The sequence below is a fragment of the Chrysemys picta genome, chromosome 5 (assembly GCF_011386835.1).
Source record: "Chrysemys picta bellii isolate R12L10 chromosome 5, ASM1138683v2, whole genome shotgun sequence".
NCBI lineage: Eukaryota > Metazoa > Chordata > Testudines > Emydidae > Chrysemys > Chrysemys picta.
In genome coordinates, this window is record NC_088795.1 from 142,343,977 (window position 1) to 142,414,249 (window position 70,273).

Sequence of the window (70,273 nt, forward strand, 5' to 3'; positions counted from 1 at the left end):
CACTATTCACATTGTTCCAGCCCCCTGTGCCCAGCTTTTTATGGCCCCCTCTCGTGGATGGGGCTCTGGCGAGAGCGTCATCCCACTAAAGCACGGTGAGGGGCAGGCTGGGGGCAGTGTGGGGTCAGGCCTGCGTCCTGCTCCTTGCCTCTGGACACGGCACCCCCTCCCGACCGTGGCGCACCCACCCTCAAAGGCCGGCCCTATTCTATGGACATCCACGACTGTCCAAATCCGCATCTTTTCCTGTGTATGACCAGCCACAGGTGGGAGATCTGCTGTCCAAAGAGACAGAACCTTCTCACTGCTCCGGCGGTAACATGGGACAAGAGGGGGCATGTGTGGAAGCAAAGATTAGTGTGTTACACAAGCACTCCTGGTGAGTATGAGCAGCACTGGTACAAGCAGCCAAGTGGGCACATGCCCAGCCATACACAAACTGTGGTGGCTGAACGCCGACATAATCCATCTCTGCGGCTGTTTCCAAGTTTCCAGGAAAGACAAACAGCCTTGCAGGTTCCACACACTCACCGAGAGCCGAGCCGGTCAGAGCTCAGGGGGAAAAGTTACAAACACGGGAGCTAGAGACAGCCTGGGGGCTTGGTGACTGATCCATGCAGGACCAAGAGCTGTGTCTGCTGTGATGGCTGCATCCCAGTTCCTGAACCACCTGGGTAACAGGCTCCTGAATCCCCATCTCACTGAACAGCGAGGAGGTGGGTGTCTGTTAGCCGTGGGACGGGTGTAACCCCAAAGGAGAGGACCTAGATTCCTGGGGCTCTGTCTGCTGGCAGCTCAGGGGGACCCAAGGCAAACTCAGAGTCTGCCCGGCAACCACTAGGGAGTGACATGCCCCTCCCAGGGAGCTCAGGAGAGGGGAGAAGCCATTTTGAGTCAGTCTGGAGCCAGACAGGGCAAGGGCAGGACTGGCTGTGGGGGGCTGGGGAGTCCCAGGCCTGCAGGCAGGTTCCCCCTGAGAACTGGCCTCTAGGGACCTGACAGCAGATCCCTCAGCTGGGCTTTTGCCTCCCCACTGATGACTCCCAGTTTGTAGAGTTTTGCTGGGAAATTTCCCCAGCCAGGCTGAGTTTGCCCTCCAGCTCCCTAGGGAAGACCAGTCCCCACAGGGTGAGCTCTGCTCCTGCTGCTAGTACAGGGCTGCTGCCCAGTGTGTGTTTGTCTGGACGCTGGGCTAGGAGACGACAGTTTGGATGTTAGTGTAGTTGTGTAACCTGCACCTTGAGCCCGGCACCCTTTTGTGGTGAGGGGAAATCCTGGGACTGACACAGCCTGACTCCTGCCTGAGGAGGATCCCGGCCAGCAGAGATCAGCCCCTCTGCAGTGACCGAGGGGTCCAGAGTCAGCTCTGAATGTGAGGATCATTCATGGAGTTTGTGAGTGCACCATCTTTTAGTTAGTCAGTCAGGGAACTTGTTTTGGGGACCTCCTACTCCCTGAACTGTGTCCTCGAGCCAGGGAGTGAGGGTTTGGGGATTTTATAACCTGCTGCCTATTAAACCTGTGGAGGGACTTACCACCTCCTCCCACTTGTGAGTCCTTTGGGCTGTACTGAACCCAGTCAGCCACACTGCTAAACCACTGCAGAGAAGATCTCGTGGTCAAAGATCATCAAGGGCCCAACAAAGTACACGAACCAACGGGACACTAATCTTATATTTGCTACACCAGGTCCCATGACTGGGGAAAGTCACAGGTATTAGTAGCGTGGGCACCAGTGACCCTAAGAGTAGAGTTAGATGATCCCTCACTCTCACAGATCTTGGGAGACAGACCTGTCCTCGCTTATAGACAGCCCCCCAACCTGAAGCAAATACTCACCAGCAACCACACACCAGACAACAAAAGCACTAACCCAGGAACCTATCCTTGCAACAAAGCCCGATGCCAACTATGTCCACATATCTATTCAAGTGACACCATCATTGGACCTAATCACAATCGCCACACCATCAGGAGCTCATTCACCTGCACATCTACCAATGTGATATACGCCATCATATGCCTACAATGCCCCTCTGCTATGTACATCGGCCAAACTGGACAGTCCCTACGTAAAAGGATAAATGGACACAAATCAGATATCAGGAATAGCAATATACAAAAACCTGTAGGAGAACACTTCAACCTCCCTGGCCACACAATAGCAGATGTAAAGGTAGCCATCTTACAGCAAAAAAACTTCAGGACCAGACTTCAAAGAGAAACCACTGAGCTCCAGTTCATTTGCAAATTTGACACCATCAGATCAGAATTAAACAAAGACTGTGAATGGCTATCCAACTACAGAAGCAGTTTCTTCTCCTTTGGTATTCACACCTCAACTGCTAGAAGAGGGCCCCACTCTCCCTGATTGAACTAACCTCATTATTTCCAGACTGATTCTTGCCTGCATATTTATACCTGCCTCTGCAAATTTCCATTACATGCATCTGACGAAGTGGGTATTCACCCATGGAAAGCTTATGCTCCAATACATCTGTTAGTCTATAAGGTGCCACAGGACTCTTTGTTGCTTTTTACAGATTGAGATTAAATCTCAGGACAAACTTCCTCACTGTAAGAGCAGTAGGACAATGGATCAGATGCCTAGGGGGATGTAGCAGCTCCTTCACTGGAGGGTTTCAAAGGCTAGCCGAATGTCTGGGATGGTTGAGACACAGCAAACCCGGCATCTTGGCAGGGGTTGGACTAGATGACCTTTGGGGCCCCTTCTAACTCGATGGTTCTATGATTCTATGCATTAACATCCCTCTTCTGCACTGACAACCAGACCTTAAGGGTTGGCTCCTGTCCCTCACTGCAGGTAGCTCCAGCCAGGCCTTTCCCTCTGGGTGCGGTGGGGGAAGGTGCTCCTGATGCCTCCCTGACCCTGGATCCCTTCTGGATCCTCCACAGGTCTCTCTCTGCCCCTTACCCTTCTATCAGGGCACCAGGTACCAGCTTTCCCTGAGCGAGGGAGCTCTACCAGCCCCTTGCAAGACTCTGGGCTGCACACTGATGGGGCTGAGCCCAAATCCTCTAAAAGGGCCAGCCCGCCCCTGACACCACCCACCTGGCAGGTGAGGGGGAAGCCGCTGCCAGGAGTCAGGCCGTGCTGGACCAGTGGCGATGCTGGAGCAGGGCACAGAGATGCAATGGGCTGGGGGAGGCGGAGGCAGAATTATGTGTAACTGTGACACCCCCCTTCCCTGCCCCCCGGCACAACTCCCTGCTGAACCGCAGGCCTGAGCTCTGTCTTTTCAGGACTTCAAAAAGGAAAAGTATTGCACAGAATTGAAGCTCAGAGCTACGGTACCAGCCCCTGCCTGCAGCTGCCAGTCAGCTCAGAGAGTCCCAGACAATTTCTTAGTGAGCGAACGTTTAACACACACACGGCCCCTCGCAGACAGTATTCGGACACTTTTCAGTGTCCCTTCAGCAGTGCGGTTCGGCAGTAAATCTGTGGGGTTCTGTACAGAGACTCCCGGTGCTGTTGCTGTTACATGTATTTCAGTGCAAGGCTACAACACAACACTCACTTGTGAAATATGGGCCACACCTTCCGAGCATTCACCTCTGATCTCACACAGATCATTTCCCAGTCTGGGGGGGGGAGGGCTCCAAACATATGTGTCCCCCCTCTGGACTCTCCGTGGCCTGAGGAGAATGGCGGCCTGTCCGTCCCTGCCCAGCACCTCAGAATCTCCTCAGCAAACACCAGTACAAAGCTCCTTCCAGCCAGCAGCATTTCCCATGTAGCACCCCCTCTCCACCTGGTTACCTTCTTAATGCCAGTTCGCTTACAGGTTTTGATGGACAGGCCTGGGTTCTTCTGGATCCTGCCACCCACTCAGCTGGGTGTATCTTCTTTAGTTTCCCCTATGAATTTATTTAGCGGTGCCTCCACCCCCCTCGCTCCTTCCTGGCAGGGTCACCAGGGCAGCTTGGGAGGAAAATTCTAACCACAGGGTAACCCCCCCTTACTTGCCAGATAGTTGGAGACTCCCAAGAAATAACACAAACACATTCAACACAGTAATTATATTAAACAGGAGACAAATATAACAGGGTAAAAAGAACAGGAGTACTTGTGGCACCTTAGAGACTAACAAATTTATTTGAGCATAAGCTTTTGTGGGCTACAGCCCACTTCATCGGATGCATAGAATGGAACATATAGTGAGGAGATATATATACATACAGAGAACATGAAAAGGTGGGAATTGCCCAACCAACTCTAAGAGGCTAATTAATTAAAATGACCTGTTGTCAGCAGGAGAAAAAAAACTTTTGTAGTGATAATCAAGGTGGCCCATTTAAGACAGTTTGATAAGAAGCTGTGAGGATATTTAACATGGGGAAATAGATTCAATGTGTATAAATGCTCAGCCATTCCCAGTCTCTATTCAAGCCTAAATTGATTTAATCTAGTTTGCATAACAATTGACGTTCAGCAGTTTCTCGTTGGAGTCCATTTTTGAAGCTTTTCTGTTGCAAAATTGCCTTTAAATCTGTTACTGAATGGCCAGAGAGGTTGAAGTGTTCTCCTATTGGTTTTTGAATGTTATGATTCCTGATCTCAGATTTGTGTCCATTTATTCCTTTGCGTAGAGACTGTCCGGTTTGGCCAATGTACATGGCAGAGGGGCATTGCTGGCACATGATGTCATATATCACATTGGTAGATGTGCAGGTGAATGAGCCCCTGATGGTGTGGCTGATCTGGTTAGGTCCTGTGATGGTGTCGCTGGTGTAGATATGGGGGCAGAGTTGGCATCGAGGTTTGTTGCATTGACTGGTTCCTGAGTAAGAGTTGTTATGGTGCGGTGTGTGGTTGCTGGTGACAATATGCTTAAGGAGCGAAGGGAGCAACAGGGAAAGGAGAGAAGATGTGACCACTAGGCATCCTGCTTAGGAGCGTGGGGCGGATGCAGCCAGCCTGCCACTGCCAGGAAGGGAGCTAGGAGGGAACCTGGAGCAGCCGCCCGTCCCTGGGAGCAGAGCCTCCATTGGCAGAGGAATGGGCAGAGCAGCAGCTCATTAGACGGGGGCCGGGACCACCTGGCAGGGACGTCTATGGAGGGGAGTAGGAGGATGCCAGGCACCCACCATCCCTATAGGCCGGAGAGTGCTCAGCTTCCAGGCCAAGGGAGGGGAGCCGACCCTGATGCCTAAGACCCTCGTCCTGCGACTTCCTGTCCGATCCCTTTGCTGAGGCTTCCGAGGCATTGTCAGGCTGCAGAGAGACTTGGAGCTTCTGCTCTGCTTCTTCAACCACTTGCAGGTTGCTCTGTGCCCGGAGATCTAGAAATCACATGTCCTCAGGTCAGCGACCGAACTGAACTGCAGCTGGCCATTAGTCTTGCAAGTGTAGATCCTCAGAGGAATTTGGGTCTCTGGTTTCCATTGAAATCACTGGGAGATTGGGGCCTAAACACCTCTAAGGATCTAGACCTACAGTTAGCAGACAGGCCCCTGAGACACACCAGGAGCGGAGCTGTCAGGATTGTTAATAAGCACTTGGACGGCCACAGGGCCCAGAAGCTGCACCCAGGTCCTGCTTTCCATAGCGCTAGGTGCTGCACAAACACACAGTAAAATGTGGTCATAGAATCACAGGACCATGGGGTGAGAAGAGACTGCAAGGGCATCCAGTCTAACAAGCAGGGGGTGAGTAAAGCTTGAGAGAAGTGATTATTTATTACATGTTTGGTGACAAGCTCTTTTGGGCAGCGTCTGTATGGCCCCTTGTGTCTATGCAGCACCTGGCACAGTGGGCCCGATCCTGAGGGAGGCCCCCGGGCGCTGCCACAACAGCAATGAATCCTCTCAGGAATTACTGCTAATGCCCCTTTGCTTAGAGCAGTAGCCTAAACACTGAGCGTGTGTTCAGTGCCCACTGAGACCCAGGGCCAGAGCCTCCCCTGGGGTAACTCAGCATTGACTTGAATGAACCACAGGGATTTACACCAGCTGAGGATCTGGCCCCAAGTCAACTCAGTACAGCCAGGTGAGTCTGGAGTGAGCGGCAGGTTCACGCTCTCCTTGGGATTGTACTGCGCTCTCCCCTCTGTCAGGCTGGGGAAGGGGAGGCTGTGGGGCCGGGGGCATGGCCGGAGCCAGCTGCAGTTGGTGCAGTGACCTCAGTGGGCTGTGGACGAGGCCCATAAGCAGGGCCATGGAGAGGTTAATGACTGACTCCCACTACCCTCTCTTCCCGTTCCTGCGTTCCCATCTCGGGGGTGCCTGGGACATGCTGTGCCACGTGCTTTGGTTCTGGGCTCTGAGATCGGAGTTGCTGCTGTCAGCATTTGGAGCCACAGACTGACTTGGGCTCTTTGCTGGCCTGTCAGGCGCAGGGCAGTTGCTACCCCCAGCCGTCAGAAGCCCTTCGTTACCATGGCCACAAGTGCTGTAGAGAACTCTGAGGGGTGGCCGGGGGGTGGATCGCTTCACCGTGTCATTGCTGGGTGTCTTGGTCCCCTGCCAACAACAGAGTCCACAGAGCAGAACTGAGCTCAGGAATTGGCTGTGGTTCTCCCCTGAGACATTAACACTCTGATCTGTAGTTTCTGGACACACAATGAGCCAGATAACTGGGATCAGGGGACAGGAGGCAGAGAAGACTATATTGAGACCTGCTCAAGTGACCTGTATTTGTGGAATGAAGCCAACTGCACTCTGCCTTTCAGGTGGATTTGTAAGCAGGCCCATGGACAGGCTGGGCTCTGAGTAGTATATACCTCAATAGTATTCATCACCATATATTTTGACAGGTTTCCATGGTCCATTTAGGGCTTATGTCCTGCCCTCCATTCTCATTTCTGTTGGTGTCAAGGTTTGGTGCTGTTGGCCGTTTTGAAAAAAAAAAGTTGAGTATTTTTTGTTTGGATGGGGGAATGGTGTGTGCTTGTGCTTTGAAACATTTCATTGATTGTTTAGAGAAAAAGGTTGAAAGAATAGAATGAGAGAGCTTAAAGATTAAAGAAAGAAAGAAAGAAAGAAAGAAAGAAAGAAAGAAAGATTTGGTAAAGGTTAGAGGAGAAAAAAGGAAAGAAAGATTGTTTCATAAGAAGAAATGATTTTAAAGGTGTAGACTGACATATTATTAAAGAATAGAAAGAGAACTTTAAAAAGAATAAAGATTTTTGTTTTTAAAGGGTTTGTTTGAAAGAATAGAGGCAAGTTATTAAAGAAAAGAGATTTTTGGTGAGGTTGAGAAAGAGAGGTGTTTTTAAAGGACTCTGGTATGTTTTTAAAGAATAAAAATATTTGAGATAAATGTAAAAGGTGTATTAAATATAAAGGTAGGTTAAGAAAAGAGCATTTAAAAACATGAAATACTATTGAAAAATAGGTTAAAAAGAACACATGGCAAAATGCCATTTACTAAGGCAGAGACTATTTAGTAAGCTCCTGGTAAAAATATAAAGGTTGGTTAAGAAAGATTCATTGCTGGGTGTCTTGGTCCCGTACCAACAACAGAGTCCACAGAGCAGAACTGAGCTCAGGAATTGGCTGTGGTTCTCCCCTGAGACATTAACACTCTGATCTGTAGGTTCTTGGAGGAGAATCAGCCAGACAACTGGCATCAGGGTACAGAAGGCAGAGAAGACTGTGTTGAGACCCGCTCAAGCAACTTGAATTTGTGGAATGATGCCAACTGCACTCTGCCTTTCAGATGGATTTGTAAGCAGGCCCATGGACAGGCTGGGTTATGAATAGTATATACCTCGATAGTATTCATCACCATGTATTTTTGACAGGTTTCCATGCTCCATTTAGGGCTTATGTCCTGCCCTCTGTTCTCGTTTCTGTTGGTGTCAAGGTTTGGAGCTGTTGGCCATTTTGAAAAAAAAAGTTTGATTATTTTTTGTTTGGATAGGGGAATGTTGCGTGTCTGTGCTTTGAAACATTTGGTTGATTGTTTAGAAAAAAAGGTTGAAAGAATAGAGTGAGAGATCTTAAAGATTAAAGAAAGAAAGATTTGGTAAGGGTTAGAGGGGAAAAAAGCAAAGAAAGATTGTTTGCTTAGGTTTAGTGAGAAGAGATTATTTTAAAGGTGTCGTTTGACATATTATTAAAGAATAGAAAGAGAACTTAAAGAAGAATAAAGATTTTTCTTTTTAAAGGGTTAGTTTGAAAGAAGAGAGGCAAGTTATTAAAGAAAAGACATTTTTGGTGAGTATGAGAAGGAGAGGTGTTTTTAAAGGACTAGTTTGGTATGTTATTAAAGAATAAAAATACTTGAGATAAATGTAAAAGGTGTATTAAATATAAAGGTAGGTTAAGAAAAGAGCATTTAAAAACATGAAATAATATTGAAAAATAGGTTAAAAAAGAACACATGGCAAAATGCCATTTACTAAGGCACAGACTATTTAGTGAGCACATGGTAAAACTATAAAGGTTGGTTAAGAAAGATTCATTTAAACTATTAAATACAAGGATAGGTTAAGAAAAGAGCATTTAAAAAGTCTTAAATAAAAGAGAAACATATAAAGTTTGGTTAAAAGAGAGAACAGGGCAAGAAAAGGGGGGGGAGAAAGCCCCTTTACAAAGGGCAAATAGACAGCACGTGGTTGAGTCAGAGAGAGAGAGAGATCTTACCCTTGCGGCTGTTCCTGGGGAAAGAGGCAACTTCCCAGGTTCACAGCCCCCCTCAGGACAGTTATCTCCACCAGAGGCTGTTCTACAGCTGGGTCATAGATTACATTTTCCTGAACCAATCCTACAGTCCCAAGGTTTTTAAAAAGGAGCCATCTCCCACTCCCACCCCCTTTAACTGCCTTATTCTTATCTAAAAAAGCAGACCCCAAGCATCTTTCCCACCATGTTGTCCTCTTATATAGGGACTTTAATAAAGGTTAAAACCATAGGCCCTTAGTAACAAACAATTTTTAAAAGTTTTCCATTATGTTTTAGACTAACATTGGTTATTTTTTAGTGAGGACAATTTGAAGCTGCAACAAAGCGGCTGTTAGCAAAAATAGCATCTGGTGAGTCAGTGGATCAGCGATAAGAAGGCTGCTTCTTCCCCACTTTTTAACAAAAGCAAGTAAACGTTATATTAAGTTTTGTAAAGGAATAATCACTTGAAAAGACAAGCCTATATGAAGAGACAGCCCTTTATTTAGCACTTTTGCATGTGTTTTAATAAAAAATGAGCATGCAGAAACACCCCAGGGTTAAACCCACAAACCCTTACTAACAAAAAGTTTTTAAAAGCTTTTCCCTTTGCTTTTAGTGAGGACAATTTGAAGCAGCAGCAAAAACAGCGTCTGTGAGCCAGTGGATCAGAAAGAAGAAGATTGCTTCTTCCCCCACTTTTTTTAACAAATAAAGGTGAAAGTTATATTAAGTCTTGTAAAGGGATAAACACTTTAAAAGACAAGCCTATATGAAGACACATCCCTTTATTTAGCACCTGATTGAAGGGTCCTGTTTTCTGTACCTACACACTCTGTTTTGGACTGTTTTCCTGTCGTCTAATAAACCTTCTGTTTTATTGATTGGCTGAGAGTCACGGTGAATCGCAGGAAGTGGGGGGTGCAGGGCCCTGTCTCCCCCACAGTCCATGACACGTGCTTTTTCAGCAAAGCCACTGTTAGCAAAAACAGCATCTGAGAGTCAGTGGATCAGAGATAAGAAGGCTGCTTCCTACCCACTTTTTAAAAATAGAAGTGAAAGTTATATTAAGTTTTGTAAAGGAATAAACACTTTAAAAGAGAAGCCTATCTGAAGACACATTCCTTCATTTAGCACTTTTGCATATGCATTTCAATAAGAAGTGTGCCTGCAGAAACATCCCAGGGTTAAAAACACAGAGAACCTGTTTATGAAAGCAATTTATAGTGATACAAAAGTTTTCCCCTATGTTTTAGACTAACATTGGTCATTTTTTAGTTAGGACAATTTGAAGCAGCGTGCTTCTTCAGCAAAGCCCATTAGCAAAAACAGCCTTTGTGAGCCAGTGGATCAGAGATAAGATAAGATAAGAAGGAGCTTCTATGTAAACAGGTCTGATGATTAAAGATGGCTGCACCTCGAAGGCCCTGGCCAACACTGGCAGTCAAGCCTCTCTGAAGAGACGTATCTATGGGACCTGAAGAGTGCTTGAGACGGGTCACGGGAGCGGGGAGACAGGGATAGTGAACAACGCCTGTACCCACAAGAACGACGCGGTGGAGAAACACGAGGCCAGACCGCTGGGCCAAGATTTCTTTGAGACTCTGGACCCCAGCCAGGAGAATCCAAACGAATCAAACAAAGGGCTGTACGGAGACGAGGCACAGGTACGTTGTATGTAAGAATGTTCAAGGGATGGTTTGGCAGGGACCCAGTCACCGGTGCTCGGTTGGCTAGAGCCTTTTGTATCACGCCTGCACAGAGACATATTGCATTTGTTGTTGTTTGTTGTTTTTAAAAGCGTATGTGGAAGGGGTCTCTTGACACACCATGTAAAAGGTTTTAAAGCATGTTATGAAAAAGTACAAAAATGCCTTACACATATTTCTTCCTCTAAATTTTTGAGCAGCTGAGCGATGGTTCTTCAGAGGACTTGGCGGTTCTGGACACCGAGAGCTGCGAAGGGTCCAGCGGATTGGGCCTGATCTGTTTTGGCCCAGACCCAGAACCAGACGCTCAACAGAATGCCGAAACAGCGGCGGATGCTTATTCTATAGGCCTGTACTATCTAACGTTGAGGGAGAAATTTGGTATTAAGCCGGTGCGAGTTCATAACCGTAAAACCGTGATGCATGCAATTGTGCGAGTGGCTGTGCACAGAATCATCAAGCACTGCCTGAGAGAGAAACAAAATGAAGATTGTCCTGGGTGCAGCATAGATGCCCCCGGTCAGAGGCATCACGACTGCGTGTACTGGTCTTTAGATGTAAACTGTAAAATTAAAGACATTAGCAGTAGTTTGTGTCTGGAGAGTGTGTTAAATATCATCATCACATTGGGATACGCACTGCAGTGCCTCTGTTTAACCCAGGAACATTTAGCTCTAGGGGCAGAATTGGTGGAGAAAGTGACAGAGGCCCAGGACCCAAATAGCATTTCAGATGAAATCATCAAACCGACAGATAAAGGAGGAAAAGTTAAGGGGTGGGATGTTCTGCAGATAGGCTATCTCTGAGCGTCATGCAGTCACAAAGTGTTTTCTTTTGTCTTTTACAATCAGTAAATGGAATAAAATACTTGTTACAACTGATTATGACTCTATCTGATTATGTTAATTATTGGTTTCTGTATGTATAAAAAAGGAAATGGTAAGAGGACACCCAGGGTACAATTTGATATTAATGCCTTGGGATTGTTAGTTTAAGTATCTGTTTTATATGTTTGTAGTAGTTATGCTTATCGCTATAACTCCTACAAGGAGGGGACTGTTAGGTAATGTCCGTTTTGTATGTTTGGTATAATTTCAGGATCCCATATTGATTTGCAAAATGGTCTTTGTGCCCATGTCATCCAGCTGATCACAGTTTTCCCGCCTTTTATTTCTCCTCAGAAGTGGTAAACAACTTCTAGATAGACCTGTTTTTTACCGCCTTTTCCACAGGGTTTCCCAGAAGGGCTTTTCTGCTCCTTCTACGGGGTTTCTCGGGCCAGATTATATAAATCTGCCCTGACCACTGCTCAGCTGCTGTCCATCTGAGTGACAGTAAGGGTCTGACTTGCACTCACCTCCCCATCCTAGTGGTAGAGGGGGCTCGGGTTTTCCTTCCACAGCTCTGCTTCTACTTTGTCATCACCTGCAAGGAGAAGAGAAGGACAGACAGCCACATCCCTCTTACCATCATCCACCTTCAGCTGCTGTCCCCCGACGGACCATCTATTCTTCTACAGACCCAGAGGAACATCAAGGGACTCCCTGGAGCTCCTCTACAATGGCTTTCAACTAGCCGGAGGATTGAGGTCCCAGGCAACAATCGACGCTTGATCTATAGAAGGAGGTTTCTATTAAGGGGTTTACTTACCTGTTTATAGGGTTTATTTGGGGAAAATCACTGGCTTACATAATTTTACTGTTTATTCCCTCCTTTTCTTTGTCCCATTTATTGTACACCAATCCCGCAATACACTTCATTTGTCTTTCAACTTATCAGGACTGACTCCTCGTTATTCACGTGGGAAGGACTTTTTATGGGAAGATCAACCCTACCAGATGACAGATGCTGGATATGGAGGGTCGAATCTAAGGAAACAGGAAGTATAGGAATCTCTTTCCTTACCTCACATATATTTCTTTCTGCCCTTTCCTCTAACAAGCACAAAGAGAGCCCGAATACATGTTCTCTTGAGGTTAACACTAGGCTGGGGCAGAACTTGGTTTTAACAGGAAAACCCCCTTTCCCCCTCTGAAAATGTTGTTTCTCACGTTGGCTGAGGATGGAAGCTAGCTTACAAAAACCTCCCGATGCAATAGGGCTGGGTTCTGCTATGCTAATCCACACTGGGTTATACCTTCCTCCACAAGCAGCCTCATTCATTTCAAAGGGACCAGCTGCAACTTAAGGTACTTCTCATAGTGAGTAAAGGAAACCTCTTGCTGAACCATTCAAACTGCTTGCTTTACAAGTTTTCTTTAAGGGACATGTCATTGTATTATAAATAAGGGGAAAAGTTTGAGGTAGTGGGACTCTTTGGGACTGGTCTCTCCTTCTGATTATTGATTAACCAGGTGTGGGTTTTCTCCAGAGTTTGCAGCCTTGAGACCCTGTCAGACACATTCCTGCTCCTCTAAAATGCATATATCAGCAACTTGAACACTATTCTTATCAGGAAGGACACGGGTCAAGCTGCCCTTTCTGTGGCCCCCAAACCCCCTCCCCTGCTGACTTGGTTCTTTTTAGAAATAAGCCATAGTGGTTTCAGGCACTTTACTGGTTTGCCAAAATCTCCCCATACACTGGGTGTAGGCATGGAGAGCAAACTGATCAAGTTTGCAGATGATACAAGGCTAGGAGGGGAGGGTTGCAACACTTTGGAGGATAAAGCTAAAATTCAGAGCGATCTTGCTAAATTGGAGAACTGGGCTATAGACAACAACATGAAATTCAAGAAAGACAAATGTAAGGTGCTACACATAGGGAAGAACAACCAAACACACAAATACAGAATGGGGGGAAACTGGTTTGGCAGCAGCACTGCCGAGAAGGATCTGGGAGTTGTGGTGGATCCCAACCTCAACATGAGTCAGCAATGTGATGCTTTTTCAGAAAAAACAAAAGCAATTTTAGGTTGCATTAACAGAGGCATAGCTTGCAAGTCACAGGAGATGACAGTACTGCTCTCTTCGGCGCTGGGTAGGCCTCAGCTGGAGAACTGTGTCCAATTTTGGTCACCAATGTATAGAAAGGATGTAGAGAAACTGGAGAGTATCCAGAGGTGGACACAGATGGGCAGAGGGATGGAATGCTTTGGAAGGCGTCTGAGCAAAGACTGAAGGAACTGGGTATGTTTGGTTTGGAGAAGAGGAGACTAACGGGGGACATGACAGCCGTCTTCAAACACTTGAAAGATTGGCATAAAAAAGATGGAGAAAAGTTGTTCTCTTTTGCCAGAGAGAGCAGGACGAGAGGCGATGGGGTCAAACTACAGCACAGCAGATTGAGATTAAATCTCAGGACAAACTTCCTCACTGTCAGAACAGTAGGACAATGGAACAGATGTGTAGGGGGGTCGTGGAAGCTCCTTCACTGGAGGGTTTCAAAGGCTAGCCGACTGTCTGGGATGGTTTATACACAGCAAACCTGGCATCTTGGCAGGGATTAGACTAGATGACCCTTGTGGCCCCTTCTGACTCAATTTTTCTATGATTCTATGAGTTAACATCCCTCTTCTGCACTGACAACCAGGCCTTAAGGGTTGGCTCCTGGCCCTCACTCAGGTAGCTCCAGCCAGGCCTTTCCCTCTAGCTGGGGTGGGGGAAGGTGCTCCCTGGATCCCCTCTGGATCCTCCACAGGTCTCTTTCTGCCCTTTACCCTTCTATCAGGGCACCAGACACCAGCTCTCTCTAAGGGAGGGAGCTCTACCAGCCCCTTGCAAGACTCTAGGCCTCACCCACCAGCCCCCTATGTCTTTCTGTGCCACTTGTCTCCCCTCTGTGATACAGCAGGCTCCATTTTACAAGCAGCCCTGCCCCTACCATCACATGTGTCTGATCCAGCCAGTGTCCCAAACCCACCACCTTTGGGGGGGGGGTGATAACTGTACACTGATGGGGCTGAGCCCAAATCCCCTAAAAGGGCCAGCCCGCCCCTGACACCACCCACCTGGCAGGTGAGGGGGAAGCCGCTGCCAGGAGTCAGGCCGTGCTGGACCAGTGGCGATGCTGGAGCAGGGCACAGAGATGCAATGGGCTGGGGGAGGTGGAGGCAGAATATATGTGTGTGACCTCTGGACTCTCCACGGCCTGAGGAGAATGGCGGCGTCTCCATCCCTGCCAAGCACCTCAGAATCTCCTCAGCAAACACCAGTCCAAAGATCCATCTGGCCAGCAGCACTTCCCATGTAGCGCCCCCTCTCCACCCGGTTACCTTCTTCATTGCCAGTTGGCTTACAGGTTTTGATGGACAGGCCTGGGTTCTTCTGGATTCCGCCACCCACTCAGCTGGGTGTATCTTCTTTAGTTTCCCTATGAATGTATTTAGCGGTGCCTCCACCCCCCTCGCTCCTTCCTGGCAGGGTCACCAGGGCAGCTTGGGAGGAAAATTCTAACCACAGGGTAACCCCCACTTACTTGCCAGATCATTGGAGACTCCCAAGAAATAACACAAACACATACAATGTATTCAACACAGTAATTATATTAAGCAGGAGTCAAATCAAACATAACATGGTAAAAATAACAGGAGTACTTGTGGCACCTTAGAGACTAACAAATTTACTTGGCTGGCTGCATCTGTCCCATGGTCCTAAGCAGGATGCCTAGTGGTCAACTTCTTCTGTCCTTTCCCTGTTGCTTCCTTCGCTCCTTAAGCATATTCTTACCAGCAACCACACACCGCACCATAACAACTCTTACTCAGGAACCAATCAATGCAACAAACCTCGATGCCAACTCTGCCCACATATCTACACCAGCGACACCATCACAGGACCTAACCAGATCAGCCACACCATGAGGGGCTCATTCACCTGCACATCTACCAATGTGATATATGACATCATGTGCCAGCAATGCCCCTCTGCCATGTACATTGGCCAAACCGGACAGTCTCTACGCAAAGGAATAAATGGACACAAATCTGAGATCAGGAATCTGAACATTCAAAAACCAGTAGGAGAACACTTCAACCTCTCTGGCCATTCAGTAACAGATTTAAAGGTGGCAATTTTGCAACAGAAACACATACAATGTAGTCAACACAATAATTATATTAAACAGCAGACAAATATAACATAACAGGGTAAAACACTACTCTTAGGGTCACCGGTCCCAAGGCTGATAATACCCGTGACATTCCCCAGTCACATGACTTGAGGTAGCAAATGTAAAATCAGTGTCCTGTCGGTACCGTACTTTGTTGGGGCCCTTGATGACCGATGACCACGATGTCTTCTCTGCAGCGGTTTAGCAGTGTGGCTGACTGGGTTCACTACAGCCCAAAGGACTCACAAGTGGGAGGAGGTGGTAAGTCCCTCCACAGGTTTAATAGGCAGCAGGTTATAAAACCCCCAAACCCTCACTCCCTGGCTCGAGGACACAGTTCAGGGGGTCCCCAAAACAATTTCCCTGACTGACTAGCTAAAAGATGGTGCACTCACAAACTCCATGAATGATCCTCAGGTTCAGAGCTGACTCTGGACCCCTCGGTCACTGCAGAGGGGCTGAGCTCTGCTGGCTGGGATCCTCCTCAGGCAGGAGTCAGGCTGCGTCGGTCCCAGGATTTCCCCTCACCACAAAGGGGTGCAGCGCTGAAGGTGCAGGTTACACAACTACACTAACATCCAAACTGTTGTCTCCTAGCCCAGCGTCCAGACACACTCCCAGTAGGCAGCAGCCCTGGATTAGCAGCCAGAGCAGAGCTGACCCTGTGGGGATTGGTCTTCCTAGGGGGCTGGAGGGCAAACTCAGCCTGGCTGGGAAAGTTTCCCAGTGTAACCCTTCTTCCCATCTAAGTTGGCAGCAACAAGGGCCGGGTTCTGTATCTAGGGGTTCCGTTTCAATAACGCAATGCAAAACCGGCTCGAGCCCCCACCCAGTGACCTGGGACAATTACATACCACCCCCCGGGCACCTCTAAGAGGCAATACTTCCCCTCTCGCAAGCACGGAGTCTGAGTGTAACAGAAAATGTTTAATAACATGAGGTAAACAACATCAGCATTAAATGGAAAAAACACCACAACTAGAGTTTTTAGACCAAACCATGAGCGAAGACCCACCCCAGCAAATTGGGCCGTGTCCTCTCCCGTTGGTTCTTGAAACCAGCGACCCAAGAATCACCAAAGTCCCAAAAGTCCACCAATCCCAAAGTCTCTTGGGTCCAGCAACCCAAGAATCACAAAAGTCCCAAAAGTCCGACAACCCCCCAAAGTCTCTGTCCAGGATCAGTGCAGCCCCAGAGTTCAAAGGGGGGGGTTGAGCAGGGTGTTAAGGAGCACCTTACGTGATCCGAGGCCAACCGGCTGCTTCTCCGTGGGGTTCCACCGCAGCCTTCACCACGAACTGCTCCACTCCACCCGCAGCCCCACGAACTGCTCTGGCAGCTGCTCCGCTCCGCTCACCGACCTGTGAGCCGCGCTGCTCTGCTCACCGACCTGTGAGCCGCTCCGCTCACCGACCTGTGAGCTGCGCCGCTCCGCTCACCGACCTGTGAGCTGCGCCGCTCCGCTCACTGACCTGTGAGCCGCTCCCACAAGGCTCCGCTCCGCTCACCTCCGGCTAAGCTAAGTTAGCTTAGCAATATAGCTTTCAGGCTCCCCCACTAGTTAACACAGCCTCAGTGATCTCAGCTCTTAAATAGCTTTAGCTCTTTTGTGATTTCAGCTCGTAGTAGGGGAGCCCCAGTGCTGGTGCACTATTGGCCCAAAGTGAACTCAGCTCAGCAGTCTGTAACTAGACTCCTGAGGGAATCAAAGTTAACTCTGACATTCAACAGTGGAGAGAGGAGGTAGTGCAATTGGTGTTTCAATCCCCTCAGGGAGGGGGCCACACCATCAGGTACAAGTACCTGTCCCCATCCTCTCTCAATTCACTGGGTTTTGTAACCCAAGCCCCTTGACAAGCAAATGCTACTTAGGTAATGGTGAATGACTCACTCAGTCCTTCTGTCATACAACAGTTCCACTGGCCTTGATTCACAGAATCAGGGTAACAAAACTTTATTCTTCCTGCCCCAATAACAGAGAAACTGGGGATCCCACACCAGCCAAAGTAACCACTTTGAGTTGCTGTGGTTTCATGCCAGGCGAGTGGGTGTGCCTATGCAAACAAGATCAGCCCCTGGAGTTCTTTTCCACCCTCGCCATAATTCACCACCAGATGTCAGGGTAGAGCTCATCCTGACTCTGCTTACGCCAGCAAAACACTACAAACTGGGAAGGAAAAGCCCAGCTGAGGGATCTTATTGTCAGGTCCCTAGAGGCCAGTTCTCAGGGGGAACCCTCCCTGCAAGCCTCGGACTCACCAGATCCACACAGCCAGTCCTGCCCTTGCCTTGGCTGGCTCCAGACTGACTCAAGAAATGGCTTCTCCGCTTTCCTGTGCTCCCTGGGAGGGGCATGTCACTCCCTGAGTCTGCCTTGACTCCCGTTTCTACCAGGGACAGTGCGCCTCTCCCTGAGCTGCCAGCAGACAGAGCCCCAGGAATCTAGGTCATCTCTTTGGGTGTTAAACCCGTCTCAAGACTAACAGACACCCATCTCCTCGCTGTTCAGTGAGATGGGGAATCAGGAGCCTCTTACCCAGGTGGTTCAGGAACTGGGATGCAGCCGTCACAGCAGACACAGCTCTTGGTCCCACATGGATCAGCCACCAAGCCCCCAGGGCTGTCTCTAGCTCCCATGTTTGTAACCTTTCCCCCTGAGCTCTGACCGGCTCGGCTCTCGGTGAGTGTGTGGAACCTGCAAGGCTGCTTGTCCTGCCTGGAAACTTCCTGTACAGCCCCAGAGATGGCTACCGAGGCCGTGTCTACGCTACAACGTTATGTCGGCGTTCAGCCACCCCAGTTTGTGTATCGCTGGGCATGTGCCCACTTGGCTGCTTGTACCAGTGCTGCTCATACTCACCAGGAGTGCTTGTGTAACACACTAACCTTTGATTCCACAAGTGCCCCCTCTCGACCCATGTTACCGCCAGAGCAGTGAGCAGGTTCTGTTTCTTTGGACAGCAGATCTCCCACCTGTGGCTGGTCACACATAGGAAAATATGCAGATTTGGACAGTTGTGGATGCCCATAGGATAGGGCTGGCCTTCGGGGCCAGCGATGTGGGTGACTGCCCAGGGTGCCATGGTTGGGGGGCGTGGTCAAGAGGCAAGGGGCAGGACGCAGGCCTGGCCCCACACTGCCCCCAGCCTGCCCCTCACCGTGCTTTAGCGGCATGACGCTGGAGGCCCCACAACACAAATGGGCCCAGGACACAGAGGACTGCCATGGCTGGGGCGGAGCTGGGGACAGTCTAGAAGGGGAGAGGGCACAGGCTTCCCCAGGCCCAGCCCCTCCGCTGTATGACCTCCGGCAGCCAACCGCACGCGCGGTGCTCGGGGATGTGCCTTTACGCTCTCGCCAGAGCCCCACCTGCAAGAGGGGGCCATAAAAGGCTGGGCATAGGGGGCTGGAACAGTGTGAATAGTGGGGTGCTGAGAGCCACTGAACCGAACTGTAACCCCTGCGTGGGATGGAAACCGCTTCCAGCCAGGGGGTGCGGCAGCCCCCCTAGATGCACCACCTAGGACCAGGCGCTGCCGACAGAGCGCTGTCTTACTCTTCCCTCACACCTCCTTCCCCCATCCAACTGCCTCTCCCCTGCACTCCCTTCCCCCTCTCCCTACTTCCTCCATCCGCCCGTCTCTCCCCTCCACTCCTCCCCGTCCTTCCCCATTCGCTCATCTCTCCCCTTCCCCTTCTTCCCCCATCCAACCGCCTCTCCCCTACACTCCCTCCTCCTCCTTCCCCAAACAACCGCCTCTCCCCTCCCCCTCTTTCCCCATTCATCTCTCCCCTCCCCCTCCCTCCACCTCTCTCCTTCCCCATCAGCCCGTTTCTCCCCTCCCCTCCCCTCTCTCCCCTTCCTTCCCCAACCAATCACCTCTCCCCTGAACCACTCCCCTCACCCTCCTTCCCCCATCCGCCCGTCTCTCCCCTCCACTCCCTCCCCTTCTTTCCCCATCCGCCCGCCTCCCCACTCCCCTCCCTCCCTCTCCCCCTCCTTCCCCATCTACCCACCTTCCCAATCCCCTCCCCCTCCTTCCCCCATCCAACCACATCTCCCCTCCGCTCCTCCCCCGCCCCCAACTTCCCCCATCTAACCGCCTCTCGCCTCCCTTCCCCGCCCCATCCTTCCCCCTCCGACCGCCTCTCCCCTACACCCCACCCCCATCCTTCCTCCCTCACCTCCCTGCCACTCTGCCAGGGCTGCTGTCAGAGGGAGACTCTAACCCAGCAGGTTGCTGAAAGGACCCACAGGCCAGTGATCAGGGGCTCGGCTCAGTGCGAAGGCAGGAGAATGGCGGATAAGGATATCTATGAGAACATGGAGGTGATGGAAGCTGCTCCCCAGCCCAAAGGTAAGCACAAGAGGCTGCACCGGACCCTGGACTCCCGCTGGCCTTTCCTTGGCTTTCCCCAGGGCTCAGGGATGGGGGGAAGGGAACCTGTTCCTCCAAGGATAAGGAGCAAATGGAGCTGGAAATGCTGAGATAAGGACCAGGCTGTTTTCCTAAAGCTCCCAGCACAAGGGGCCCCTCTCAGTGCTTTGCTGGGTGACTGGGCAACAAAATGGCAGATGAAATTCAATGTTGATAAAAGCAATGTGATGCACATTGGAAAACATAATCCTAACTATACCTATAACATGATGGGATCTGAATTATGTTTCCACTCAAGAGAGGGATCTTGGAGTCATTGTGGAGAGTTCTCTGAAAACATCCACTCAATGTGCAGTGACAGTCAAAAAAGAATGTTGTGAATCATTAGGAAAGGGACAGATAATAAGACAGAAAATATCATATTGCCTCTATATAAATCCACGGTACACCCACACCTTGAATACTGCGTGCAGATGTGGTCCCCCCATCCCAAAAAAGATATATTGGAATTGGAAATAAATAGGCAGCCAGTTTAAAACAAACAATGCACAGTCAACCTGTGGAACTCCTTGTCAAAGGATGTTGTGAAGGCCAAGACTATAACAGGTATAAAAAAGACCTAGATAAGTTCATGGCCAATAGGTCCATCATTGGCTGTTAGCCAGGATGGACAGGGATGGTGTCCCTAGCTTCTTTGCCAGAAGCTGGGAATGGGAAATAGGGGATGGATCACTTGATGATTCCCTGTTCTGTTCATTCCCTCTGGGGCACCTGGCACTGGCCACTGTCGGCAGACAGGACACTGGGCTGGATGGACCTTTGGTCTGACCCAGTTTGGCTGTTCTTATGTTCTTATGTTTGGTTGGGCAGGTGTCAGCTGAACAAAGGCCTGCTCCGGGGGTTGTTTATCCCCTTTGGTTTCAGTGCAATCCAGATGCCGTGTGGCAGCTGTTCTGGTTTCAAACACATGAAAGATGCCCAGGAAGGGTCAGGAGACAGGCAGGGAGACGGGGCTCATGGATGTGGAGGGTGCGGGTGAGGATGTGAGGTTCAGTAGGCAGCTGCAGCTATACACCGAGCTCAGCTAGGCTCTCTGCAGCGGCAAAGGAAAACACAAGGGGAAAATGTAGCCTGCGCTGGGTGACAGAGAAGCTCCTCCCAGAATCTGTTTCAGGAAAGGCTGAGAACTGTAAACTCAGTACATTAGTGAGAGGCAGCTTCACCCTTTGGTTAGCGTGAGAGAAGCCACTTCTGCAATGTAAGGGGATTATCTGGGCATCTGAGTGTTGTCTGCTGGTTCCCATGGGGGAGTGGCGCTAGCTAATGGCTGAGGCCCAGATCAGATAGGGAGGGGATGTGGCAGGCTGAGACTTTCAGGGAGAGGAGAATCTGACAGTCTTACGTCTCCAAGCAGCTGCCGTTCACCTTGGAGAGACCAAATCCAGACCACACAAAGCACACTTACTTCTGTCTACACATCGATCCTGGCTCGAATGCAGCTCTAGTCTTCTCCCTTTAATGTGCAGGGGAGACACAGTCTTCTGGCTTTGCCCTGTGATTCGCCCCTTGGCTGCCTTGCAGTGAGGAGCCCAGAATCCTGGGGATGGGTTATTAGACAGGGATGCTGGAGAAAGGCCCTTCTGAGCACAATGCTGCTGTCAGCCCCACTTTTCTCCTGCAAGGAATCATTTTCTCCTCATTTCATTGCCTCATTGTTTTGATATTTCATAAGTTGTTTCAGGTTCCTGTTCTCATTTAAAAATGCTCCTTTGGGCCTGGACTTCACAAGCCCTAAACTTCCCTCTCAAGAAATGCTGAGGCAGGGGGAAAACCTGCTCCCAGATCTCTCTCACAGGACGCCTGCCTGGCACTAGAGTCACTCCTGATTTAGGGAGGGTCGCTTTTCACATTCGAGTTCAGGTCGGTTCTGACCTTATTTGGCCTGATTCCGCTGTTGCTGTTAACCACATTCAGGGAATAGGAGGCTGAGCAGTTATTGGATTTGGGGGATGGAGTTTCCTCGGTCAGTGGCATTTGAACTGTAACTTTCCATGGATACGTTTCTTCTTCTCCTTCAAGGAAATCCTCCCAAGATACCGGCCCCTTGGCGGCCCAGGGCGAGGGGCATCGTCACTGCTGTCCTTCTCCTCCTGAGTCTGGCCCTGGCCACGTCCCTCCTGGCTGTGACGCTTCTATGTAAGTTCAACTGCAGCTCCAAGCCCAACGTTTGCCAACTTCCATACAGGCCAGCTGGCTCGACTGGGGGTGGTGGTGGGGGGCACCACCACATTTCAGCAGAATATCAACCGTGTTTCCAGTCTGTCCCCCAAATAAATCTCCTACTCCAGGGAGTTCGAATGGAGTTGTAAGATCTTGCCCTGCTGGTTTGATGCTAGCACAAACTTTCTAAGTCTAACGATGGTGCAGCACCGGCACAGGTCACCTAGGGAGGCTGTGGAATCCCCATCACGGGAGGTTTTTAAGGACAGGTTAGACACCCACCTGTCAGGGATGATCTGGGTGTATTTCATCCTGCCTGAGCATCACCTCACTGACTTCAGATCACATGTGGCAGCCCCACATGTTCAACCTGCGCTCTGAGGGTCATGCTGGATCCTTTCCTGACCACCTATCACCAGCGTGAGCCTCAGCCCCAGGTCTCCTCATGGCACAATGGAAATGCCCTACGGAGAGACCGGACGGCCCAGTGGTTCAGGCGCTTGTCTGGGGGCTCAGACTGCTGATTTTAATTCCCTGCTCTGCCAAACAGTCCCTGCCCTGGAGCCAGCAAACAGAGCTGAAAACAGGGAGTTGGAGTGGAGAGCTCTTGGAGGAGAGGGGAGACAAGCCCCTGTTCCTTAGGGGCAGTGAGTGGCACAGATGACGGTGCCTCCCCATCCTGGGGGGCCACAATCTAAAGGGGAGGACATGTGACCGCCCCATGTGTCTCCTCTGCCCAGCGACCCCTGCGCCGAGCCCAGGGCCACCATGCACTCCCCACCCCACCAGAGTTACCTGCGGGGGGCTCTGTCCTTCTCCCGCTGCGGCTCCCTCCTCCCCCAGCACATTCGGCCGCTCTCCCTGGCAGCCGGGCCGGGGCGGGGAGCAGGAGGGAGCCGCGTCTCATGCAGCTGAAGCCGGTCGCTCCAGGTCACTGCTCTGTGCAGGGCAGCAGCTGCATGAGAGAGTCTGGCTGGGGGTGCGGCGCTGGGTCACCCCCACCAGGGCCTGACTGCTGGGAACAGGGGCTGAGTGAGCCAGAAACATGCCGGGGGGAGATGGGACTCCAGCTTGCTCGACCCCTGTCCCTGGTAGCCTGGCCTGGACGGGGTAGCCCCCGCCACCTCCCCAACCAGGCTCTCTCAGGCAGCCGCTGCGCTGCACAGAGCAGAGACCCTGAGCGGCCGACATGAGAAGTGGCTGGTCCTGTCCCTTCGACTCCCTGCCCGGCCCCGGCTGCTGCAGCAGGAGAAGGGCAGAGCCTCTCTTCCTCCTTCCCCACCCCCGACATGCCAAGCAGAAATCGGGCTGGGGGGGCGCTTCACCCTGCAACACCCCCTATGCGTCGCCTCTGGCAAGTGGGTTCTTGAGAGTTTGCTTGCTGGGTTGTTGTGTTCAGTTTGCAGAGGCTGGTATGGGCAGTGCACTGAGAGATGCAGAGTCTATGATCACATCAGATCGGGGTGGGGCTTCCCTGGTTAGCCAAGCTGTGGCAAAGAAGCCAGCAAACAATTGGAAACAGGGGAGTTAGAGTGTGAGACTGTATGGAGAGTTTGGGGGAGGGGCGGTGGCATTCTGTTTTTGTGTTGTGTGGGGTTTTCTTTCTGCTTAACAGGCGCTTAGGCGGGAAGGATGTGACAGACACAGAGGCAGCAGTGATAGTGACCCAAGCAATGGAAGAGACAGTGAAGATTACCAGATGTGGAAGCTGCGGGATGTACATGATCCTGGAGCACGTACCTGAAAAGAGGTTGTTTGCATGAATTGCCACCTGAGAGAGCTGATGGATGAGAAGAGCCGAGATTTGTAGATGTAGGTGGAAACTATGGTTGAGTTTTGAAGGGGATTCGAGCAGATGATGGAGGGAAGGCGAGAGGAGGGTGAAGGGAAAACTCAAGACTGGCAGACCAAAGCTGGACTAGAGGACTCGGAAGGTAGACTGCTGGGTGAGTAAAGTGGCCAGTGGAAACGTGATGATGAGAACCAGGTAGAGGAAAAGACCAGCTAGTGAAGGAGAACTAGAGCTCAGGAATAGGTTTGCTGAGTTGGAAAATGAAGAAGACTTGCAGCTGGGAGTAGCAGAAGGTGGGAGGGCCTGAAAGAAGAGAAGAGCAGCTAGTCCTACAAGAAGAGGGGAAGAGTCAATGTACATACCCAGAGTTCGCAGCCCTAGGAGGACAGAGTATGACTTGCAGTAGATCGCAAGGAAGAACAAAAGACAAGAGGACTTGCATGCAGAAGGAACAGGAGGAAGGCCAGAGAATGGCACCAACACCAGGAAGAAGCAGGTCTACGTGATTGGTGACTCCTTACTAAGAAGAATGGACAGGCCTGGCACCAGAGCTGATCCAGAGAACAGAAGGGTGAGCTGTCTGCTGGGAGGTAAGTTATGGGATGTGGACCTGAGGCTGAAGAGGATCCTAATGTAACCAAATGTTACAGGGACAACAGAAACATGGTGGAATAGTAACCAGGACTGGAGTACGGACAATGAAGAGTATGTGCTGTTCAGGAAAGACAGAAATGAAGGTAAAGGTGGTGCAGTAGCATTGTATATTGATGTGAGCAGAGTCAGAATGGGCTCTACCCTGACATCTGGTGGTGAATTGTTGCGAGTTTTGAAAAAGAACTTCAGGGGCTGATCTCGTTTGCATGGGGACACCCGCCCTGCCTAGCATGATGGAATGCTGGTCTAAATGGTCACTTTGGCTGCTGTGGGATCCCCAGTCTCTTTGTTATTGGGGCAGGAGTAATGAAGTGTTGTTATGCTGGTGAATCAAGGACAGTAGACCTTTTATGACGGAGGGACTCGCCCTCAACCAAGTAGCACTCCCAAGGCAAGGTACATGGGTTCCAAAACCCAGTGCATGGAGAGAGGCTGGGGCCAGGTGTTTGTACCCGGTAGGATGACTCCTGTCTGAGGGCCCTAAACAGCACTTTGTCTCCTCTGTCCATGGTGTAATAACAGAGCTAATTTTGACTCCATCTGGAGTCTTGACATATGCTGCAGAGCTGAATTCACTGATACCTAGATCTCAGCATTAGATCTACTTTGGGCTAGTGGTGCACCAGCCCTGAGGCTCCCCTACTAACAGCTGAAGTTACTAAGAGCTGAAATCACTGAGAGTTGTGTTAAGTAGTGGGGGGACCTGAAGACATATTGGTGAGCGGGTAGCTGGATGGCTCGTGGAGAGGAGTGGCTAGCAGGACAGCTGGCAGAGAGGAGTGGACCATGGTGAAAACTACAGGAGAACCCCACCGAGAGGCGTGGCAATCGGTTGTTGGCACGAGCAGCAGAGCACGTAAGGTGCCCCCCCATATGCTGACCTGAATTTGATGGGTTAGTTTTTATGGCTTGCCACTGATCGCATCCGACCAGAAGATTCATAGGTTCTTATCCAATTCAGACTACAGAGTTCTAAAACTCAGAGAGTTCTGTTTTGGGAGAGGATTCTCGGGGTGCTTGGCAAGAACACATACACTGAGGACAATACCAAATTGATAAAATCTTTATTGCCATTAACAGAAAAATAAGGAATGCAATGAAACTTATAACTGCAAAATAGTAAAAGTATTCCAAAACTCCTGGTGATAACATTTCTATTATAAGTAACTTAACCTAACATACTCACACCCTTCCTTGAGAACCCAGTAATAGGAGGTGAAGGACCAGCCTCACTCCTGGCATGCCTGATTACACGATGGTGCTGGCTTCCCCCATGGTTAGGAATGTTGAGTGGTTATACTACACTGCACAAGCTGAGCTGATAGTGTGATAGAAGATAGACTAGATAGATAGAAGAAGACAAGAACTAACTCCAAAGCAGCTACAAGAAGAAAGTTTAAGAAAAGAACTAACTAAGAAGCTCCCCCAAGAACTCGCTTACAAGGTATTTTATAGGATCCTGACCTATGTAATTCAGGCCCAACCTACTATACCCAAATCTTGTTTCCGTACCCTAAGAAATTTATGGGGACCCTTCTCCTATAGGTTAGTGGGTTATGACACTTACTTTCTAAATAGATTAATAAGTATTATTTCACTCCAAAACTGCCAACCTAGGCTATCATGATGACCTCAAGTTGTGGTGTACCCTGCAGTTACCAACCAGTTGTAGAAGCCGGATAAAACTAATTCTACTTTTTGCTATTCAGCAGATCTTCCAGATCTTACAGGCCGATAGGCTTCTTCCATTTCAGCAAAACGTATTATTAGGAAACACGTGCCTCAACACATCCTAGATTCCAAGGAATTAATACTGATAAAATATAAGAATAAAATGGATTAATTTCAACAAAAGAAACATTAATTCATACGGCTGGGTGGATTCGTAGGGTAAAACAGCTAGCAAAATAATCCTGTGGGTTACACAACTAGTGGAGAGGAGCGGCTAACAGGACGGCTGGCGGAGAGGAGTGGCCCGCGGTGAAGACTGCAGCAGAACCCCACGGAGAGGCGTGGCAGTCGGCCATCGACACAAGCAGCAGAGCATGTAGGTGGCCCCCATACCTCCCCCCCTTCCACCCAGACTGGGAGGTAAACTCTGCAGATGAACTTCTGAACTCTGGGGGGGCTGCACTGACCAAGGACAGAAACTGTGGGTGTGAGAGGGGTGACTTTGGGGTTGCTGGACTCAAGAACCAAAGGGAGAAGGACACGGCCCCATCTGCTTGGGGGTGGGTCTTCTAGTTTATGGTTTGTGTTTATGAACCCTAGTTGTGGTGTTTTAATGCTGAGTTGTTTACCTCATGTTATTAAAGATTTTTGCTACACCGACTCTGTGCTTGCGAGAGGGGAAGTATTTCCTCCTTGAGGCACCCAGGGGTGTGTGTGTAATTTCCTAGGTCACTGGGTGGGGGTTCGAGCCGGTTTTGCATTGTATTGTTGAAAGGGAACCCCTATGTACTGAACCCGGCCCTTGCTGCTGTCAACTCGGCCTGGCAGAAGGGTTACATTAATGATGAGATAGACTGATAGTAAAGAAATTAGAAGTGCTGGAACGGATAAATCAGAGACTGTTTGGGCCAAAATCACTTCGGGGAAGAAAGCTTCCAGAGGCTCCCCTGAGATTGTAGCAGACCCCAAGCACTGACCCCCAGGATCCTATGCGGATATGGATAGAGACGTCCAGAATATCTTTAATGAAATATATACTCCTGGGAGCTGTGTGATTATGGGAGACTTTAATTTCCCAGGTATAGATCGGAGGACAAATGCTAATCAGAATGGTAGGGCCCTACACTTTGCTGGGTGTGAGAACTGACAGATTTCTTCACCAGATAGTCACCAAACCAAGAAGAGGTGATGCCATTTTAGATTGAGTGTTGGTGAGTAGGGAGGACCTCCAGAGAAGAGCTGGCTGTAGGGGACAACCTTGGTTTGCGTGATCATAAGCTAATTCAGTGTCAACTAAATGGAAGGATAAACAAAACTAAGTCTGCAACCAGGGGCCTTGATTTCAAAATGGGAAACTTTAAAATATTAAGGCAATTAACTAGGGGAATGGACTGAGATGAAGCACTCAAGGATCTGAAAGTGGGGGAGGCTTGGAATTACTTTCAGTCAAAGTTGCAGAAGCTCTCTGAAGCCTGCATCCCAAGCAAGGGAAAAACTTCCTAGGGAAGGGTTGCAGACCAGGCTGGATGAACAAGCCTTTCACACAGGTGATTAAGAGAAAGCAGAAATCCTACAAGGAATGGAAGATGGGAGGGATCACCAAGGAAAGCTACCTCTTGGAGATCAGAAAGTGGAGGGAAAAGTGAGAACTTCCAAGAGCCAAGCAGAGCTGGACCTTGCAAAGGGAATTAAAACCAACAGTAAATGGTTCTGTAGCCATATAAAAAAATAGGGACTGCCCAACAAGGAGGATGTGTTGGAGATTGAAGATAATCTAGGCATGGGCAAATGCCTAAACAAATACTTTGCCTCCGTTTTTAATAAATGGAATGAGGAGTTAGGGGTAGTGGCAGGCTGGCTAAAGGGAACGAGGATATGGAAGTAGAAATTACCACATCTGAGGTGGAAATCAAACTCGAATAGCTTAATAGGACCAAACTGGGGGGCCTGGATAATCGCCATCCGAGAATATTAAAGGAACTGGCATATGAAATTGAAAGCCCACCAACATGGATTTTTAGTGAATCCATAAACTCAGGGGTCAGACCCAGTGACTGGAGAATTGCTGATGGAGTTCCTATTTTTTAGAAACAGGAAAGAAGTGAGCCAGGAAACTACAGACGTTTTAGTTTAACCTCAATTGTATGCTCGGTCTTCGAACAAATTTGGAAGTAGAAAGTAGTTAGGGCAGGGGCGGGCAAACTACGGCCCGCGGGCTGGATCTGCCGCCTCAGGGCTTTGGATCCGGCCCGCGGGATTGCCCCACGTGGTGCCGCAGGCCTCGTGCCGCTCCGGGAAGCAGCCGGCACCACGTCCCTGCAGCCCCTGGGCCTGGGGGGGGGGTCAGAGAGCTCCGTGTGTTGCTCTTGTCTGTGGGTACCTCCCCCGAAGCTCCCATTGGCTAGGAACAGGGAACCGCAGCCAATGGGAGCTTCGGGGGAGGTACCCACAGGCAAGGGCACTACACGGAGCTCTCTACCCCCCCTTCCCCGGGGGCCGCAGGAACATGGTGCCGTCCACCTCCCAGAGCGGCACGGGGCTGGGGCCACGGCAGGCAGGAAGGGAGCCTGCCCTGGCCCCAGTGCACGCCACTGCCACCCCGGAGCTGCTCCAGGTAAGTGGTGCTGGGCCGAAGCCCGAACCCCTCCTGCACCCCGCACCCCAACCCCCTGCCCTGAGCCCCCTGCTGCACTCTGCGCCCCTCCTGCACCCAACTGCCTGCCCTGAGCCCCCTGCCACACCCGTCCCGCATCTCAACCCCCTGCCCTGAGCCCCCTGCCGCACCCCTCCCGCATCTCAACCCCCTGCCCTGAGGCCCCTGCTGCACCCCTCCCCGGCCCTGCAAGCAATTTCCCCACCCAGATGTGGCCCTCGGGCCAAAATGTTTGCCCACCCCAGAGTTAGGGGCATAGAGGTTAACAGTAATGGGATAAAATACAACACGGTTTTACAGAAGATAGATCTTGCAAGACCAACCTTCTTTTTCTTTGAGAAGGTAACTGATTTTTTTAGACAATGGAAATGGAGCAGATCTCATCTGTCTGGATTTCAGGACACTTGATACAGTTCCACATGGGAAATTATGAATCAAATTGGAGAAGATGGGGGTTAATATTGCTGTTAATCCCTACGTGCATGACCTTGCACTTTGCACTACTGAATTTCATCCCATTTCTACTACTCCAGGCTTCAAGGTCGTCCAGCTCTACTCGTATGATATTCTGGTCCTCCTCCACGCTGGCAATACCTCCCAACTCTGAGTCATCTGCAGATTTCATTAGCGCACTCCCCTTTTTGTGCCAAGGTCTTTAATGAAAACGTTAAATAAGATTTATCCCAAGGCCGATCCTTGAGGAACTCCACTAGTAACCTCCCTCCAGCCTGAGAGTTCACCTTTGAGCATGACCCGTTGTAGTCTCCAATTTAACTGGGTCCTTATCCACCTTTCAATGGGATCGGGAAGGAATTTTCCCCCAAATCAGATTGGCAGAGACCCTGAGGTTTATTTCCTCTGCAGCCTGGGGCACGGGTCACTTGCAGGTTTCAACTAGTGTAAATGGTGGATTCTCTGTAACTTGAAGTCTTTCAGTTAGTAACTCAACCAGAGGTTAAGGGCCTGTTACAGGAGTGGGTGGGTGAGGTTCTGTGGCCTGCAGGAGGTCAGATTATGATCATGATGGGCCTTTCTGGCTGTAAGGTCTATGAGACCTGTCTCTGCCTCAGTTCTCCATCTGTAAAACAGGGGGAGGAGATTTCCCTACTTCACAGGGGTGTCATGCGACATTAAATAATATATTAAAGGCTGTGAGGTGCTCAGATACTGCAGTAAAAGGACCCAGAGACGGACGATGGATCATAGACTCATAGAATATCAGGGTTGGAAGGGACCTCAAGAGGTCATCTAGTCCAACCCCCTGCTCAAAGCAGGACCAATTCCCAGCTAAATCATCCCAGCCAGGGCTTTGTTAAGCCGGGCCTTAAAAACCTCCAAGGAAGGAGACTCCACCACCTCCCTAGGTAACGCATTCCAGTGTTTCACCACCCTCCTAGTGAAATAGTGTTTCCTAATATCCAACCTGGACCTCCCCCACTGCAACTTGAGACCATTTCTCCTTGTTCTGTCATCTGCCACCACTGAGAACAGCTGAGTTCCATCCTCTTTGGAGCCCCCCTTCAGGTAGTTGAAGGCTGCTATCAAATCCCCCCTCATTCTTCTCTTCTGGAGACTAAACAATCCCAGTTCTCTCAGCCTCTCCTCATAAGTCATGTGCTCCAGACCCCTAATCATTTTTGTTGCCCTCCGCTGGACTCTTTCCAATTTTTCCACATCCTTCTTGTAGTGTGGGGCCCAAAACTGGACACAGTATTCCAGATGAGGCCTCACCAATGTCGAATAAAGGGGAACGATCACGTTCCTCGATCTGCTGGCAATGCCCCTACTTATACAGCCCAAAATGCCATTTGCCTTCTTGGTAAGAAGAGCACACTCTTGACTCACCCGCGTCTGATCGCGGGAAAGGTTCTGCAGACAGCACTTAGATCACAAGTCTGTTGATGATGCACAAGCTGGAAGAGAAGCTGCTCCCTGGGGCATCGCCGTGTTGGCCCTGCAGCGCTAAGGGGAGTGAAGGCTGGGTTTTAGGGACAGATGCTCTGCAGGTGTCAATCGAAGTAGCTCCTCTGAAGTCAGATTGACACCATCTGAGTAGCTGGCCAATAGTCCTGCAAGCCCAGATCCTCAGAGGCATTTGGGCTCCTGGTTTCCATTGAAATCACTGGGAGTTTGGGGCCTGAACACCTCTAAGGGTCTGGTCCTACAGTTAGCAGCCAGGCCCCTGAGACACACCAGGAGCAGAGCTGTCAGGATTGTTAATAAGCACTTGGATGGCCACAGAGCCCAGAAGCTGCACCCAGGTCCTGCTTTCCATAGCGCTAGGGGCTGTACAAACACACAGGAAAATGAGGTCATAGAATCACAGAACCATCGGGTGAGAAGGGACCGCAGGGGCATTCAGTCTAACCCCTGCCAAGATGCAGGATATGTTGTGTCTGACCCATCCCAGACAGACGGCTCCAGCCTCCTTTTGAAAACCGCCAGTGAAGGAGCTTCCACAACCTCCCGAGGCGTCTGTTCCATCCAGGGCCAGCTCCAGGCACCAGCTTGTCAAGCAGGTGCTTGGGGCGGCCACTCCGGAGAGGGGCGGCACGTCCAGCTATTCGGCGGCAATTCGGCGGACGGTCCCTCACTCCCGCTGGGAGCGAAGGACCGCCCGCCAAATTGCCGCTGCAGATCGCGATCGCAATTCTTTTTTTTTTTTTTTTTTTTTTTTTTTTTTGCTGCTTGGGGCGGCCAAAACCCTGGAGCCGGCCCTGGTTCCATCGTCCTGCTGTTCTGACAGTGAGGAAACTTTTCCTGAGAATTAATCCCAATCTGCTCTGCTGGAGTTTGTAGCTCCCTGCTCCAAAGAGCTGACACCCTACGTTAACACGGTGTAACATACACCAGGAGAGAGCCCCGAACGGGGCCCTGGCTTTGCCTGTGTCTCTCCTCGGGAGGGAAGGTTTCCAAGATTAAAATAAAAGAAGTCATAGAGAACAGGCTCGCACTCGGAGCATATTCCTTCTCCGGGCCTGGCTGGTCTCCAGCCGCAGTTCAGTTCAGTCGCTGACCTGCAGACATGTGATTTCTAGATCTCCGGGCACAGAGCAAACTGCAAGCGGTTGAAGAAGCGGTGCAGAAACTCCAAGTCTCTCTGCAGCCTGACAACGCCTTGGACGCCTCAGCAAAGGGATCAGACAGTAAGTCGCAGGACGAGGGTCTTAGACATCAGGGTCGGCTCCCCTCCCTTGGCCTGGAAGCTGAGCACTCTCTGGCCTATAGGGATGGTGGGTGCCTGGCATCCTCCTACTCCCCTCCATAGACGTCCCTGCCAGGTGGTCCCGTCCCCCGTCTAATGAGCTGCTGCTCTGCCCATTCCTCTGCCAGCGGAGACTCTGTTCCCAGGACGGGCGGCTGCTCCAGGTTCCCTCCTAGCTCCCTTCCTGGCAGTGGCAGGCTGGCTGCAGCTGCCCCACGCTCCTAAGCAGGGTGACTAGTGGTCACATCTTCTGTCCTTTCCCTGTTGCTCCCTTCGCTCCAGAGTTTTCACCATGGCCCTGTATTGTCAGGATTGCATTCGCGGGACAGACGGATGCAGCTCATGAGACACACAGGGGCGAGTTCAGACCCTGGTGTAAGCAGGACGTCAGTGGAGCTGCACTCGTGGGTCTCAATTCCCCCCCAGTCCCTGAGCCCCTCCTGTGCTGCTCCAATAATTTGGGTAACAGCCACAGTCCCATTGCTGGAGGCAGAGCGCCCCCTTGTGGCCACGTCTCACAACGCTCTGTCTGTCTGGCACAGGGCTGCACATACAAACCGGTCCATGGATCAGGTTATTCAGCGTCCAATCAGAAGATGGGCCTGAACTAAAACCCGGCACAGAACGCGCCGGAAAGCTGGGCTGTTCAAAATCCCGGCCTGGAGCCCAGGGCCATGGCTCGGGTCCAGGGATGTTCTTGCAGTCCCAGCTCTGCCCCATGCTGCAGGTGACCCACTCACAGCTCTCAAGGTGGGAGCGATTGGGAAGAGGTGGCTGGGGAGATTGGGGGGACAGGGCTAGAATTCAGGACAGCTGGGGTCACTTCCTAGCTCTGCTGAAAACTTCCTGTGTGATCTTGGGCACGTCTCTCTGCACCTCAGTTCCCCAGCAGAAAAATCGTCCTTTATTTCTCCCAACTAGAGTCGATTTTGACTGTGAGCTGTTGAGAGCAGGGACTGTCCCCTCCTGTCCGTACAGCACCTAGCACACAGGGGCCTGCAGGTGCTGCTCTACCACACGTGCTGATAATCAAGTGTTCTGCATCTCCACTGAAGTCGCTGTGACTTTCCTCTAGGTCTGCAGCTATTGGATGAAGCGCAGGCAGGAGTCCGGATGCTGAAAGCCCAGCTGGGTAATGTCAGTGCAGCGTATGGAGAAATCCAGATCCATTTGGACGGTGCAGCGCGAGGAGCAGTGCAAGATGGCTGCAGTAAGTACTAGCTGCAGTGCTGACTGGTGCCGTTTCTCCTGGTGCTGAGGATAAACGGAGGATTTCAGGCTCCAAGGCTGACAGCGCAGCGCCTTTCACCAGCACCGAGTTCTCTTCTATTAAAAATCACCGGTGGCTGCAGCTGGGCCCAGACCGTGGTGATCAGTGTGGAGTTAAATTACACCCTGGGCCTCGTTAGCCTAATGGGAGCACCCAGCTACCAGCTCTTCTTAGATGCTCCAAACCTGTCAGGTCCCAGGCAAAAAGTGATACTGGCATTTCAGCGTATCGGGTGTTACTTTCAGACCCATCACTGAGCCAGTGCCCCCGACAGGGTGTTGGAGGGGGGACGCTGATGTGCAAATGACCCGAGACCTCAATTTCTCATTATCATTGGAAATATTTGATGCAGAACCAGGGGCTGTTCCACCTTGGGCAGCTACATTCCCCCTCCTGAATTCCCCCTGCCAGCTCAGCTGAACAGTGAGTCTCCCCTTTCCCATTACAGCCGTGCTGCTCTGCACTGGGACCAGCGCCCATGCTCCAGCCCAGATGCAGCAGCATTTCCGTGTTTGGGGAGTGAACTTGTGGTGGCTGCTTTCTGCAGCGCTCTGTGGGATCTTTCCGAGGGCCACAAAAGTTACTTATTGTGATGCTGAAGAATCAGGATTCAGACGTTCCCTGAGCTTAGGGCAGCTGAAGGGCAGGGGAAATGCAGCACTAGAAACCCTGAGCTCCCTGTGTGTGTCCCTGTGACTTTAGCCCGGGCGTCTCACCTCAGTCTCTGCTCCTAGGTGACGTGCTAAAAAAGCTCTCCAGAGGCTGGAAATTTTACGGTGGGAACCTCTATTACTTTTCAAAAGGAACGAAGTCGTGGGACGCGGCCGAGAAGTTCTGTGTGTCTGGGAACTCACACTTGACCTCTGTCTCCTCCCAGGCAGAACAGGTGAGTGCAGGAACCTCCTAGGGGTTTGGACAATGGGTCAGTGCCTTGTTTCATACCAGAAGGAGGTGGAAGGTGGTAGCTGAGGTTGGAAACCATCGGCGAGGATGGAACCTGACTCAGGGGATTCACCCATCAGTTTAAAAGCAGAGATGGGCAGAGGAACAGTGCCAGGATCTGGACTTCCCAGAGTCTGGGGTGCTGGGGGAGGGGGATTTGGGGTCAGGCTCATTTCTGATTTTCCTTACTTCCAATGTAGCATTTCCTGCAAACCCAATGACCTTTCCCAGGGAGGACCCGCTTTGATCCCTCTCCCCAGGCCTGAGCTCCTGCTGGACAATCTAGAAACCTCTATCTGGAGGGCTTGTGTGCAAGGGGCCATGCGCCTCTCAGAGAATCCTCTCTCCCCACGTGCCCACTGTAGCCCTCACCCCAGGCCTCTGCAGCACTCTGTGAGGAGGAAAATCCCACCCTCTGGCAGGGCTAGACTTTGCACTCAGTTCTCTGCTCCGAGCTTTGTCTCCTCCAAGGGCAGGGCGCTGGTGTTAGCCCCAGGCAGATACAGATGCAGACACAGACACAGAGATGCTCCAGGACTCCCTCAGGGTCTCCCAGCTAGTCACTGTCAGCGTTGGGGGCAGGACACCATGTCTCCCGCTGCCCAGTGCCCAGCTCACATCACCAGACGCCCTTTCCTCTCCCCCAAATCTGTCCAGCCCAGGCAGCTGCGGCTGCATCCTGCAGCCTCTCTTGGGTGACCTGGACATGCTGCAAACTGTGTTGTGCAGGAGTTTCTCTCCAATGAGACCCAGGGAAAAGGTCACTGGATTGGACTCACCGACCGGGAGACAGAAGGCAGCTGGCGCTGGGTGGATGGCACAGAATACAGAGCAGACGCAAGCAGGGGGTGAGTAAAGCTTGAGAGAAGTGATTATTTATTACACGTTTGGTCACAAGCTCTTTTGGGCAGCGTCTGTTCGGCCCCTGGTGTCTATTCAGCACCTGACACAGCGGGCCCGATCCTGAGGGAGGCCCCCGGGCGCTGTCACAACAGCAATGAATCCTCTCAGGAATTTCTGCTAATGCCCCTTTGCTGAGCGCAGGAGCCTAAACACGGAGCGTGTGTTCAGTGCCACTGAGACCCAGGGCCAGAGCCTCCCCTGGGGTAACTCGGCATTGACTTGAATGAGCCACAGGGATTTACACCAGCTGAGGATCTGGCCCCAAGTCACCTCAGTACAGCCAGGTGAGTCTGGAGTGAGCGGCAGGTTCACGCTCTCCTTGGGATTGCACTGCGCTCTCCCCTCTGTCAGGCTGGGGAAGGGGAGGCTGTGGGGCGGGGGCATGGCCGGAGCCAGCTGCAGTCGGTGCAGTGACCTCAGTGGGCTGTGGACGAGGCCCATAAGCAGGGCCATGAGAAGTTAATGACTGACCCCCGCTGCCCTCTCTTCCCGTTCCTGCGTTCCCATCTCGGGGGTGCCTGGGACGTGCTGTGTCACGTGCTTTGGTTCTGGGCACTGAGATCGGAGTTGCTGCTGTCAGCATTTGGAGCCACAGACTGACTTGGGCTCTTTGGCCTGTCAGGCGCAGGGCAGTTGCTACCCCCAGCCGTCAGAAGCCCTTCGTTACCATGGCCACAAGAGCTGTAGAGAACTCTGAGGGGTGGATCGATTCACCGCGTCATTGCTGGGTGTCTTGGTCCCCTGCCAACCACATAGTCCACAGAGCAGAACTGAGCTCAGGAATTGGCTGTGGTTCTCCCCTGAGACAAAAAATCTCTTTGATCTGTAGGTTCTGGGCGCAGAATGAGCCAAACAATTACGGTCCGGGGACAGAGGGTGGAGAGGACTGTGTTCATACCGAGCCATCCAAACAGAATTTGTGGAATGATGCCAAGTGCACTCGTCCTTTCAAGTGGATTTGTAAGCAGGCCCATGGACCGGCTGGGCTGTGACATGCAGGTCCCAGCACCTCAGAATGCGTCTTAATTTCCAAGCTAGAATATTTCCCAGCCACCTGCCAATGAGGAGCCCTGTGCACTGGAGGGGGCCGCATGGGATGTGCATCGCAGGGACGCTTTGTCTTGGTGTGATATTTCTGGCTGTAGCAGAGACAGCTGCCTTATGCTGCTCAGTGTGGCTGGCTCTGTAATTTGTATGTTTCCAGGTCTGTCACTGAATAAAGTCCTTGGATCATGGAGTTATTGTTTCACAATCACCCAATAAATAATGATTTGCTTGACTTCTGGTGGTCAGACCAGTTCATGATGACAACAGCACCTCCTTTATCAGCCTCTTTGATTATAATGTCAGGGTTGTTTTTGAGGCTGTGGATGGCATTGCGTTCTGCACAACTGAGGTTATGAGGCAAGTGATGTTGTTTTTCCACAATTTCTGCCTGTGCGCGTCGGCGGGAGCATTCTATGTATAGATCCAGACTGTCATTTTGACCCTCAGGAGTCTACCAGAAGGAGGCTGCCAGACAACTCTCCAATACCAAGTTCTACAGGCCACTTTCTTCAGATCCCACTGAGGAATATACTAAGAAACTGCACCATCTATCCAGGACACTCCCTACACTAAAACAGGAACAAATCAACATACCCTTAGAGCCCCGACCAGGGTTATTCTATCTACTACCCAAAATCCACAAACCTGGAAATCCTGGATGTCCCATCATCTCTGGAATTGTCACTCTCACTGAAGGAATATCCGGATATGTGGACTCTCTACTCAGACTCTATGCCACCAGCACTCCCAGCTATCTCCGTGACACGACTGATTTCCTGAGAAAACTACAATGCATTGGTGATCTCCCAGAAAACACCATCCTAGCCACCATGGATGTGGAGGCTCTCTGCACAAACATTCCACACACAGATGGAATACAAGCTGTCAGGAACAATATCCCTGATGATGACACAGCACAACTTGTTGCTGAGCTCTGTGACTTTATCCTCACACACAATTATTTCAAATTTGGTGACAATATATACCTCCAGACCAGTGGCACCGCTATGGGTACCCGTATGGCTCCACAATATGCCAACATTTTTATGGCTGACCCGGAACAACGCTTCCTCAGCTCTCGTCCACTCACGCCCCTTCTCTACCTACGCTACATTGACGACATCTTCATCATCTGGACCCATGGGAAGGAGACTCTGGAAGAATTCCACCACGATTTCAACAGCTTCCACCCCACCATCAACCTCAGCCTGGACCAATCTACATGGGAGGTCCACTTCCTAGACACCACACTACAAATAAGTGATGGTCACGTTAACACCACCCACACCGAAAACCCACCGACCGCTATGCCTACCTTCATGCCTCCAGCTTCCACACTGGACACACCACACGATCCATCATCTACAGCGAAGCGCTGAGGTACAACTGCATTTGCTCCAACCCCTCAGACAGAGACAAACACCTACAAGATCTTCACCAAGCATTCTCAAAACTACGATACCCGCAGGAGGAAATAAGGAAACAAATCAACAGAGCCAGACGTGTACCCAGAAGCCTCCTGCTACAAGACAGGACCAAGAAAGAAACCAACAGAACTCCACTGGACATCACCTACAGTCCTCAGCTTAAACCTCTCCAATGCATCATCAGTGATCTACAACCCATCCTGGACAATGATCCCTCACTTTCACAGACCTTGGGAGGCAGGCCAGTCCTCGCCCACAGACAACCCGCCAACCTTAAGCATATTTTCACCATCAACCACACACCGCACCATAACAACTCTAACTCAGGAACCAACCCATGCAACAAACCTCGATGCCAACTCTGCCCACATATCTACACCAGCAACACCATCACAGGACCTAACCAGATCAGCTACAACATCACTGGCTCATTCACCTGCACGTCCACCAATGTTATATATGCCATCATATGCCAGCAATGCCCCTCTGCTACGTACATCGGCCAAACTGGACAATCCCTACATAAAAGGATAAATGGACACAAGTCAGATATTAGGAATGGCAATATACAAAAACCTGTAGGAGAACACTTCAACCTCCCTGGCCACACAATAGCAGATGTAAAGGTAGCCATCTTACAGCAAAAAAACTTCAGGACCAGACTTCAAAGATAAACTGCTGCGCTTCAGTTCATTTGCAAATTTGACACCATCAGATCAGGATTAAACAAAGACTGTGAATGGCTAGCCAACTACAAAAGCAGTTTCTCCTCCCTTGGTGTTCACACCTCAACTGCTAGAAGAGGACCTCACCCTCCCTGATTGAACTAACAATCTCATTATCTCCAGACTGATTCTTGCCAGCATATTTATACCTGCCTCTGGAAATTTCCATTACATGCATCTGACGAAGTGGGTATTCACCCACGAAAGCTTATGCTCCAATACTTCTTTTAGTCTTAAAGGTGCTACAGGACTCTCTGTTGCTTTTTACAGATCCAGACTAACACGGCTACCCCTCTCACCCCTTAGTTGTTTCTTTTCCAAGCTGAAAAGTCCTGGTCTTATTAATTTCTCCACATATGGCAGCCGTTCCATACCCCTAATCATTTTTGTTGCCCTTTTCTGAACCTTTTCCAATTCCAGTAGATCTTTTTTGAGATGGGGTGACCACATCTGCCCACAGTATTCAAGGTGTGGGTGTACCATGGATTTATATAGAGGCAATATGATATTTTCTGTCTTATTATCGGTCCCTTTCTTAATTATTCCCAATATTCTGTTTGCTTTTTTGACGCCGCTGCACATTGAGTGGATGTTTTCAGAGAACTCTCCACAATGACTCCAAGATCCCTCTCTTGAGTGGAAACAGCTAATTCAGATCCCAACATGTTATAGGTATAGTTGGGATTATGTTTTCCAAGGTGCATCACTTTGCCTTTATCAACATTGAATTTCATCTGCCATTTTGTTGCCCAGTCACCCAGCCAAAGCACTGAGAGGGGCCCCTTGTGCTGGGAGCTTTAGGAAAACAGCCTGGTCCTTATCTCAGCATTTCCAGCTCCATTTGCTCCTTGTCCTTGGAGGAACAGGTTCCCTCCCCCGCACCCCAAGCCCTGGGGAAAACCCTTCTCTACTAACACAGCTAGCATCTCCCTGCCCCTGCTCACGGTTAGAAGCAAGTGCTCGGGCTGGGAAGGGGCAGAGGGTAAGGAAAGGAAGTGTCACTGTGAAATGGGGGGATGAGAGGGAGCTGGTCCCCAGAGATGGGGGCTGTGAGGATTCGACCCTGGTGATCTCCTCCTGGGAGAGGTTGATGGTGGCAGTGAGCTGGGGAGGGGGAGCCTGGATGGCTTTTATGGCCAGCCCATGGCACTGCGCTGGCCAGCAGGAGGCTGGGATGCTGGGCAGGGACTCCCATCTCTCCCCCCTGTGCCCTTCTCCCGTTGGGGACTGGCAGGGGAGAGAATGCACTGGGAAGCACTGACCGAGCACCCTCCCCCACTGCCCGTGGGGCTGTCAGTGTGCACCAGGCTGAGCTCTGGGGACGTGGTCAGTGGAGCAAGCGATCGCTGCCCAGAACGCTCTGCAGAGACCGCAAAGCCAAGGAAAGGCCAGCGGGAGTCCAGGGTCCGGTGCAGCCTCTTGTGCTTACCTTTGGGCTGGGGAGCAGCTTCCGTCACCTCCATGTTCTCATAGATATCCTCATCCGCCATTCTCCTGCCTTCGCGCTGAGCCGAGCCCCTGATCACTGGCCTGTGGGTCCTTTCAGCAGCCTGCTGGGTTAGAGTCTCCCTCTGACAGCAGCCCTGGCGGAGGGGCAGGGAGGTGAGGGAGGAAGGATGGGGGTGGGGTGCAGGGGGTTGGATGGGGAAGGATCGGGAGGAGGAGGGGTTGAAGGGAGAGGTGGTTGGATGGGGAAGGACAGGAGAGGGGAGGGGATAGACGGGCGGATGGGGAAGAAGGGGGAGGGGAGGGGAGGGGAGGGGAGGGGAGGAGGGAGGTGGCTGGATGGGAAAGGAGGGGAGGAGGAGGGGTGGAGGGGAGAGACAGTTGGATGTGGGAAGGAGGGGACGGGGTGGAGGAGAGAGGTGGTTTGATACCTGTCAGCTCTGTGTTCTTGGGGAGGCAGGGCACAGTATCCAGCCTGTCTGACTGATGATAGAAACCCCCCCACACACCAGCCTCTGCTTAAATCAAAACCCATCAGAGAAAAGACTTGCAGAGAGCAGTGAAGGGCGATGGGAGACACACCTAGACCCCTCCTGACAAGGGTGACAAGACAGAGGGTATGTCTACACTACGGGATTAATCCGAATTTAGATAATTCGGATTTGAAAAACAGGTTGTATAAAGTCGAAATGGATGCGGCCACACTAAGCACATTACTTCGGTGGTGTGCGTCCAAGTACCGGGGCTAGCGTCGATTTCTGCACCGTTGCACTGTGGGTAGCAATTCCATAGCTATCCCATAGTTCCCGCAGTCTCCCGCGCCCATTGGGATTGTGGGTTAAGATCCCAGTGCCTGATGGGACAAAAAACATCGTCGCAGGTGGTTCTGGGTACAGCCTCACCTCCTCCCTCCCTCCCTGCATGAAAGCAACGGATGGCAGACAACCATTTTCGCGCCTTTTTTCCTGGGTGGGTGAACACTGCAGACTCCATACCACGGCAAGCATGGAGCCCGCTGAGCTCAAGACAGCAGTCATGAATATTGTAAACACCTCGCGCGTTCTCGTGGAGTTTATGCTCAGCCAGGACCAGAGAAACGGGGCGAGGAGGCAGCGGCGGCAGCAGCGCAGCGACAAGCATGATGAGGACATGGACACAGACACGGATACAGAATTCAGTGAAACCACAGGCCCCGGTGCTTTGGAGATCATGTTGTTAATGGGGCAGATTCTATCCATGGAACGCCGATTCTGGGCAAGGGAAACAAGCACAGACTGGTGGGACCGCATGGTGTTGCAGGTCTGGGACGATTCCCAGTGGCTGCGGAACTTTCGCATGCGTAAGGGCACTTTCATGGAACTTTGTGACTTGCTGTCCCCTGCCCTGAAACGCCAGAATACCAAGATGAGAGCAGCCCTCACAGTTGAGAAGCGCGTGGCGATAGCCCTGTGGAAGCTTGCAACGCCAGACAGCTACCGGTCAGTCGGGAATCAATTTGGAGTGGGCAAATCTACTGTGGGGGCTGCTGTGATGCAAGTAGCCAAAGCAATCACTCAGGTGCTGCTATGAAAGTTTGTGACTCTGGGAAATGTGCAGGCTATAGTGGATGGTTTTGCTGCAATGGGATTCCCTAACTGTGGTGGGGCAATAGACGGAACCCATATCCCTATCTTGGCACCGGAGCACCAAGCCACCGAGTACATAAACCGCAAGGGGTACTTTTCAATGGTGCTGCAAGCACTTGTGGATCACAAGGGACGTTTCACCAACATCAACGCGGGCTGGGCGGGAAGGGTTCATGACGCTCGCGTCTTCAGGAACACTACTCTGTTTAAAGGGCTGCAGCAAGGGACTTACTTTCCGGACCAGAAAATAACCGTTGGGGATGTTGAAATGCCCATAGTTATTCTTGGGGACCCAGCCTACCCCTTAATGCCATGGCTTATGAAGCCATACACAGGCAGCCTGGACAGGAGTCAGGAGCTGTTTAACTACAGGCTAAGCAAGTGCAGAATGGTGGTAGAATGTGCATTTGGCCGTTTAAAAGGTCGCTGGCGTTCATTATTGACTCGCTCTGACCTCAGCCAAAGAAATCTCCCCATTGTTATTTCTGCTTGCTGTGTGCTCCACAATCTCTGTGAAAGTAAGGGGGAGACCTTTATGGCGGGGTGGGAGGCTGAGGCAAATCGCCTGGCTGCTGATTACGCGCAGCCAGACACCAGGGCGATTAGATCACACCATGAAGCGCTGTGCATCAGAGAAGCTTTGAAAACCAGTTTCATGGCTGGCCAGGCTACCGTGTGAAATATCTGTTTGTTTCTCCTTCATGAAAACCCTCCCCCTTTACTGACTGATTTTCTGTAAGGAACCCACCCTGCCCCTTCCCCCAGCTTTCTTTCAAACCAAATAAAGTCACTATCATTTAAAAATCATTTATTCTTTATTAATAGATTAGAAAAAGAGGGAGGGAACCCGGGTGGTATTTGGGAGGAGGATTGCTGGGAAGGAAAAAGCCACAAAGAAAAGGTTAAAAAAATGACAGCCTTTTGCTTGGGCTGTCTACTGGGGTGGAATGGGAAGGTGTACGGAGCCTCCCCCCCCGCGTTCTTACACGTCTGGGTGAGGAGGATACGGAACATGGGGAGGGGGGAGGGTGGAACAGGGGCTGAAGCGGCAGTCTGTTTTCCAGCAGCCGTTCCTGAACCTCCACCAGACGCCGGAGCAGCCCCAGCGTTGCATCCTTCATCCTCTGGTCTTCCTGCCGCCACCTCTCATCTCGAGCGTCTCTCCTCTCCTCACGTTGGTCCTTCCTCTCCTCACGTTGGTCCCTCCTCTCCTCACGTTCACTGACTTCTTTCCTATACTTTGAAACTGTTTCCTTCCACTCATTCACATGAGCTCTGTCACTGCGGCTGGATTCCATAATTTCCGAAAACATGTCCTCTCGCGTTCTCTTCTTACGACGCCTTATCTGTGATAACCTTCGGGATGGAGGAGGGAGGCTTGAGGAATTTGCAGCTGCTGTAGGGAGGGGAAAAAAGAGAGAATTGTTTTAAAAGCTACATTTTGCAGAACAATGCTTATACTCTTTCACGGTGACCAACACTGTTCACATTACATAGCACATGTGATTTCTGTGCAAGGTGGCATTTTGCCTCTTAATGCTGAGTGCCTGTGGCTTTGCTGCTAGAGATCACAGGTCTGGGCAACAGAATTCGGCTTGCATGCGGCCATGGTAAGCTTCTGCGCCCTCCTTTCCCACATACCAAGCATAGCTTGTAGAGTGCTGAAGAAGCCTGGCCAATCTCAGCCAGTTGGGGGGGGGGGCAATGTGGGGGGGCTTGTCTGGGCCCCTTCAGGCAAGTAGAGTGCTGCGGTTTTTCTGTTAACATTCAGCAGCACCAGAAAACAAACTAACCACCCCCCCCTCTCGCCATGAATTCTCTGGGATGATCGCTGTACCCCTCCCCCCCACCGCGTGGCTGGTATCAGGGAAGATCCCTGCAGGCACCAAACTAACCCCCCCCCCCCGCCGCCGCCCCCCTCCCGCCATGAATTCTCTGGGATGATCACGGTACCCCTCCCCCCACCGCGTGGCTGGTAACAGGGAAGATCCCTGCTAGCCAAACGCGAAAAACTCAGGGCCAATTTCCCATCTGCGCTTGGCTAACTGCAGGGAAGGATTTATTTTCCACCACAGGCAAACATCCCAGTAGGAACGGCCACCTCTGTCCCCTTAATTAAGTTCCCGTATTTCAACCAGGTTACCAGGAGTGATATCACTCTCCTGAGGATTACACAACAAGATAAAGAACGGATGTTGCTTGAATGCCAGCAAACACCGGGACCATACGCTGCCAGGCTTTGTCAGGCAATGATACCAGATTACTTGCTGCAAGCATGGCGTGGTCAAGTGTCCTACCATGGAAGAGGGAATAAAGATGCACTGCCCAGAAACCTTGTGGCAAGGCTTTCGGAGTACCTCCAGGAGAGCTTCATGGAGATGTCCCTGGAGGATTTCCGCTCCATCCCCATACACGTTAACAGACTTTTCCAATAGCTACAGACTTTTCCAGTAGCTGAACTGACCACGAATGCAAAGTCAGGCAAAGTAATCATTAAAAACCGTTTGCTTTTAAAACAAGTTTTATATTTTAAAAGGTAAACTCACCTGAGGTCCCTTCCATGGGGTCAGAGTCTTGGGTACTGGCTTGGGAGGCTTGGGAGGGTACTTCAGTCAGGGTGATAAAAAGATCCTGGCTGTTGGGGAGAACGGAGTGCTGTGTGCTCTCTGCAAGCTCATCCTCATCCTCCTCCTCCTCCTCTCCCCCATCGGCAGAATCCTCAGGCGTCGCTGATGAGACTATCCCCGACCCAGAATCCACGAACACAGGTGGGGTAGTGGTGGCAGCCCCCCCTAGAATTGCATGCAGCTCGGCGTAGAAGCGGCATGTCCGCGGCTCTGACCCGGAGCGACCGTTTGCCTCCTTTGTTTTTTGATAGGCTTGTCTGAGCTCCTTGACTTTCACGCGGCACTGCTCAGAGTCCCTATTGTGGCCTCTCTCCATCATGCCCTTGGAGATTTTTTCAAAAGTTTTTGCATTTCGTCTTTTAGAACGAAGTTCTGCAAGCACTGAATCCTCTCCCCATACAGCGATCAGATCCAGTACCTCCCTCACGGTCCATGCTGGTGCTCTTTTTCGATTATCAGCCTGCATGGTTACCTGTGCTGATGAGCTATCTGTGGTCACCTGTGCTCTCCATGCTGGGCAAACAGGAAATGGAATTCAAATGTTCGCGGGGCTTTTCCTGTCTACCTGGCCAGTGCATCCGAGTTTAGATTGCTGTCCAGAGCGGTCACAATGATGCACTGTGGGATAGCTCCCGGAGGCCAATACCATCGAATTGCGGCCACACTAACCCTAATTCGAATTGCTAAAATCGATTTTGGCACTACTCCGCTCGTCGGGGTGGAGTACAGAAATCGATTTAAAGGGCCCTTTACATCGAAATAAATAGCGTCGTTGTGTGGACGGTTGCAGGGTTAATTCGAATTAAAGCTGATAAATCCGAATTAAAGTCGTAGTGTAGACCAGGCCTAAGACATCTCCAGTAGCATACAGAATGGAGAGCAGAGAACCACACTGAACTCTGGGACTAGAAAAGCAGGGAAGCACTGCATCATGGGGGATCTCTGCTCCAGATGCTAATGAACCTACGCCTGCCCACACCCAGCTCAGCAATTATCAGACCAATTCTAGTAATGAATCCTTGATTGATATTCAAAATACTGAAGCAGCCTAGTTGCATTGTGAGCTCCCTGGAAGAAAACACCACCCAGAGCCAAGGGTGATCAGCTCCTATTGTCTAGCCCAGGGGTAGGCAACCTATGGCACGTGTGCCGAAGGCGGCACGCAAGCTGATTTTCAGTGGCACTCACACTGCTCATGTCCTAGCCACCGTTCCGCGGGGCTCTGCATTTTAATTTAATTTTAAATGAAGGTTCTTAAACATTTTTAAAACATTATTTACTGTATAATATATAACTAAACTATTGTTGCATGTAGACTTATAGAAAGAGACCTTCTAAAAACATTCAAATGTATGACTGCCACGTGAAATCTTAAATTAGAGTGAATGAATGAAGACTCGGCACATCACTTCTGAAAGGATGCCAACCCCTGGGCTAGCCTAAAGAAAACCCTTGAGTCCTCAGCTTACCCATAAACAAATCCTGTGTTCTCCCTTGAACCACTGTATTTTCTCTATGTAACCCTTCTGCTCATCTAAGTTGGCAGGAACAAGGGCCGAGTTCTGTAGCTAGGGTTCCGTTTCAATAACGCAATGCAAAACCGGCTCGAGCCCCCACCCAGTGACCTGGGACAATTACATACCACCCCCTGGGTGCCTCTAGGAGGCAATACTTCCCCTCTCGTATGCACAGAGTCTGAGTGTAGCAAAAGCCTTTTAATAAAGGAGGGAAACAATGCGGATTAAGTTGGGGAAACACCACAAACAATATTCATAACACAGACCATGAGCAAAAGCCCCACCTCCAAGTAAGTTTGGCAGTGTCCTTTTCCCCTCAGGGTCTTAAGTCCAATCACCTCAAAGTCCAACAACTCCAAAGTCTCTGTCCCTGGTCAGTGCCGCCCCAGAGTTCAAAAGTTTATCTGCAGAGTTTTACCCCCCAGCCTGGGCGGAAATGGTGGGGGGGCACATGGGATGTTAAGGGGCACCTTACATGGTCCGAGGCCGACTGCCCCTCCTCTCCGTGGAGTTCTGCTGCAGCCTTTACCACGAATGGCTCCGCTCTACCAGCCGCGCCACTCCGCTCCTCCAGCCGTCCCCGCAAACTGCTCCGCTCTGTTCCCCGTTCCGTGGGCCGCTCCAACCGTCCCACAAACTGCTCAGCTCTGCCAGCCGTTCCGCTCCACCAGCCGTCCCATGAACCACTCCAGCTGCCCCCGCAAATGGCTCAGCTCCACTCTGCGCCACTCCACTCGCTGTTCCATGGGCCGCTCCACCCGTCCCACAAACTGCTTGGCGCTGCCAGCTGCTTAACAATATATCATCAGGCTCCCCCACTGGTTAACACAGCACTCAGTGATCTTACCTCAGCAATTTTAGGTGTTATAGTGATCTCAGCTCATCATAGGGGAGTCCCTGTGCTGGTGCACCATTGGCCCAAAATTAATTAAGTTCAGCAACTTCTAGCTAGACTCCTAATGGAAGCAAACTTAGTTCTGCTATTCAACAGTGGAGAGAAGGAGCTAGCACAATTGACATTCCAGGCCCTTAGACAAGGCCCAGACCAGCAAGTACTCATACCTATCCCCAACCTCTCTCTAGTCTCTGGGTTGTGGAACCCATGTCCCTTGTCTAGCGAGTGCTACTTAGCTGATGGTGAGACACTCTGTCATAAAACAGTTTCATTGTCCTTGAGTCACATAATCAGGGTAACAACACTTTATTCCTCCTGCCCCAATAACAGAGAAACTGGGGATCCCACCTCATCCAAAGTAACCACTATCAGTTGTTGTGGTCCCAGGCTAGGCGGGTGGGTGTGCCTATGCAAACAAGATCAGCCCCTGGAGTTCTTTCCCACACTCGCCATAATTCACCACCAGATGTCAGGGTAGAGCTCATCCTGACTCTGCTTACATCTACAAAGATCCCTACTCACCCTCCAGTCAGGGTTCTGATGCTTAGATCCAAGCGCTGCATCAGTTCCACTGGGACTCCATCTTCTCCTGACTGATCGTACTGGGGGCTCTGCCTCTCTCCAGCACGCAGGACCCTGAGCTAACACCATCACCTGGGAACTCCGACCAGTTCAAGCCTCATGGAGTGGGTGAGATCCCCTCTTTCTCTCTCTCTTTTCCTTTCTACCTTAGGTATTAACCTTTAATAATGTGTGTTATGTTGGTTTAGCCTCCTTGTGTAGTGATCACTGTTATTCACTAAATAACTTGTATGGTTCAGCTGGTTGCTTCTCTCTCTCTGGCAGAACTTTACTCTTTTGTGTTTTTAGCTCCCCCCATTCACTCTACAGCAACGCTTCTTGTACCTAAGCTAAAGATCCCTGCAGCGCCCAAAATACCGTGGGGTTTGCTCATCAAGTAGGTTATTGCCAGTACAATTGTGATGGGAGAGTGGGGATAGAGACGTGCTGAATCTGGGACACATAAGGGTGGCAGCTTGAAAGTGCTATTTGACCCAGTCCGTTGAGCCCAGGGGCATATGAGGGGGGGCAGCTTGAAGGTGCTGCTCGATCCAGCCCATTGACCCGGTCCGCTCAGACTTGCTCTGTTAGTGTGTGTGTGTGTGTGTGTGTGTGTGTGTGTGTGTGTGTGTGTGAGTGCGCGCATCCGGTTCTGGGGCTGGGGAAACCCAGCCCTAGGGAACCTAAGTCCTGCAGGATAGCTCCATTGGGAGGGGACTTGCAGAAGGGAGAAGAAGACCTCCATATGAAAACACACGAGACACAAGCAGTACATTGATAGAATTACAGAAACCCCTCACCCCTAATAAGAGTAACCCGAATAAATAAGCGTACCCTAAAGTAATGGGCAAATCTGGTAACACATTCAATGGGGGAAATAGGGGGAGGGGGAGATGCTTGGATGGGGAAGGAGGGGGGGGGAAGGGCATGGAGGGGAGACACGGGTGGATGGGGAAAGGAGGCGTGAGGGAAGAGGAAGACAGCACTCTGTCGGCAGCGCCTGTCCAGAGGTGCTGGATCTAGGGGGGCTGCCGCTCCCCCTGGCTGGAAGCGGTTTCCATCACATGCAGGGGTTACAGTTCGGTTCAGTGGCTCTCAGCACCCGACTATTCACATTGTTCCAGCCCCCTGTACCCAGCCTTTTGTGGCCCCCCTCTCATGGGTGGGGCTCTGGCGAGAGCATTAAGGGTTCATCCCCATGCACCGCGCGTGGAGTTGGCTGTCAGAGGTCATGCAGTGGAGGGGCTGGGCCTGGGGAAGCCTGTGCCCTCTCCCCTCCTGGGCTGCCCCCAACTCTGTCCCAGCCATGGCAGTCCAGCTCTGTGTCCGGGGCCTGCTTGTGTTGTGGGGCCTCCAGCGTCACCCCGCTAAAGCACGGTGAAGGGCAGGCTGGGGGCAGTGTGGGGTCAGGCCTGTGTCCTGCCCCTTGCCTCTTGACCACACTCCCCCCCCCACCCCGACCGCGGCACCCTGGGCAGTCGCCCACATCGCCTTCCTCGAAGGCCGGCCCTATCCTATGGGCATCCACGACTGTCCGACTGTCCAAATCCGCATCTTTTCCTGTGTGTGACCAGCCACAGGCGGGAGATCTGCTGTCCAAAGAGACAGAACCTGCTCACTGCTCCGGCGGTAACATGGGACGAGAGGGGGCACGTGTGGAATCAAAGGTTAGTGTGTTACACAAACACTCCTGGTGAGTATGAGCAGCACTGGTACAAGCAGCCAAGTGGGCATATTCCCAGCGATACACAAACTGTGGTGGCTGAACGCCGACATAACGTTGTAGCGTAGACACGGCCTCGGTAGCCTTCTGGGGCTGTACAGGAAGTTTCCAGGCAGGACAGGCAGCGTTGCAGGTTCCGCACACTCACCGAGAGCTGAGCCGGTCAGAACTCAGAGGGAAAGGTTACAAACACGGGAGCTAGAGACAGCCCTGGGGGCTTGGTGACTGATACATGCGGGACCAAGAGCTGTGTCTGCTGTGACGGCTGCATCCCAGTTCCTGAACCCCCTTGGAAACAGGCTCCTGATTCCCCATCTCACTGAACAGCGAGGAGATGGGTGTCTGTTAGCCGTAGGACGGGAATTGCTGCTGGCCGGATGGATCTTTGGACTGGTGTTTGCTGAGGAGATTTTGAGGTGCTGGGTGGGGACGGAGATGCCGCCATTCTCCTCAGGCCCTGAGAGTCCAGAGGGGGGACACATACATTTGGAGCACACACACAAACACCCCCGCAGAGACTGGGAAATGATCTGTGTGAGATCAGAGGTGAATGCTCTGAAGCTGGGCCCAAACTCCACAAGTGAGTGTTGTGTTGTTACCTTGCACTGAAATACATGTAACAGCAACAGCACCGGGAGTCTCTGTACGGAACCCCACAGATTTACTGCCGAACCGCACTGCTGAAGGGACTGAAAAGTGTCCCGAATACTGTCTGCGAGGGGCCGTGTGTGTGTTAAACGTTCGCTCACTAAGAAATTGTCTGGGACTCTCTGAGCTGACTGGCAGCCGCAGGCGGGGCTGGTACCGTAGCTCTGAGCTTCAGTTCTGTACAATACTTTTCCTTTTTGAAGTCCTGAAAAGACAGAGCTCAGGCCTGCGGTTCAGCAGGGAGTTGTGCCGGGGGGCAGGGAAGGGGGGTGTCACAGTTACACATAATTCTGCCTCTGCCTCCCCCAGCCCATTGCATCTCTGTGCCCTGCTGCAGCATCACCACTGGTCCAGCACGGCCTGACTCCTGGCAGCGGCTTCCCCCTCACCTGCCAGGTGGGTGGTGTCACAGGGCGGGCTGGCCCTTTTAGGGGATTTGGGCTCAGCCCCATCAGTGTGCAGTTAGCCCCCACACACACAGGTGATGGGTTTGGGACGCTGGCTGGATCAGGCATCATGTGATGGTAGGGGCTGGGCTGCTTGTAAAATGGAGCCTCCTGTATCACAGAGGGGATCCAGGGTCAGGGAGGCATCAGGGAGCACCTTCCCCCACACCAGCCAGAGGGAAAGGCCTGGCTGGAGCTACCTGAGGGCCAGGAGCCAACCATTAAGGCCTGGTCGTCAGTGCAGAAGAGGGACGTTAACTCATAGAATCATAGAACCATCGAGTTAGAAGGAGCCGCAAGGGTCATCTAGTCTAACCCCCGTTAAGATGCCGGGTTTGCTGTGTCTAAACCAGACCCTCCAGTGACGAAGCTTCCACAACCCCCCTAGGCATCTGTTCCATTGTCCTACTGTTCGTACACTGAAGAAGTTTGTCCTGAGATTTAATCTCAATCTGCTGTGCTGTAGTTTGACCCCATCACCTCTCGTCCTGCCGTCTGTGGCAAAAGAGAACAACTTTTCTCCATCTTTTTATGGCAACCTTTCAAGTGTTTGAAGACCGCTGTCATGTCCCCCGTTAGTCTCTTCTTTTCCAAACCAAACATACCCAGTTCCTTCAGTCTTTGCTCAGACGCCTTCCAAAGCATTCCATCCCTCTGCCCATCTGTGTCCACCTCTGGATACTCTCCAGTTTCTCTACATCCTTTCTATACATTGGTGACCAAAATTGGACACAGTTCTCCAGCTGAGGCCTCCCCAGCGCCAAGTAGAGCGGTACTGTCACCTCCTGTGACTTGCAGGCTATGCCTCTGTTAATGCAACCTAAAATTGCATTTGCTTTTTCTGCAACAGCATCGCATTGCTGACTCATGTTGAGGTTGGGATCCACCACAACTCCCAGATCCTTCTCAGCAGTGCTGCTGCCAAACCAGTTTCCCCCCGTTCTGTATTTGTGTGTTTGGTTGTTCTTCCCTATGTGTAGCACCTTACATTTGTCTTTCTTGAATTTCATGTTGTTGTCTGTAGCCCAGTTCTCCAATTTAGCAAGATCGTTCTGAATTTTAGCTTTATCCTCCAAAGTGTTGCAACCCTCCCCTCCTAGCCTTGTGTCATCTGCAAACTTGATCAGTATGCTCTCCATACCTGCACCCAGGTCATTACTGAAGATGTTGAACAACACTGGAGATAGAACTTGAGTTAACGAACTTGAGGTAAAATCCTAGTGAAGACAAGGCCGTGTGTAATTTTCACATGAGTTGTTAGCAAGTCAAGATAAAGCCTGTGGAGGAGCCTAACAACTGATGTGAGAAATATGACCTGCCTTGTCTCCACGAGGTTTTCACTTAAGTTCAGGGCGAACCTTTCTCCCCATCCAGACGAGGCCATCCGGAGCTCAGGAGCGCTGCAGGGGACTGCTTAGCATGGAGAGAAAGACTTTTAATTAAAATTAGAATCTTTTGGTTAAACCCAAATAACAAAACATGCAACGGAGAGAGTAGGAGACAACTGGGGGATGATAAATCTGAAACTGCTCTGCCTGAAATGTAGCCTGCTGATAAGAAAATCCAATTTTCTGATCCGACTGTGCCCCTGAATAACTCAGAAATCTCCTAGTACACAGAGTACAAAGAGAGCCCGAATGCATGTTCTCTTGAGGTTAACTCTAGGCTGGGGCGGAACTTGTTTTTAACAGGAAACCCCCCCGCTTACCTCCTCTGAAAATGTTGTTTCTCATGTCGGCTGAAGATGGAAGCTAGCTTACAAAAACCTCCCGATGCAGTAGGGCTTGAATACTGTGTGCAGATGTGGTCACCTCATCTCAGAGAAGATATATTGGAATTGCAAAAAGTTCTTATCTTCTTATGCTGAGTTCTGCCATGCTAATCCACACTGGGTTACACCTTCCCCCCAAGCAGCCTCATTCATTTCAAGGGGACCAGCTGCAAATTAAAGTATTTCTCATAGTGAGTAAAAGTGGCAGAATCTCACCCTCTGGCTTGGTCTACACTGCAGCATTAGGTCCACGTGGTCCCATTGATGTAAGTGCCATACTACACTGAGATAATAACTCCATCTCCACAAGAAGCGTAGGGCTTATGTCGGTACAATCAGGGCAATGCAGTGTCTGTGTAGACACTGTGGGTTACTTACATCGGCTGCTGGCTGTCATTCATGTCAATTTCATAGACAAGAAAGCCGGGAGTGGTGGAGAGCTCCAGCTAGAGCCCGGCTGCACCCTGGGCTCCTGGATCCCGGCTCCCAGCTGGGCTGTGTCTGACCAGCTCCCCACTCCCTGCTCGGAGCGGGGCTGCCCCTTCGGTCCTGACTCCCTGCTCCCAGCCTGTTTGCTTCCCACGCTCTCCGCGAGCTGGGCTGTGCCCGCCTGGCTCCCCGCTTCCCACTGGAAGCCCGGATGTACCAAGGCTCCCAGCTCTCTGGTCCCCACAGGGAGCCTGGCAGCCGCCCGGTCTCTGGGCATGGAGCTCCCTGCCAGGAACTGGGTGGTTGCCGCACTCCTGGTGGGGAGCGGGGAGCTAAGACCTCAGGGGTCAGCAAGGCTCCCAGTGGAGAGTAGAAGCCAGGAGCCCAAGGGCAGCTGCTTGGGGAGCTGAGCGCCCAGACTTTCAGCCCCCCACAAAAACATTTCATTTTGGTCAAAAAGCCACTTCACTGGAAAAATGTTGCAATAGCAAAAATTTAACCAGCTCTTGCAGAGATTCTAACAAATGAGTTTACTGAGAGAAGTGTAGATAGAGAGAAAAACATTTATACAAATGTTAGAAGACATTGACCGAAATAGAATATCAAATGGATACACACAAATATTTGCCCCGGAATTCTGATTCTAAGAGTTTCATTCATTCTGAGAACAGAAGGATACCATGTGACATATTTGTCCACTCAAACCTGAGCGACTGTAATTGAACTTTAAAGATGGAACATTCACAACCGTCTGCAAGTGAACAATCTGCAGACAAAGAAATTATTCAGCAAATCGTTTTGAATAAAGAGTATCGTTATTACTGGATCAGGGCCCCATTCTGGCGCCCAGTTCAGGAAAACATGCGCGACCAGGACAGCACTTAAGCATGAGTTTAACATTAAGTTTGCATGCTTAAGTGCTGTCCTGAACTGGGATTAATTTAAACTTGTGCTTAAGTGTTTTCCTAAATCAGGGCCTTTATTGGGTACTTGTGACGCAGGCAGCCCAGGTGCCAGCTCAAGCCAAAGTCCCCATGTCTGAGTGGAACACTGACAAATCCATGACTGGGATCAATGTGGCTCACCCGAGTGGCAGTAGTATTACAATAACTATTAGGTGTGTGCGAATGTGTTTAGTATTTAGACTTTACTGAATACTTGTGAGTTGCTGCCTGCGTTAATCTGACATAACATCTGTATCTCGTATTGTAAGGTGCTATTTGAGCAGTTGTCTTGTGAGCCTCTGTGTCCGTGTAAACCACCAGACAGGAGAGGGACATAAACCGGTGGGAAGTGTGGGTCTCCAGCAGAAGGTTTTGCATCATTCCCCACAGAAAAGGTCCAGCGACACCAGACAGACTATTGTCCGATGTGAAAGAGGACAAAAGACATTGCAATTTTCCCCCGAAGAGGAGTCATGCAAGTGGATTCCTTCCATCAGCTGAGTTTGCAGCTCAGAGCACGAGGGAAGAGGTGGATAAAAACCCCTAAGAAGAAGGAACTGGATCTCTGCACTGCTTGGACTCTGGGGGACAAGGTTTCTAGGCATAAGCAGGAGATCCCCCAATGCTTAGCATGGGTTAGCCCTAAAGGTCATCTACCGCTTGCTTATTATAGCAGCTTCTATTATTTTTTGAAACTTCAGATTTTAACTTATTTCTGTTTATACATGTTTACCTGCTTTATCCTTGTAGATATCTCTCTTGTTTCCTTTCCCTAGTTAATACATCTCTATTTAGTTTATTACAGGATTGGCTACAAGTGTGGTCTTTGGTGTGAGATCTAAGGTGATTCTCCTGACCATGGGGTAAGTGACTGGTCCTTTGGCACTGGGAGTACCCTGAATCTTGCTGTGATTCTTTGGGACCATCTATGACAGAGGCGGCTCACCTGGGTGGCAAGACAGGTCGGAGCACCCAAGGGACTGGCTGTGACTCCATGTTGAGGCTGTTATGGTGCCTGAGGAGTTTGCCCTTGATCATTGGTTGGTGAAATCTACGTCTAGACCTCACAGCCCGTTTGGGGTTTGTGCCCGGCTCTCTGACAGCCCGCCCTGAGATTGGTACCATGCTCCTGAGTCAGCGTAGGGAGCTTTGCAGAACCACCAGCTGGAACGACCCCAGGCCCGGCCCAAACAGCAACAAGATGTCATGGATTGCATTCCTTGAAAATGGATTCAATTATCTGTCGGTTATTAAATGTTGATTTATTTACTTGATTTAATTATTTATTTTATTCATTATCACACTGTATAATTGACTAGTAGAGGCCCCAAATCAGGGATCTGTTGCGCCTGAGACACCAAATGAGCATAATAGATGTCGGAACGGACGGGGAATGGAAGGACCATGGCAATGAAGACAGGTTCTATGTCATAAGAACATAGGAACATAAGAACGGCCGTACTGGGTCAGACCAAAGGTCCCTCTAGCCCAGTATCCTGTCTACTGACAGTGGCCAATGCCAGGTGCCCCAGAGGGAGTGAACCTAACAGGTAATGATCAAGTGATCTCTCTCCTGCCATCCATCTACTCCTCTGACAAACAGAGGCTAGGGACACCATTCATTACCCATCCCGGCTAATAGCCATTAATGGACTTAACCATCTGAAAGATTAGCAGTAAAGAGAGAGAGAATAAACCCCACTCTTGTGACTACACCACAGAGCACGTGAGAAAGCCACAAGCTGTTTGCAAACACCCCGTAAATAGAACGGAGACGAGATTTGTCAGATAAATTGTCTGGTGTCAATTATACTTTTGCCAAGAGTCACAACATATTTGCTCCTGTTACTGACACAAAGGTTATGTTTGCTGCTGGGACCAATGAAGCTGTGGGAGAGTACAGTGGATTCTCTACTGACTACAGGTGGTCAACATCTTCTGATCAACACTTTTTTTTCCCAATGAAAATAGGCTTTTCTGTCAAGACAGATTTCCGCAGGGATAGTTTGATTTTTTGACCAAATCAACTTGGGTTTTCATTGAAAAAAATCGGAAAACAAAACCAAACCAAAAATATTCAGTTGCCATCACCTAAAAATATTTCAGTTTTTAGGGGTTTTGTAAAAAAAAATGAGGAAAAATGTAGACAAAGACATTTGTCTTCAGGAAAAATTTTAATGGGAACAAAAAAACCATTTCACAACTTGCTTTACTACTGACTAATGCAGTGTTAGCAGAATTGCCAGCTAAATTCTGATTGCAGAACCAGTATTGCTGGTCATGGAGACACAGTGATAAAGAATTCAGCTGATTTTCGGATTCCCAAGTGCAGTTTGTAGCACTGCCAATTAGAAAAGGAATCAGCTTTTTACTTGCAAAAGGGACCAGCTCATATTGTGAGTGTGTTGCAGGAGTGTCTAGAGGTCACCAATCAAGACTCAGAGCCCCATTGTGCTAGGCACTGTACGAACAGAACAATGATCCTTTCCCAAAATAGCTGACAATGTAAGTGTAGGACAGGAGGCAACAAACACGTGGATAAAACTAACACCACAAAGTCACAGGGAGACAGTTATGAGCAATGTCACAAGTACCAGCAACAGGACACCAACTGCCCAACCACTGTAAAGTTCTGGAACACATACGAGAGAGAACGAATATGACACCCAGTGAGCACCATCGCATTTGTACAGTCAGTGCTTTTATTGCACAGCCCGACTGCAAGCTCTCTCAGTACCTGAGATACCTTCAAGATTTTAAGGACCACATGAAGGAATACCCTGTGTATGGGAAGGGTTATGGATGTGCCCAGTGGAAGTGGAAAATGTAGCTAGATAGATTCAGATGAGAAATACAGCACCAAAGTTTAAACAAGGGCAACTGCCCATTAGAACATCTTACCTAGAGAGGTGGTGGGTTCTCCAGCACTTGGAGTCTTAAATCCAGAGCGAATGGCTCCTTCTCACAGATCTGCTGTAGTTGAACTAGATGTCCTGGGCTGGATGGAGGAATCGCGTGGGGAAGATCTCTGGCCTGCGCTGTGCGGGAAATCAGACTGGGTGATCAGAACAGTCCTTTCCGGCCTTAAAAATCTATGAAACCTGGGCAGAAAACAACAGGCTGAGGTTCTTTTGTGGAAAATTAAATTAATCGATTTGGGGAATAATAATCCACGCCACAGTCCATGGGCTGCAGGAACCCGCTAGGCAGTGAATCCAAAGAGCCAAGGAAGGTAGCAAGTTAGACATGAGTTAGTAATGTGCCATGGTGTCAAGAAAAAAAAAAGCCAGTGGAAATTTGGGCTGCAAACACAAAGGTGTCCCGTTATAGAGCAGAGAGACACAGACAACAACCCTACTCCCTGCCAATGTTCCCAACCAACCTATAGGGCAAAGAGACTGTAACGGCCAGTGGAGAGCGTTGAATTTCCATGGGAACTGCCAACAAGGTGACAAATAATATTAATTGTGGTGATGGTTTCATTGTGATGTGGACACCTGTCCCCTAGAAATGGGACCAAGAGCCACCAACTCAATACACGTAGGACACCAAAGAGCTCTCAGATGGGAACAACGTTTGGTCATTGTTGACATGGGACGGATCCATGACTTAGAAGGGAAATGTTCCGTTTTGATAAGTTTATTAATATTAAAGTGAATATGGGCCCATGGTATTTGCCTAGCACTCAGCATGGCTTATCTCTCTTGTATTTAATTCAAAAGCTGTATGTAAGCCCAGCCTTAAACTCTGTGGCCTGAGGCTTTCCACCCTCCCAATTACAGACCTTGCAGTCCATTTCCATTTCTGGGCATATTCAAATGTGTTAACCAGCCATTGTGATAAGGCTGCTTAAAGGAAACCATTTCTCAAGCGTTCAGCTCACAGGGAAGGACAGAGAATGGAGGACGAAAATATTTATATAAATGCGAATATTGGAAAACCACCTCTCCAGCCTCCAGGTAAGGACAACACATGCTGAATCCATTATGCCAACTTGCCTTGTTTTCTTGGACTCCCCATTCTTGGCACTGTCTGACTTGGGAGAACAGACCCACAGCTCAGTCCAGCTCTTGGAAAACTTAAGCCCTGGACGCAGCAGCAGCACGTGCAGTGGACAGGAGGGGTTTGGTCTGGTCTTGATCTTTCCTTCCTCCCAGGAGGAGTGTGGAAGCTGCGCTCCCATCTCGCACTGAAACCCGAACCCCATCAGCTTCTCCAAGCAAACCAAGCGTGCGAGGGAACTTTTCAAGAGCTGAGTCAGTTTAGGGGGAGACTTGGGGTCAGTTCTCAGTTCATCGGAAGTGATTCTGTCCAATATCTTCATCAATGATTTAGATAATGGCATAGAGAGGACACTTATAAAGTTTGCTGACGATACTAAGCTGGGAGGGGTTGCAAGTGCTTTGGAGGACAGGATTAAAATTCAAAATGATCTGGACGAACTGGAGAAATGGTCTGAAGTAAAAAGGATGAAATTCAATAAGGACGAATGCAAAGTACTCCAAATGCAAAATGACTGCCTAGGAAGGAGTACTGCAGAAAGGGATCTGGGGGTCATAGTGGATCACAAGCTAAATCCGAGTCAACAGTGTAACACTGTTGCAAAAAAAGCAAACATTATTCTGGGATGTATTAGCAGAAGTGTTGTAAGCAAGACACAAGAAGTAATTCTTCCGCTCTACTCCACTCCGATACGGCCTCAACTGGAGTATTGTGTCCAGTTCTGGGCACCACATTTTAGGAAGGATGTGGACAAATTGGAGAAAGTCCAGAGAAGAGCAACACAAATTATTAAAAGTCTAGAAAACATGACCTATGAGGGAAGATTGAAAAAATTGGGCTTGTTTAGTCTGGAGAAGAAAAGACTGAGAGGGGACATGATAATTGTTTTCAAGTACATAACAGGTTGTTACAAGGAGGAGGGAGATAAATTGTTCTTCTTAACCTCTGAGGATAGGACAAGAAGCAATGGGCTTAAATTGCAGCTAGGGCGGTTTAGGTTGGACATTAGCAAAAACTTCCCAATTGTCAGGGTGGTTAAGCACTGGAATAAATTGCCTTGGGAGGTTGTGGAATCTCCATCCTTGGGGATTTTTAAGAGCTGGTTGGACAAACCCCTGTCAGGGATGGTCTAGATAATCCTTAGTCCTGCCATGAGTGCAGGGCACTGGACTAGGTGAACTCTCAAGGTCCCTTCCAGTTCTATGATTCTATGATTCTGCCCTCCCAGATTTACAGGAATTGCCTTACCAGGGCAGGTCCATGGTCCTTCCAGCCCACTGAGTCGCCTCTGATGATGGCCAGTTCCAGATGCTTCAGAGAAAAGTGAAAGAAACCCCATATTGGGGCCGTTATAGGAAAAAGTTGCCCTGAGGGGACATTTCTGCCGAAGCCCAGACAGGTAATGGTTGGGTGATGCCCCCGAAGGGTTTTTAATCCCTTATATTTAACTGCTGATATCCATCTAACTGCAAACCTTCAAATTGTACAGAGCTCCTGGCCTCAATAATAACTACGTAAGTGCAATGTGGTTCTGACTTTCTATCGACTGGGATGTCTCCTCACTAGTGAGGGTGAGACCTGGCACTGCAGAGCTTAGATGGGCTTCAGCTCCCATGGAAATATTCCTCTTTTCCCCCACAAGCGAAACCTCCTGAGACGCCAGCTGCGCCATCTCGCAAGACCTCAGACATCCTCTGCGCCCTGCTCGTTGTTCTGAGCGTGGCTCTGGGCACCTCCCTCCTTGCAGTGACCGTCATGTGTAAGTTCCACCCAAGCGCAATGTTTAATTCCAGGTTCTTGTTTCGAAACACAAGCAAAACGGATGTAACGTTTCTATTAATGGAAGGGGCAGGGGGGTGGGGATCCAGGCTCTCCGCAGCATCAATTCAGTAGGTGATTCCCTGCCACGTCAGACAACAACATCCACCTTGCTGAGCCGGGGAGATGTGAAGGTTCCTTGAGTCTTTCTATAGATACTTAGGGGCCGATTATGTCTGGCCCTAACATGGATTTGCAGCCGGCCCGGGGAGGGGAAATCATGCAAGGGCCAGTGTTCGGGGAGCACACGGCTGCTCTCTTGAAGTGTGTCTGCGGCTGCAGTTACCCCACAGGGGATGGAGAGGGATAGCGAAATCGTGAGCCACCGGCTCTGCCACACCTCTCTGGACGGCCCATGGACCTGGCTGGGCGTGCCAAGGAAGTGAGCTGTACCCCCAAAGGAACAGTGTCATGTGCACTCGCAGGGTGGGGGTGCCAGGGAATATTCTGGGGTTCCCCCTTCCCAATGCGGACATGAGGCTAAATGTCAGTGAGGCTCATGGGGAGGAATTTTCCCGATTCTGGTGTTCGAGTTGCACAGACAGTAAAAACCTCTTAAAGAATAGAGAGCAAATCATTCCCCGTACGCCGAGAGTCTGTTCCCTTTCTCTGCTAATGAAGCGCTCTGATCCCATGAACATGCGATTCCTAGATTTCCAGGGACAGAAAACGCTACGAGACATAGAAGAAGCGGTTCACAAAATCAGAGCCTCTCTGCAGCCCAACACCACCTTGGACACCTCAAAGGACCTGGACAGTAAGTGGGGGAGCTAGGTGTGAGCTTTCTGCCTTCTCTAGCACGGGGACTTCTCCGGTCCCCATCACCGCAGTCTCCGAGCCCCTGGCACTCTCTGATGTATTTATTCTCATAACACCCCTGGGAGACGGAGCCCATTGTACAGATGGGAACTGAGGCACAGAGAGGCTAAGGGTGTGTCTACACTGCAGCTGGGGCCGGGCCTAACAGCCCAGGTAGTCAGATGTGTGAGCTCTGCTGGAGCCACTGCACTAAGACTAGCAGCACGGACAGTGCAGGATCGGCGCCGAGCAGGCCATGGGACTGGCTGGATAGAAATGAGCAAAACCAGTTTAGTGCGAGTCCGTCAGCTCTCAGCAGGATTTGGAGCGTGGCCAGTTTGTATTTGAACCACACTCTTCATACGTGAACTTTAAACTCACGCAGGTTATTGGCCCTGCTTTTGTTTCGTCAGACATCACGGGTGATACTGGAAATGAGCTAAAGGCAAACCCAGTTCTGTTGTTGTGAATACTGATGATCTGTGTTTAATACAGCAGCCGCCAAGGTGTGCCGAGTGCTGCACAGACCCGGAGGCAGACCCAGTCCCTGCGGGAAGAGATCACAATCTGGGACTTGAACTTTCACTTTCTGGGGCTCTGGGCGTATCTCACACAACCAGAATCGTACTGATGGGATAAGAGCACCTTCCAGCCGTCCAACTGGCACTGGGCCGAGTAAACATTATTAACCCTCTGGCACGTGACTGAGCATAAAATAGGGTTACCATACGTCCAGATTTCCCCGGACATGTCCAGCTTTTTGGTACTCAAATTCCCGTCCGGGGGGAATTGCCAAAAAGCCGAACATGTCTGGGGAAATAGGGAGGCAGCATAAGCCAGGGTCCGCCCGGCCCCAGGACGACCCGCAGGGTCCGCAGCGCAGCCCAGCCGCCCAGCTACATTGTAGTGAGCTCGGGCGGGGGAGGGGAGGCGCAGCCGCAGAAGGCGGCGAAGGGGCTGCTGCCCCCACAGGCTGGGCGGACCACGCACCCCAGCCAAGCCCGCAGGACCACGGGGAGGCCAGGCCCAGCCAGCAGCTCGGGCTTCCCTTGCGGGTGGGGACTCCCCGGCCACTGGGGGACCCTTCCTGCGGCCCCGTCACCCCACGCGGCAGGAATGAGGCTGCGGGGCGGGGCGGGGAGTGCAGCATGTGCTGGGGCTGCAGGGACCCGCGCTGCCCCGGTCGCCGCTGAGCATCTGAAGCCCCCCGCCAGGCAGAGGCTGCCAGGTGAGCGGGGGAGCAGGGCAGGTGGGGGGGGGGGTGCAGAGGCTGCAGGGTGAGGAGGAGCAGGGCAGGCAGGGGCATAGAGGCTGCAGGGGCAGGGGGCGCAGGGGCAGGGCAGACGGGGGCGCAGAGGCTGCAGGGTGCAGGGGCTGCAGGGCGAGTGGGGAGCAGGGCAGGCAGGGGCATAGAGGCTGGAGGGGCGGGGCAGGCAGGAGCACAGAGGCTGCAGGGGCGGGGGGGTGCAGGGGCTGCAGGGCAAGGAGGAGCAGGGCAGGCAGGGGCACAGAGGCTGCAGGGATGGGGCAGGCAGGCGCACAGAGGCTGCAGGGGCGGGGCAGGCAGGGGGGTGCAGAGGCTGCAGGGGCAGGGGGCGCAGGGGCAGGGCAGGTGGGGGGGTGCAGAGCCTGCAGGGCGAGGAGGAGCAGGGCAGGCAGGGGCATAGAGGCTGCAGGGGCAGGGGGGCGCAGGGGCAGGGCAGGCAGGGGATGCAAAGGCTGCAGGGCGAGGAGGAGCAGGGCAGGCAGGGGGGTGCAGAGGCTGCAGGGGCAGGGGGGCGCAGGGGCAGGGCAGGCAGGGGTGGCAGCTGAGGTTGAAAACCATCAGAGAGGATGCCAAGCCTTGGAACGTGACTCGGGGGATTCACCCATCAGTTTAAAAGCAGAGATGGGCAGAGGAACAGTGCCAGGATCTGAACTTCCCAGAGTCTGGGGTGCCGGGGGAGGGGGATTTGGGGTCATGCTCATTTCTGATCTTAGAATCATAGAATATCAGGGTTGGAAGGGACCTCAAGAAGTCATCTAGTCCAACCCCCTGCTCAAAGCAGGACCAATTCCCAACTAAATCATCCCAGCCAGGGCTTTGTCAAGCCGGGCCTTAAAAACCTCCAAGGAAGGAGACTCCACCACCTCCCTAGGTAATGCATTCCAGTGCTTCACCACCCTCCTAGTGAAATAGTGTTTCCTAATATCCAACCTGGACCTCCCCCACTGCAACTTGAGACCATTGCTCCTTGTTCTGTCATCTGCCACCACTGAGAACAGTCTAGATCCATCCTCTTTGGAACCCCCCTTCAAGTAGTTGAAGGCTGCTATCAAATCCCCCCTCATTCTTCTCTTCTGGAGACTAAACAATCCCAGTTCCCTCAGCCTCTCCTCATAAGTCATGTGCTCCAGACCCCTAATCATTTTTGTTGCCCTCCGTTGGACTCTTTCCAATTTTTCCACATCCTTCTTGTAGTGTGGGGCCCAAAACTGGACACAGTATTCCAGATGAGGCCTCACCAATGTCGAATAAAGGGGAACGATCACGTTCCTCGATCTGCTGGCAATGCCCCTACTTATACAGCCCAAAATGCCATTAGCCTTCTTTGCAACAAGAGCACACTGTTGGCTCATATCCAGCTTCCCATCCACTGTGACCCCTAGGTCCTTTTCTGCAGAACTGCTGTGACGGGTTGGATCACAGAAACCCCCTTGGGAGCTGCCACCCGATGTGCAAAGACTACCCCTGCTTCTGTTTTCCCTGCCAGCTCAGGACTCCAGCACCCTGTCTTGCTGAGCCAGACACTCCCGTTTGGCTCCAGACACAGATCCAGGGTCTGAATCACTTGTTCCAAAGCTGCAAGTTTACCTGAAAACAGCTCACAGTAGCGCGCTTGTCTTTAGCACTCAGATGCCCAACTCCCAATGGGGTCTAAACCCAGATAAATCCGTTCTACCCTGCATAAAGCTTATGCAGGGCAAACTCATAAATTGTTCGCCCTCTATAACACTGATAGAGAGATATGCACAGTTGTTTGCTCCCCCAGGTATTAATACATACTCTGAGTAAATTACTAAATAAAAAGTGATTTTATTAAATACAGACAGTAGGATTTAAGTGGTTCAAAGTAGTAACAGACAGAACAAAGTAAGTCACCAAGCAAAATAAAATAAAATGCGCAAATCTATGCCTAATCAAACTAAATACAGATAATCTCACCCTCAGAGATGTTTCAGTAAGTTTTTCTCAGACTGGACACCTTCCAGGCCTGGGCACAATTCTTTCCCCTGGTACAGCTCTTGTTGCAGCTCAGGTGGTAGCTAGGGGATTCTTCATGATGGCTTCTCTTCTTCTCTGTTCTCTTCCCCCCTTTATATATCTTTTGCATAAGGCGGGAACTCTTTGTCTCTCTGGGTTTCCACCCCCCCTCACTGGAAAAGCACCAGGTTAAAGATGGATTCCAGTTCAGGTGACATGATCACATGTCACTGCAAGACTTCATTACTCACTTGCCAGCACACACATATACAGGGAGACTCACAGGTAACTACAGCCATCTGCAGACAATGGGAGTCATCAAGATTCCAAACCATCATTAATGGTCCACACTTTACACAATTACAATAGGCCCTCAGAGTTACATTTTATATTTCTAGTTTTAGATACAAGAGTGGTACATTTATACAAATCAGATGATCATACTCAGTAGATTATAAGCTTTGTAATGATACCTTACAAGAGACCTTTTGCATGAGGCATATCCCAGTTACTTACATTCACTTATTACCGTATTTTCTCTAAAACTATCCCAGTTACATTATATTGACTTATTATCAAGTTTTTATAAAACCATATAGACTGCACGACGTCACACCCTCCTCCTGAACTTACTGCCAGAGACTTGGACACTGACCATGGCGGAGGCAGTATACCTAAAATTCGTTTTTGGGCTCCCCTATGGAGCAGACACTCCTGTGTCCCCCCAAAAGGGAAAGAGACCCTGACCCAGCTGTAGGCTCACAGCTTCCAGCTATGAGGGACCTTTCGCTGGCCAGCAAAATCCCCCCCCTTTCACTCAGGTTGGGTTTGCTTCCAGCTAGAGTCCTTGGGGTTTGTTCCCACCGCAGCAGTCACCAGGACCCCAACTTCCAGCTCCAGGATACATGTCTCTGTGCACCTCTTCCACTCCATTACAGTCAGGTCATGCTTCTGGGTCTTAATTGCTTTGTCTCTTAAGTCCAGGCTGGTGGGCAGCCTTTTCTTTTTCCAGGTCATGCTTTCCCCAGGCAAATTGTACATCAATTTCCATTTGTCTTCCCTTGAGACCATCACTTGATGAGCTGGGATACCACAGAAAACACCCTCCTGCCAGAACAGGCACCCCTCCACTCCTGTCTTGCTAAATTAGACACCCCAGTCAGCTTCAGCACAGACAGAGGTTGGGCCACACCCATCTGCAGTTCACTGAAACTGAGATGCACTCAGATCAGGGGCTTCTTAGTTAACAGAGACATTCCCAGCGCCCATTGTTCAGTCTTTCTGGGCAATTTGCAACTTGTGTAGTTTTAACTTCTTTTGATCTTCATTCTTACTTATTTTGCTTCCTTTTCTGTCCCTACTTCCCTTTCCCGAAATAAGCAAACAGAAAATAACAAACCAGTAACCACTTTGTCTGTTCTCCAGCCACCACACTTAAAACTCACTTAAAATCACTACCAGTATCTCAAAGCAATCAGCTGTGCACAGATCCTGCTCGACTACGCCACTGTGACGGGTTGGATCACAGAAACCCCCTTGGGAGCTGCCACCCGATGTGCAAAGACTACCCCTGCTTCTGTTTTCCCTGCCAGCTCAGGACTCCAGCACCCTGTCTTGCTGAGCCAGACACTCCCGTTTGGCTCCAGACACAGATCCAGGGTCTGAATCACTTGTTCCAAAGCTGCAAGTTTACCTGAAAACAGCTCACAGTAGCGCGCTTGTCTTTAGCACTCAGATGCCCAACTCCCAATGGGGTCTAAACCCAGATAAATCCGTTCTACCCTGCATAAAGCTTATGCAGGGCAAACTCATAAATTGTTCGCCCTCTATAACACTGATAGAGAGATATGCACAGTTGTTTGCTCCCCCAGGTATTAATACATACTCTGAGTAAATTACTAAATAAAAAGTGATTTTATTAAATACAGACAGTAGGATTTAAGTGGTTCAAAGTAGTAACAGACAGAACAAAGTAAGTCACCAAGCAAAATAAAATAAAATGCGCAAATCTATGCCTAATCAAACTAAATACAGATAATCTCACCCTCAGAGATGTTTCAGTAAGTTTTTCTCAGACTGGACACCTTCCAGGCCTGGGCACAATTCTTTCCCCTGGTACAGCTCTTGTTGCAGCTCAGGTGGTAGCTAGGGGATTCTTCATGATGGCTTCTCTTCTTCTCTGTTCTCTTCCCCCCTTTATATATCTTTTGCATAAGGCGGGAACTCTTTGTCTCTCTGGGTTTCCACCCCCCCTCACTGGAAAAGCACCAGGTTAAAGATGGATTCCAGTTCAGGTGACATGATCACATGTCACTGCAAGACTTCATTACTCACTTGCCAGCACACACATATACAGGGAGACTCACAGGTAACTACAGCCATCTGCAGACAATGGGAGTCATCAAGATTCCAAACCATCATTAATGGTCCACACTTTACACAATTACAATAGGCCCTCAGAGTTACATTTTATATTTCTAGTTTTAGATACAAGAGTGGTACATTTATACAAATCAGATGATCATACTCAGTAGATTATAAGCTTTGTAATGATACCTTACAAGAGACCTTTTGCATGAGGCATATCCCAGTTACTTACATTCACTTATTACCGTATTTTCTCTAAAACTATCCCAGTTACATTATATTGACTTATTATCAAGTTTTTATAAAACCATATAGACTGCACGACGTCACAACTGCTTCCTAGCCAGTCGGTCCCTAGTCTGTAGCTGTGCATCGGATTCTTCCGTCCTAAGTGCAGGACTCTGCACTTGTCCTTGTTGATCCTCATCAGGTTTTTTTTGGCCCAATCCTCTAATTTGTCTAGGTCCCTCTGTATCCGATCCCTACCCTCTAGTGTATCTACCACGCCTCCTAGTTTAGTGTCATCTGCAAACTTGCTGAGAGTGCAGTCCACACCATCCTCCAGATCATTAATAAAGATATTAAACAAAACCGGCCCCAGGACCGACCCTTGGGGCACTCCGCTTGAAACCGGCTGCCAACTAGACATGGAGCCATTGATCATTACCCGTTGAGCCCGACGATCTAGCCAGCTTTCTATCCACCTTACAGTCCATTCATCCAGCCCATATTTCTTTAACTTAGCGGCAAGAATACTGTGGGAGACCGTATCAAAAGCTTTGCTAAAGTCAAGGAATAACACATCCACTGCTTTTCCCTCATCCACACAGCCAGTTATCTCATCATAGAAGGCAATTAGGTTAGTCAGGCACGACTTCCCCTTGGTGAATCCATGCTGACTGTTCCTGATCACTTTCCTCTCCTCTAAATGTTTCAGAATTGATTCCTTGAGGACCTGCTTCATGATTTTGCCAGGGACTGAGGTGAGGCTGACTGGCCTGTAGTTCCCCGGATCCTCCTTCTTCCCTTTTTTAAAGATGGGCACTACATTAGCCTTTTTCCAGTCATCCGGGACCTCCCCTAATCGCCATGAGTTTTCAAAAATAATGGCTAATGGCTCTGCAATCTCACCCACCAACTCCTTTAGCACCCTCGGATGCAGCGCATCTGGCCCCATGGACTTGTGCACGTCCAGTTTTTCTAAATAGTCCCGAACCACTTCTTTCTCCACAGAGGGCTGGTCACCTTCTCCCCATTCTGTACTGCCCAGTGCAGCAATCTGGGAGCTGACCTTGTTCGTGAAGACAGAGGCAAAAAAATCATTGAGTACATTAGCTTTTTCCACATCCTCGGTCACTAGGTTGCCTCCCTCATTCAGTAAGGGGCCCACACTTTCCTTGATTTTCTTCTTGTTGCTAACATACCTGAAGAAACCCTTCTTGTTACTCTTAATATCTCTTGCTAACTGCAATTCCAAGTGTGATTTGGCCTTCCTGATTTCACTCCTGCATGCCTGAGCATTTGCGTTTAAGATCAGCAAGGATTTCACTGTTTAGCCAACCTGGTCGCCTGCCATATTTACTATTCTTTCTACACATTGGGATGGTTTGTTTCTGCAACCGCAATAAGGATTCTTTAAAATACAGCCAGCTCTCCTGGATCCCTTTGCCCTTCATGTTATTCTCCCAGGGGATCCTGCCCATCTGTTCCCTGAGGGAGTCAAAGTCTGCTTTTCTGAAGTCCAGGGTCCGTATTCTGCTGCTCTCCTTTCTTCCTTGTGTCAGGATCCTGAACTCGACCATCTCATGGTCACTGCCTCCCAGGTTCCCAGCCACTTTTGCTTCCCCTACTAATTCTTCCCTGTTTGTGAGCAGCAGATCAAGAAAAGCTTTGCCCCTAGGTGGTTCCTCCAGCACTTGCACCAGGAAATTGTCCCCTACACTTTCCAAAAACTTCCTGGATTGTCTGCGCACTGTTGTATTGCTCTCCCAGCAGATATCAGGGTGATTAAAGTCTCCCATGAGAACCAGGGCCTGCGATCTAGCAACTTCTGCTAGTTGCCAGAAGAGAGCCTCGTCCACCTCATCCCCCTGATCTGGTGGTCTAGAGCAGACTCCAACCACGAAATCACCCTTGTTGCTCACACTTCTCAACTTTATCCAGAGACTCTCAGGTTTTTCTGCAGTTTCATACCGGAGCTCTGAGCAGTCATACTCCTCTCTTACATACAACGCAACTCCCCCACCTTTTCTGCCCTGACTGTCCTTCCTGAACAGTTTATATCCATCCATGACAGTACTCCAGTCATGTGAGTTATCACACCAAGTCTCTGTTATTCCAATCGCATCATAGTTCCCTGACTGTGCCAGGACTTCCAGTTCTCCCTGCTTGTTTCCCAGGCTTCTTGCATTTGTGTATAGGCACTTAAGATAACTCATCGATCGTCTCTCTTTCTCAGCATGAGACAGGAGTCCTCCCCTCTTGCACTCTTCTGCTCGTGCTTCCTCCCAGGATCCCATTTCCCCACTTACCTCAGGGCTTTGGTCTCCTTCCCACGGTGAACCTAGTTTAAAGCCCTCCTCACTAGGTTAGCCAGCCTGCTGGCGAAGATGCTCTTCCCTCTCTTCGTTAGGTGAAGCCCGTCTCTGCCTAGCACTCCTCCTTCTTGGAACACCATCCCATGGTCGAAGAATCCAAAGCCTTCTCTCCAACACCACCTGCGTAGCCATTCGTTGACTTCCACGATTCGACGGTCTCTACCCCGGCCTTTTCCTTGCACAGGGAGGATGGACGAGAACACCACTTGCGCCTCAAACTCCTTTATCCTTCTTCCCAGAGCCACGTAGTCTGCAGTGATCCGCTCAAGGTCATTCTTGGCAGTATCATTGGTGCCCACATGGAGAAGCAGGAAGGGGTAGCGATCCGAGGGCTTGATGAGTCTCGGCAGTATCTCCGTCACATCGTGTATCCTAGCTCCTGGCAAGCAGCAGACCTCTCGGTTTTCCCGGTCGGGGCGGCAGATAGATGACTCAGTCCCCCTGAGGAAGGAGTCCCCGACCACCACCACCCTCCTCCTCCTCTTGGGAGTGGTGGTCGTGGAACCCCCATCCCTAGGAGAGTGCATCTTTTGCCTTCCAATCGGTGGAGTCTCCTTCTGCTCCCTTCCCAGCAGGAGCACCAGGCAGCAGGGAAACCCCTCACCCCGGCCCCCATGCTCCGGCCCCGGGACTGGAGGAGCACACACTCCCTGTGAGGCCTCAGGGCTGGGGGAGCTCATACTCCCCGCTGCAGCCCCAGGGCCATGGTGAAGGTACAGAGCTTCTCCAGTCTTGGGGCCGCCGTGCGGGGTTGGACAGAAAGGAGCAAACGGTTGCCGGGCCGCAGTTAGGGTTGAAGGGTGTCTGGTTTCCGACCAGAACACCCAGTTGCAAAGGGACCCTGGTGGCTCCAGTCAGCACCACTGACTGGGCCGTTAAAAGTCCAGTTGGCGCAGAGCTAGCAGGCTCCCTACCTGGCTCCACGCGGTTCCCGGGAAGCAGCCGTCCATGTCCCTCTGGCTCCTAGGCATAGGGGAAGTCACAGGGAATCCATGTGCTGCCCCCACCCTGAGCGCCGGCTCCACGGAACCCATTGGCTGGGAACGATGGCCAATGGGAGCAGGGGTGCTGGAACAGTTTGAATAGTGGGGGTGCTGACAGCCATTGAACCAAACTGTTAACCCTGTACATAACGGAAGCCACTTGAAGTCATGGGGTGCTGCAGCACCCCCCCACCTCTAGTTCCAGCACCTATGAATGGGAGCTGCAGGGGGGGCGCCTGTGGGTGGGGGCAGCAGGCATAGCCCCCTGGCTGCACCTGCGCCTAGGAGTCAGAGGTCATGCCGGCCGCTTCCTGGGAGCCACCTCAGGTAAGCGCCACAGAGAGCCTGCTCCCCGCATCCCCTCCCATACTCCAACCCTCTGCCCCAGCCCTGAGCCCACTTCCCCCATCCAAACTCCTGTCTGGAGCCCGCCCCCCACCCCTTCCCACCCTCCAGTCCCCTGCCTCAGCCCTGAATCCCCTCCCACACTCCGAACAACTCGGCCCCAGCCCAGAATCTGCTCCTGCACCTCAAAACCCTCATCCCCAGCCCCAGCAGGAGCCCTCACCCTCTCCCTCACCCCAGCCCCTACCCCAGCTTTCAGCCCTTCCTGCACCGTGAACCCCTCATTCCCAGCCTCACCCCAGAGCCCGGACTCCCAGCCAGAGCCCTCACACCGTCCCGCACACTCCACCCCAACCTCCTACCTCAGCCCAGAGCCCCATCCTGCACCTGAATCCTTCATTTCTGACCCTGAATCCTTCATTTCTTCACGTCTCTCTGGCCCCCAACTGGCTCTGGCCCAGGGCCCCAGCAAACCTTAATTCTCCTCTGGGCTCGGGCCTGAGCTGCTGCTGGATAATCTAGAAGCCTGTATCTGGAGGGCTTGTATGCAAGGGGCCATGCACCTCTCAGAGAATCCTCTCTCCAAACGTGCCCACTGTAGCCCTCACCCCAGACCTCTGGGGCACTTTCAGAGGAGGAAAATCCCACCCTCCGGCAGGGCTAGACTTTGCACCCAGTTCTCTGCTCCAAGCTTTGCCTCCTCCAAGGGCAGGGTGCTGGTGTTTACTCTGAGGTGCCGTCAGTCACTGCCGCAGCCCAGCTCTGAGGGGCTGTGGGGGGAGTGTTCTGAGACAGGTCGCTGCTGGTAGCCCCAGGCAGATACAGATGCAGACACAGACACAGAGATGCTCAGGACTCCCTCAGGGTCTTCCCCGAGCGCCGGAGCCCGCCCCCCGCCCCGAGATCCGCCAGAACCCCCCCCCGAGCGCCGTGCCCCGCGCTGCTCCCCCCAGCGCTGCCCCGCCGGAGCCCACACCCACCCCCTGCCGAGCGCCGCCGGACCCCCCCTCCAGCGCCACGCCTGCACCGTACCTCCACCAAGCCCCGCGCGCCGGAACCCCACCGAGCGCCGAGCCCCGCGCGCCGGAACCCCGCCAAGCCCTGCACCCCCGGAACCCGCCCCCCGCCGAGCGCTGCCGGAACCCCCTTCCAGCGCCGCGCCCGCGCCGCCCCCTCGCCAAGCCCTGCGCAACCGGAGCGCCCCCCCCGCAGA

General features: G+C 51.0%; 2 protein-coding genes and 2 long non-coding RNA genes across 5 annotated transcripts; 3 read left to right on the top strand and 1 right to left on the bottom strand.

The window, feature by feature from the left end:
* The first annotated feature begins 10,020 nt into the window (after positions 1 to 10,020).
* On the top strand, positions 10,021 to 12,112 carry LOC135983840 (uncharacterized). Its single transcript, XR_010601668.1, has 2 exons — positions 10,021 to 10,295; positions 10,538 to 12,112. It is a non-coding gene; the product is annotated as an uncharacterized LOC135983840 (long non-coding RNA).
* Positions 12,113 to 19,218: 7,106 nt separating this feature from the next.
* LOC122173404 (C-type lectin domain family 4 member K-like) lies at positions 19,219 to 36,354 on the top strand. 2 transcript variants are annotated; one of them, XM_065598404.1, is made up of 7 exons: positions 19,219 to 19,744; positions 21,845 to 21,961; positions 31,794 to 31,901; positions 33,036 to 33,170; positions 34,034 to 34,116; positions 34,902 to 35,020; positions 35,905 to 36,354. In XM_065598404.1, the coding sequence occupies exons 1-7, from the start codon at positions 19,684 to 19,686 to the stop codon at positions 36,065 to 36,067; spliced, it is 786 nt and encodes a 261-aa protein (XP_065454476.1). In that variant the 5' UTR covers positions 19,219 to 19,683; the 3' UTR covers positions 36,068 to 36,354. The 2 variants fall into 2 exon arrangements, with proteins under 2 accessions (XP_065454476.1, XP_065454475.1); XM_065598403.1 differs by having other exon boundaries at positions 19,222 to 19,744; positions 33,965 to 34,116.
* A 5,775-nt stretch (positions 36,355 to 42,129) lies between these two features.
* Positions 42,130 to 44,823, bottom strand: LOC135983841 (SRRM2 protein homolog rsr-2-like). Its single transcript, XM_065597392.1, has 2 exons — positions 43,892 to 44,823; positions 42,130 to 42,741 (listed from the first exon to the last, which is right to left on the bottom strand). Exons 1-2 carry the CDS (start codon positions 44,436 to 44,438, stop codon positions 42,248 to 42,250), a joined length of 1,041 nt encoding a protein of 346 aa, XP_065453464.1. The 5' UTR covers positions 44,439 to 44,823; the 3' UTR covers positions 42,130 to 42,247.
* An 11,945-nt stretch (positions 44,824 to 56,768) lies between these two features.
* LOC135984151 (uncharacterized) lies at positions 56,769 to 59,457 on the top strand. The gene is made up of 3 exons (XR_010602059.1): positions 56,769 to 56,865; positions 58,551 to 58,667; positions 59,379 to 59,457. It is a non-coding gene; the product is annotated as an uncharacterized LOC135984151 (long non-coding RNA).
* The last annotated feature ends 10,816 nt before the right edge of the window (positions 59,458 to 70,273 follow it).

What these genes read in the sequence shown, in the direction of transcription:
- LOC122173404 (XM_065598403.1), top strand. Translation starts at nt 19,684, where the DNA reads ATGGCGGATAAGGATATCTATGAGAACATGGAGGTGATGGAAGCTGCT. An exon ending in AGCTGCTCCCCAGCCCAAAG is followed by an intron (nt 19,745 to 21,844) that starts GTAAGCACAAGA and finishes TTCTCCTTCAAG; the next exon opens with GAAATCCTCCCAAGATACCG. An exon ending in AGCAGTGCAAGATGGCTGCA is followed by an intron (nt 33,171 to 33,964) that starts GTAAGTACTAGC and finishes CTCTGCTCCTAG; the next exon opens with GTGACGTGCTAAAAAAGCTC.
- LOC135983841 (XM_065597392.1), bottom strand. Translation starts at nt 44,438, where the DNA reads ATGCAGGCTGATAATCGAAAAAGAGCACCAGCATGGACCGTGAGGGAG. An exon ending in CCCCATGGAAGGGACCTCAG is followed by an intron (nt 42,742 to 43,891) that starts GTGAGTTTACCT and finishes CCCTCCCTACAG; the next exon opens with CAGCTGCAAATTCCTCAAGC.